Here is a 72,089-nt window from a genome sequence, read left to right on the forward strand (position 1 = left end):
TCCGGAATGTAGCCTTGTATGGAGGTGGAGAAGAGACGAAAGACAGTTCAGAAAAGAAGTCTTTGAAATAAGTGCTAGATTAGAGAACTGAGAACTGGATTGATAGATTGGATAATAGATGAGGAGATACTTAATCTAACTGGGAGAAAAGAAATTTATGGTATGAACTGAGGATACGTCAATTTCGTCCCAAAAGCTAAACTACCGAAAGCTGGTTCGAATGGACGTGGTTTGCAGTAGTTATGGAGAAGTGAAGAGGCTTCCACTTGGGACACTGGTATGAAAAAGTGCATCAAAATTATCTTTGGGCTGACAAGCACAACAACAAAGACCAAAACAAAACAGTTCACTAACGCATATGAAAACAACTCATTGTTGGACACGCTAATGGGGAACTTATCACTATTCTGAAACGAGTACGTAGTTTTGATCAGATACACAACTCTCACGCTAACCGTAAGACACCGTGCACTGATCTGGCATTTAGTGTTTCATCATGTCGCACAGATTAGTAGGAAATAGTATCCCTCAGATCTGCACATTATCGTGCTCGTAACACATCCATGAAACCTTCTCACAAATTAATCTAACAGAAGTAATGAGAACAACTGCAGTGACCAGTGGGTTACAGACAAAAATAAGTGCAGGCTTCGTGAATAGATTGTAAACAAAATTAAGAACTCTGCTCAGTCTCTCAGACGCCTATAATATTAAAACCATCAAATGACGGTTAAATGTATCACCATTTCTCGTTCAACCTACGATTGGTTGCGAAATTGAAACCACATCGAAAATGTAATGAAGCTTTGCGCTGATATACTATGCGATCAAAAGTATCTAGACACCCTCAAAACATACATTTTGCATATTAGGTGCCACAGACCTCAGTAGTCATTAGACATCGTGAGAGAGCAGAATGGGGCACTATGCGGAACTCACGGATATCGAACGTGGGCAGGTGATTGGATGTCACTTTTGCCATCCGTCTGTACGCGAGATTTCCACACTCTTAAACATCCCTAGGTCCATTGTTTCCGATGTGATAGTGAAGTGGAAACGTGAAGGGACATGTACAGCACAAAAGCGTACCGGCCAACCTCGTCTGTTGACTGATAAAGACCGCCGACAGATGAAGAGGATCGTAATGTATAATAGGCAGACATCTATCCAGACCATCACACAGGAATTCCAGACTACATCAGGATCGACTGCATGCACTATGACAGTTATCTGCCTGTGTGTGTAGTGCCAACAGTAAAATTCGGAGGCAGTAGTGTTATGGTGTGGTCGTGTTTTTCATGGATTGGGCTTGCACCACTTGATTTTTTGCGCGGCACTATCACAGCACAGGCCTACATTGATGTTTTAAGCTCCTGTTGATGAGCAATATGGGGATGTCGATTGCATCTTTCAACACGATCAAGCACCTGTTCATAATGCGCGGCCTCTGCCGCAGTGGTTACACGACAATAACATCCCTGTAATGGACTGGCCTGCACAGAGTCCTGACGTGAATTCTGTAGAACACGTTTGGGATGTTTTGGAACGCCGACTTCGCGCCAGGCGTCACCGACCGACAGCGATTCCTCTCCTCAGTGCCACACGCTGTGAAGAATGGGCTGCCATTCACCAGGAAACCTTCCAACACCAGACTGAAAGTATGCCTGCGAGAGTGGAAGCTGTCATCAAGCTAAGGGGTGGGCAAACGCCATATTGAATTCCAGCGTTACCGATGGAGGGCGCCACGAACTTGAAAGATATTTTCAGCCAGGTGTCCAGATATTTTTTATCACATAGTGTATCACCATTTGTTTTTCAACCTACGATCGGTTTCGAATTTGATACCACAGTGAAAATGAGATGAAGCTTTACCCTGATACGTTGCACAACTCTCTGGTAAGCCCATTGATCAGGTTGCACGCTTTTCAGTTCTGAGTACACAGTGAGCATGTAAAGATGCTTAGAACAATTGTCTCCCACCTCACCTGGACGCCTCACCTCCTGACTATCCAGCAGAAAGCCCATTCCCGCCTCCGCCACCTGAAACTTCTGCCTGGCCGGACATGGGGATTGCATCCTTCCACCATCCTCTGAACCTACAAATCCATCATCCGTCCTATCCTCTATTATGCCAGCGGTTCCTGGATCTTTGCACCCACCCGCTTTTACAAGGCCTTTCAAATCCTCGAACACCAGGCGCTCCGCCTTGCCTTCCTAACTGCCTTCCTTCCCCCACAAAGCTCCTGTACGACCTCATCCACTTCCCCCACCTCCTCCTTTTCCTCCAACATCTCCTCAACCTTTACAATGTCTGCATTCTTGATACCCCCCACCCCAACCCCATGGTTTCCTCCTTCCTCTCCACTCCCCACTCATTGCTGTGCCTCCATCGCTGTATCCCTCCCTCTCTCCACCTCCACATCCTCCATCTCTTCATCAGGGCAATTTCAAGCACCTCCCTCTCCCAGCTGTTGAACTTCACCATGCCATGTACCCTTCCTTCCAACTGTAACCTGGCCTAGTTGCCCCCCCTCCCCAGGGCCCCCCTTTTCCTCTCCCCTCCTTCTCCCAGAGCGGATTTTCCTCCTCCCCCCCCCCCACCTGAGTACCTGCACCCCATCCTCGCCTCTTTCCCTCCCAAGTCCTTCCATCCCTAGCCCTCTTCAGGGCGCCCCCCCGCCTGTCTCCCACCCTCTCTTCCCCACCCTCCCTTCTTCCCTTCTGTCTCACCTGTATCCACCTGGAAGATCCTCCGTTTTACTCATCGTCAACAGTGTCCTACGTCAGTGTTGTGTTTGGTGCTGTTCTCCTGTGCGTCAAGAGCTGTGATTTTAATTGTGTGTTGGACTTGTATATTATGTTACTGTCAATGATTTTTATGTGCTACACCATCCGTCGATACTCTTTTGCTCCAGTCATACTTCGCCTTGTGATCTTTTAACTGTCCTATACTATCATTTAAACTAGCTGTCACTTGACAGGCAACGGGCTGCAGGGCTCCCGCCACCAATAAACCATTGGCAGCCGGCGCTGTCGGCTGCCACTGCGTTGCCACTTCGCTCTGCTGAGCTGACTAAGGCACTGTGCCAGCCAGTCCTCAGCGAGCCGTTGTAGACGTGCGAGTGAGAGATTTGAGTGACTTGTAGCTTCGCGTGTTTACGATGTCTGATGAAAGCAGTCGCAAGAGAGGGAGGCCGATGCTGCACACTCGTCGGAAACCTTCAAAAAGCGGCGGACATGGCGTCGTTACACGCAGTCAGGCGCGTGAATACGTGTGTTCCCTAAGGGGGTATTTTGAGAGAGAGAGGGATGCAGGAGGGCCTCTCGTTCCTTTGGATAAGGTGGTGGAGCGAACTGCAGCCGCTTTGCAAGTTAGCGAACGATCAGTAATAAGAATCTGCAAGGAGAAATTCACGAAAGAAGGCTCAAGTGAATCATCTAAATTGGAGACACCTGGGAAAAAGAGGCGACTAGAGAAGTGGGTCACAAAACTTGACTCTTTTCGGGAAGATGCCATTCGTCGTCAAATATACGCATTTTATTCGAGGAAGGAGTATGCAACACTCAAAAAACTACATGCTACCCTCACAGGGACTGACCTGTTTCAGGGTAGTAAATCGTCTTTGTTGCGAGTCGTCAAAATGTTATCATTCCGCTATAAATCCATCTCTGGCAGAAAGTTACTAATGGAACGCCAAGATATTGCAGCCTGGCGAAGCCGCTTTCTTAGAGAAGTAGTGGGGATAAATTTTGATGATGTAGTTTGACTTGATGAAACGTGGGTGAATGCAGGACACAGTTTAAAAAAAGGCTGGACTGGCGGTATCATCAGCGGAAATATGGCAGCTCCGATCGGCAGAGGAAAAACGATAAGTGTAGCACATGCCGGAAATTCAAAAGGTTTCATTCCAAATTGTCTGCTGCTATTCAGTTCAAATAAGATCTCCGACTACCACGAAGAGATGAACCACAATACTTTTGTGAAATGGTTTGAAGAATGTGTGCTCCAGAACTTAACAAAACACTCTATCATTGTTATGGATAACGCTCCTTATCACTCAGTAATACAAGACAAAGCACCCACAAAGGCAACGAGGAAAAACGACATTGTAAGCTGGTTACAGAAACAATTCGTCAGTAATCTGACAAGGGCAGAATTATTAGAACTTGTATCGCAAGACAAGCCAATGAACCCGATTTACAACGTGGATGAAGTAGCAAAAAAACTACGGGCGTAAAGTGCTCAGATTGCCTCCTTACCATTGCCATTTCAACGCAATAGAGCTGATTTTGGCTCAGGTTAAACGGCATATTGCTGCAGAAAATAAGAAATTCACATTAACCGAAGTGGAACGCCTTTTGAAAGAGGCAGTTGAAATTGTGACATCGGAAGACTGGCAGAAGGTAACGCATCACGTGAAACGAGTGATACAGAACACACGGAACAATGAAGGTATCTTACAACGAAGTGTCGAAGACTTGATTACATCTGTCAATACGAGCAGCGACAAGGATAGTTCCACTGACTCTGACTCTGAATTAAGCGGTGTTTTCGCATTGTCTGATTAGTGTGTAGTGTACTTACTGCCATTAAATATTGTGTTTGTGAATTTATTTCGATTAATTCTTTGTCTTGTTGTGAGACTAAGAAATACTGTTTGGCCAGCTCTCGTCATCTCCTTACGGTAAGTTAGACTGAATTTTAACTCTATTTCATTTTGTATATACACCAAGATGTTATTCAACGTGTGTAATAGTTTTTGAGGTTTCCAATCTAAAGAAGAAAACTTTTCCGGACACTTCAATAGTTAATGTAACAACGGCCCTAATTAAAATTAAGAAAAGATATTTGATTTGCTTATAGATACCACTGAGACCGATACTGTACGTAAATTTCAAAATATTTACATAATATTTGTAGGAGATAGAGATTTTAAACGTCATACTTGTTTCGAGTTCAGTACTGATAGGGTTGCTTAAAAACGCTGTTTTCAGAAATTTATGTACAGGAAACGTAATGCACTACGAAAACTTTTAATGATTCTTTGGCGAGAGCATTATTTTGGTAATGAATGGAAAAAAATAGTTTGCTGTGACACCAATAGTTTTTCAGTAATGACGTGATAAGTTAGAAACTGTTTGCGAAATCGAGAATTTAAATGGTTTCAAATAAATTAACGTAACTCTTGTCCTAATTAAAATTAAGAATAGATATTTGACAGATTGAGATACATTGTAGAGATACACATTATATGTGGGTTTGAAATTTTCTACTTACTTTCTGTAGAAGATACAGGCTTTAAAACGATTTCCTATCGCCGGGGGTAGCGATGGCTGAGGCGGCTGCCTCCAACCAGTGCTTGACGTGACAACGCCGCAACTTCGCAGCGCAAGCGTCAAGTGACAACTGCTTTAAATCAGACTGTAGTGTGTGGTTTTCTTGTGTGCCCTACTTTTTTACGGTTTTTTCTCCATTTTACAGTCGGACCCTTTTTGTCTATTGTATTCCATAATGTTGCCCCCTTTTTATATCTATGTACACCATATTTTCTCCTTTATGTTATTTTTAAATGTCTTCTATTTTATGTTGTATGTCTTTTGGGTGAAGAGAAGCGCATATGCTGCTGCCAGCCCGCCCCAATGGGGAACTGAAGTACAATAAAGAAAAAAACTTGTCTCCCACCAAGTGTTAAGTGCCTGCTTAGCGGTTTCACCTGATTTCACATAGTCCGCAAAATGTAACTGTCATGCTTTTCCTTCTTCATGACAGTGCCCAGCCACTCACTGCAGGTGTCACAATAACGCACCAATAGCTTTTTCAGTTAGCATGTCGGCACAGACAGCGAGCTCCAGACCAGCTTAGGGACTTGTCGGAAAGCACAGATTGCTGCCTCCTGCGACGAGGGTACAGCAAAGTTTGTACCACGCTACGATAATAATGCCTAAATCGCAGCGGCGACTATGTGGAAAAGTAGCCATGAGGTGTATCTCACTGTTGCAAACGACACATTTTTGATTTCCACTGTGGTCTACATCTTGCAACCGACTGGTGTCTGAAAAAAGTAGCCCTCGTATTTCTAGAAATTCTGTCTCATAAAACAGCTAAAGTACAACAAAGGTTTCGACTCAAAATAACATCCTGACATAAAGTTGAGTTTATCAGAACATACACTATGTGATCAAAAGTATTCGGACACCTGGCTGAATCGTTCAAATGGCTCTGACTGAGCACTATGGAACTTAACTTCTGAGGTCGTCAGTCCCCTAGTACTTACAAGGGAACCTCACCATCGCACCCCCCTCAGATTTAGTTATAAGTTGGCACAGTGGATAGGCCTTGAAAAACTGAACACAGATCAATCGAGAAAACAGGAAGAAGTTGTGTGGAACTATGAAAAAAAAAATAAGCAAAATATACAAACTGAGTAGTCCATGTGCAAGATATGTAACATCGAGGAAAGTGTGAGCTCAGGAGCGTCATGGTCCCGTGGTTAGCGTGAGCAGCTGCGGAACGAAAGGTCCTTCGTTCAAGTCTTCCCTCGAGTGAAAAAGGCAATTTTTTTTTTGTTTTCAGACAATTACTATCTGTCCGTCCGTCCGTCCGATGCGATCACTTTTTTGGGAGTGATTATCACAGCCACAAGAAAACCTAAATCGGGCAAGGTAGAAGAATCTTTTTACCCATTCGTCAAGTGTACAAGTTATGTGGGTCGACAACATATTCCTGTCATATAACGCACATGCCGTCACCAGTGTCGTATAGAATATATCAGAGGTGTTTTCCTGTGGAGGAATCGGTTGACCAGTGACCTTGCGATCAAATTTTTTAGGTTCCCATTGGAGAGGCATGTTCTTTCGTCTACTAATCGCACGGTTTTGCGGTGAGGCCGCAAAACACACACACTAAACTTATTACAGTGAACAGAGGCATCAATGAACGAACGGACAGCTCATAACTTTGCGAAAATAAAGAAAGTAAACTTTTCACTGAAGGTAAGACTTGAACCAAGCACCTCTCGTAGCGCAGCTGCTCACGCCAACCACGGGACCACGGCGCTCCTGTAATGAGACTAACCTTGATGTTGCCTATCTTACGCATGGACTACTCAGTTTGAATATTTTGTTAATTTCTTTCATAGTTGCACACAACTTCTTCCTGTTTTCTCGATTGATCTGTGTTCAGTTTCTCAAGGCCTATCCACTGTGCCAATTTATAACTAAATCTCAGGGGGGTGCGATGGGGAGGTTCCCTTGTTAGAACTACTTAAACCTAACTAACCTAAGGACATCACACACATCCATGCCCGAGGCAGGATTCGAACCTGCGACCGTAGCGGTCGCGCGGTTCCAGACTGTAGCGCCTAGAACCGCTCGGCCACCTCGGCCGGCGACACCTGGCTGAAAATAACTCACATGTTCATGGCGCCCTCCATTAGTAACGCTGGAATTCAGTATGGTGTTGGCATACCCTTAGTCTTGATGACAGCTTCCACTCTCGCAGGCATACGTTCAATCAGATCCTCGAAGGTTTCTTGGGGAATAGCAGCCCATTCTTCACGGAGTGCGGCACTGAGGAGAGGAATCGCCTATCCATGACACAATTTTGCACAATATTGGACTCCAAACGTTCTTTCTCAGACTGAAGCCGATGTTTGCAACTAGTAGACTTCATTTGCCCAGGAATGCCCTCTTTGTGTGTGGTGATTTTTTTATGTTCTTCTTGCTTTGTCTATCATCAGAATTCCTTCACTTATCGCGTAACTTTGTTTTTGAATTAATTAAATTGAATACTGCTTCATACAGCTATAACTGTGCCGTTATTCCTATTGTATTAAATGGTTTCGAAAGTACTCTTCTATGTTTGTTAAAAGCCTCGGCTAATTTTTCTCAGGGCGCTATCGTCAGAAATAACATACGTATCCCAACGTGAAGACATTCGTCTTACTCACAATGGATTAAAAATCTTTCTTTAATATTACGCGATAATCCATTTAGACATTGCTTAATTATTTTTTCTGTGAAGCTGGATGCTCCAGGATAGCTGCCTATGTGCAGTGGCAGCGTAAGCAATTATAGATATTACTATTAATAAGAAACTGTACCTCTGGCCTAATCTGAATTTGAAAATACTACCAGACGCCGTTTTCAGTTTATTGAGATTATTCCTTTTAATACTTTTAGCATTAAATGACTGTTAAAAGAACTTGTATAATTTTTGTCATCAATGGCGTCGCTGCAATAGTGAGCCTACAAAATGGCCAAAGTAACATTTAATTATTACGTAATGAATCATATGCAGGATAGGTACTCACTACTGACAAAAACACATATTACAATTATTAATTTCATATATATTCAACAAAATTCTATTACTACTACAGATAATTGTATTAGTTACAGACCGTGAACAGTTAGCGTCCGTCGGTTAGAACATCAGAATCGATAAGATAATGAAACAGAAAAGTACGCTAATTCTTCTTCAACAAAGGCATAAAAATAATAATAATTGCGATTCTAAGAGCGCAGATAGCGCCTCTCCATTGCTGAGTATCGACAACTAATTATACTCCTTTTTACCGGAGGCTATGCTATACACTGTATCTGCTTCCTGGTCACCTGTTTTGATGTTGACTTCGTTGCTAATCTCACTCCCGAACTTCTCATTACTCTTTTTTTTTTATCTTCAACCAGCATTCTCCATTGATCACACTGTTCATTCCTCTCAGCAGGTTCTGTGATCCTCCTCCGTTTTCACTGAGGATAATAACATCATCAGCGAATCCTATTGTAGATCCCTTTTCATCCTGAATTACAATTCCATTCCTCAACCTTTCTTTTATTACCGTAATGGTTGTCATATTTATAGGACGAACAGTATGGTCGAAAGTCTGCACCCTTATCTCCTTTCGAATCCGAGCCCATCGTTTTGGCTTTCCATTAGTGGTTGTCCATCGTGTTTCTTAATACATTCTACAGAGTGTTCAAAAGCATTCTGAGTAGGTTGTGCTGAAAAATGTTTTTTAAGAAAAAAATAGATAAGTTGCTTCGTTTGCAAGTTAATTGTCACTGAATGTAGCCAATCAGTGCGTTGCACTCGCAAATTGAAGCGACCCGAAAGATACAATAATTAGTGTCTGTTATTCTCATAGCGTAGATGATAGTGCAGGAGATTGCTCAGCCTTTAGCTTGCATTAGATTCTTATTACTGCCCCGTGTTCAATTTTTATACCACTCTCTTTTTTGGTTTTTGGAAACCAAACGAAGAACACGTCTGGCAAAACCGCCTCTGGCGCGCCGCTTGAATTTGCGCTCGCAACCGTCTGAAAGGCTAATTTCAATTCCACTTAACTAGGAAACATATCTAACTCGTTTCCGAACAATTATTCCTCAGCACAATCTACCCTGCAACACCCTTATAAGCGTTTCAGACTGTGTTTGAGTACCCTGCATATCATAGCTTCTTTCCCTATAGCTTGCACAAATTTTCCTGAGAATTTCCGACACATTGCACCATTTTACATCTCGGAATGCATTCTGTAGATCAAGAAATCCTATGAAAGTGTCTTGAGTTTTCCAAAGTCTTCCTTCCATTATCAAGCGCAAAGCCAGCACTCCCTCTCTAGTGCCTTTCCCAAACAAAGGCAAGCTGATCGTCATCTAACACACGCTCAGTTTTCTTTTCCATACTTCTGTGTCTGATTATTGTCAGTAACTTGGATGCATGAAACTGCGGTACCCCGTTGTATCTTCTCTAAAACTTAGAGCCGCGCTCCTTGGACTATCAGTGTGAACTTACTTGAATGCCGGATACAGGCTCAGCTTCCCCGCAGCTCTGGCGTCTTCTGCTTGCATCAAACTCTTCTCCGAAGATTCTATATTTTGAAGAAGGAGAAAATTCATCTACTATTCCAAAATCCTATTATCTAGTCCAAATAAAGACTCTCTCAAAATTCAGTTGCTGTTAACATATTCTATATTCAAAACGCAATACACCATTTCGCTGCCACATTAAACAGTAAGCCCACACTTTCTTAGGGCATTCGCATACGACTGAATTCAACCAAATTAAATAACATTTATTCTCAACGATACAATACTAATATACATGTCCGTCTGCTCGAGACCAAGTCACTATTAATAATAATCATTTTTTCCTCTTCCGTTGCCTCTCCACAACACACAACAATCACCAATGTTTTTCGTGCGTGAAATTCGTCCACGGAATTCTGGGCCGGAAGTTTTTCTTTTCTCTCTGCTGCAACCGAGCGCGTCACTTGTTGGCCCGGTTTTGCTCTTCTTTTTCGGTTAGCCTGCACAAATAACGTTCTGCGGCAGTGTGTATCTGTTTATGCTACAACCCACTACAAAATAACGTGTGTTCGAAGCGACTGGAATGCAAGTGACTCCAGACTTTCGTAAAATTCTGGGGGCACTACAATACGTTAAGCTAACTGTGCGACAATTCTCTCTCTTATCTCCCCTTTCTTTATTCGTAATTGTGTATATGATATTTTTGCGAAAGTTTGATGTACCCAGACTCATAAAACCTACAATTCAGCTTGACAAGCCTTTCATTTGTCATTTTCAGTAATGGTTTCAGTTGTTCCGAGGAAATGTTATTTATGCCTCTGGCTTTTTTTAACAGTCAGCCCTCCCGAGCCCTCCTGAACTGTAATTAATACCAGGCCCCTATGTTTTCCATATTGGCCGGCCGTTGTGGCCAAGCGGTTCTAGGTGCTTCAGTCCGGAACCGCGCTTGTGCTACGGTCGCAGGTTCGAATCCTGCCTCGGGATGTGTGTGATGTCCTTAGCTTAGTTAGATTTAAGTAGTTTTAAGTTCTATAGGACTGATGACCTCAGATGTTAAGTCCCATAGTGCTCAGAGCCATTTGAACCATTTCCATATTGACTCCTATTTTTCTCACTCTTAGAGGCCTTCAGTGCAAATTTTCCATATATCTGCCGGGTCCGCTGCGTTTAACAGTGAAATTCCTGTCATTATTGACGCCTTCGCTGTCAATTTTATGAAATGACTACGGAGTCTTTCGCGACGGAGTCCTTGCATAAAAAGTTCTCTGTTTACTTGGCGCGTCAAATTTGGATAAAATCCCAAGCTTTCGATGACTACCTCCGTCATCTTCGTCAGGGGTAAAAGTGACTGTCGTGGAGCGGTGAGGCTTCCGCTTTTATAAGCAGTGGGCGGCTTCTCATTGGCTGGATTACGTCACGGTGAAACCGATGCGTACTGAGGTGGCGGCCTCTATATCCATAGATTTTGTTTGCGCGCTTTATCCAGCGTTGCTTGCAGCGCCATCCATCGCAACAGGCGGAGAATTGCGAGGAATGTAAGAAGTCTCCTTTTTTTTTTTTTCTTTAATGAATTTCAATGCCCCCCAAAGGGGGCGGGCTGGCAGCAGCTTAGTATGCCGCTCTTCAGCCTACAGACTTTGTGAGAAAGATCAAGAGAATAAATAATAAAAAACAGGCGATAAAATCGGAGACTTAAAGAGTAACATGGCGTAAAGAAATCGTGGAACTTAAAACAAAGAACAGAGGGATGATGATGCTAATAAAATACATACGAAGCAGACAGGGAAAACAATAGACAGACAATTAAAAAACACGGCGACAGTCTGGATTCTGTTCGCAAAAGACATAAAATTCTCACCTAGCGACAGCATGGTTTCTGTTTGCAACACGAGAAAGACAAACAACACTGAATAGTCACTGGAACACTGCACTAAAAAGTTGGCAAATGTGACATACCACAGTCGAGAGCAGGTGGGGGGAAACTAGACAGAAGATGGGAAAACAAAAAAGGGGGGGAAAGGAGAGTAAAAGCGAAGGGGGGAACCGGGAAAGGAGCTGATGGAGGATGAGGACCCATAAGAGGGGTGGGGGGCAGACGTGACAGGGAGTGGGGTAGGCAGAGGAGGGAGAGGGAGGTAGGGAGAGGTTTAGTGGGGAGAAAACAGGACGGAAGGGGGGGGGAAGAGGGAGCCCAGGGAAAGGACAGAGGAAAGGAGGGGGAGTGAGGATCAGAGTTGATAGGAAGGATAAATGGAGGGAGAGAGGGCATCGTCCGGGAGGGGGAGTTGATGGAAGCCACCTTGGGAAAGTAGATGTAGGGTGTAGAGATGGAGGGTAGGGGGGACACAACGGTGAAGACGTGGCAGGGGGCGGAGATGGGAGAGGAGCAACCAGGGGGTGAGGGGGTTCAAGACGGCGGGAGGTGTAGAGGATGCGGATATGTTCGAGGAATAGGAGCAGATGGGGGAAGGAATGAGATCCTAGAGGATCCGCGTGGGGGACGGGAGGCGGATACGGAAGGCGAGGCGGAGTGCATGACGCTCAAAGATCTGGAGGGAAGAAGTGTCCCTCTGCGCTCTTTCTATATCAATTGCGCGCTTCCATGCATTGCTGAGTGCATAACCGGAATATCTGTTGAAATTATTTTCACAGAGTCTAATTTCAACTACTTCCCTGATGACAGAGTAGTACAACTAACTCTTCATCCTTCCCCAACGATTTCAATGCCAGTTTCTCCACTCTGTTTCGATGAAACAAGACTACCTGCTCACGCTTCAAACTATTGGGACTCTGTCATCAGGGAAGCAGTTGAAATTAGACTCTGTGAAAATAATTTCAACAGAGATTCCGGTTATGCACTCAGCAGTGCATGGAAGCGCGCAATTGATATAGAAAGAGCGCAGAGGGAGACTTCTTACATTCCTCGCAGTTCTCCGCCTGTTGCGATGGATGGCGCTGCAAGCAACGCTGGATAAAGCGCGCAAACAAAATCTATGGATATAGAGGCCGCCACCTCAGTACGCATCGGTTTCACCGTGACGTAATCCAGCCAATGAGAAGCCGTCCACTGCTTATAAAAGCGGAAGCCTCACCGGTCCACGACGTGTTCTGTGTGTACCGTCGTTTTGTGCTTTAGTGGTTCTGTATTATTCGTTTTGTGCACCTCTGTTCACGTGTGACAATATTCGTCTCTGTCCAAGTGTCTGAACAAATTTTATCTTGGACTCTACGCCCGTGAACGGCTCCATGCGTTTTTAAATAGTGATTGTCTCCGTTTCTATGTCCACCATGTTTATTTCTCTCGATGTCTTCCTTTATATCTTGTGTGTATCTCTGAGGCCAAAGAGCGGCGTAGCATGCTGCTGCTGGCCTGCCTGTACCCAGGTTTGAAAATAGCAATAAAGAAAAAAAAAAAAAAAACGGGCACGACAGTCACTTTTACCCCTGACGAAGATGACGGAGGTAGTCATCGAAAGCTTGGGATTTTATCCAAATTTGACGCGGCAAGTAAACTGAGAACTTTTTATGCAATTTTATGAAAGATTGCTTTGACTTTTATGTACGCTGAATCACACATTCCGACGACTTTTTTTCTCGTTTTTCCTGCAGTCATTTCACGTTGACTCCGCATTACGTATTTCTTTCATTCATAGCCGTCTTACATTGCCGTTTTCCTTTATTTGTGTATTGCTGTATTCCTTGCTTAGACATAGGATCATAGTTTGAGTGTTCTCTTTACACAAACAATATGCAGTTAAAAGACAAAAATTACTTGTTAGGGAAGGTGGCCATGTTCTGCACATTATCAGATAGCGTATATTGTCTTTTTGTGATCAGCAGTTAGTGACTGAATTAATAATATGAAGATGTTCTTAAGCTGTAAAAGGCTGCCGAAAAAAGTCATTATCACCTCTAAACTCCTCTATAAATTTCCAGTGTTGTTTAATTACAGTTTAAAGTGCGATTTTCTCAAACACGTCATTTCACCTGATGATTCCATTGTTTCCAGTAGAATCAATCAACTTTCCTATTCCAAGACCTTATAACTTTACAACATGAGTCACTAACCAGCGCCTCTCTGTTCTGGATTTACAAAATTCTTTGCACTAGTATTTTTTCATTCGTTTATTTGTTCTTACTTCCTTGCGTAGCCTTTTACAAATGGGGAAATTCCCTGGATTTTGGACTTTCCAGTATTCTGAGTCGCGCTATCGCCTTCCAGAAAAGTTGATGATCTCACCTTTTAATGCCTTCATTTGTCTGAGGTGTAAGACACAAGGTGTTGCCTTGATAACCACCTGTATAAGTTCTTCGTATGATGATGGGAAAGCAGCATTTAGTCATGTTTATTGTCAACTTGTGCAAGATGGCATAGACGCTACACCCACTTTCCATTTCTTTTAGGGTACATATTTTGCGTTTCAGACGAATTAATGTTTTGGTTAATTTCTGTGGAGAACTGAAGAGATCAGAGTATCTCCCATTGTTGTCACAAAATCTTCTCCGTTACAGTCATTAACATAGCTTGCTAGTGAAAGATGATTCAAGAAAGGACCATTTCTTCCACCAAATTGGGAATTCGTGAATTGTTGTCGTGTTTCTCTGGAGGAAGTGGAGGGAATTTACCCTGAGTCATAAGAAATTTCGTCTCCTACAGAACACAGCTCGCACCATAATTTGGTGGCTTTGCATGACAGCTTGTGAATGATGATCGGATACTGCAGTATGTGCTTGTTACAGTCAAGCCTCACTGCCAAGAAGTGCCTTTTTCAGACGGCAAGAATAGGTTTCGTCTCTTTCTTGGATAAAAACCTTATCGCCCTTGCACTTGTATGAGAAACGATGGCCAGTGCGCTTGCTACAGAGAACCTGACTTCTCAACTGAAACTTGTACGTATATCTGCCAACACACAAGCAGTAACGAAGTGGTGTACTGTTGACATCTATTGCACCACAACACATAGAGTTCCTTGAATATGCACGTACTTGGGAATTCTTTAATCCATAATGTGTGTTTATAACGTGCAACTTGTTAAATACATGACTGGCCATTAAAATTGCTACACCAAGAAGAAATTCAGATGATAAACGGGTATTCATGGGACAAATATATTATACTAGAACAGACATGTCACTACATTTTCACGCAATTTGGGTGCATAGATCCTGAGAAATCAGTACCCAGAACAACCACCTATGGCCGAAATAACGGCCTTGATACGCCTGGGCATTGAGTCAAACAGAGCTTGGATGGCGTGTACAGGTGCAGCTGCCCATGCAGCTTCAGCACGATTCCACAGTTCATCAAGAATAGTGACTGGCGTATTGTGACGAGCCAATTGCTCTGCCACCATTGACCAGACGTTTTCAGTTGGTGAGAGATCTGGAGAATGTGCTGGCCAGAGCAGCAGACGAACATTTTCTGTATCCAGAAAGGCCCGTACAGGACCTGCAACATGCGGTCGTACATTATCCTGCTGAAATGTAGGGTTTCGCAGGGATCGAATGAAGGGTAGAGTCACGGGTCGTAACACATCTGAAATGTAACGGCCACTGTTCAAAGTGCCGTCAATGCGAACAAGAGGTGACCGAGACGTGTAACCAGTGGCACCCCATACCATCACGCCGGGTGACACGCCAGTATGACGATGACGAATACACGCTTCCAATCTGCGTTCTCCGCGATGTCGCCAAACACGGATGTGACCATCATGATGCTGTAAACAGAATCTGGATTCATCCGAAAAAATGACGTTTTGCCATTCGTGCACCCAGGTTCTTCGTTGAGTACATCATTGTAGGCACTCCTGCCTGTGATGCAGCGTCAAGGGTAACCGCAGCCATGGTCTCCGAGCTGATAGTCCATGATACTGCAAACGTCGTCGAACTGTTCGTGCAGATGGTTATTGTCTTGCAAACGTCCCCATCTGTTGACTTAGGGATCGAGACGTGGCTGCATGATCCGTGACAGCCATACGGATAAGATGCCTGTCATCTCGACTGATAGTGATACGAGGCCGTTGGGATCCAGCACAGCGTTCCGTATTACCCTCCTGAACCCACCGATTCCATATTCTGCTAACTGTCATTGGATCTCGACCAACGCGAGCAGCAATGTTGCGATACGATAAACCGCAATCGCGATAGGCTACAATCAGACCTTTATCAAAGTCGGAAACGTGATGGTACGCATTTCTCCTCCTTACACGAGGCATCACAACAACGTTCCACCAGCCTGCGCCGATCAACTGCCGTTTTTGTATGAGAAAGCGGTTGGAAACTTTCCTCATGTCTGCACGTTGTAGGTGTCGCCACCGGCGCCGACCTTGTGTGAATGCTGTGAAAACCTAATCATTTGCATATCACAGCATCTGCTTGCTCTCTGTTAAATTTCGCGTCTGTAGCACGCCATCTTCGTGGTGTAACAATTTTAGTGGCCAGTAGTGAACGTAAGTAAATATATTCCCCTCGACGACATTTCTGTTTGTCATCAGACCAATCCTGACCAAAACAGAAACACCGCTCATGAGGCATTACAGAAGCAGTAAAATCGAGCAGTCAACTTAGCATCATCTATCATTGAGTGTTAAAGTAATATTCTTGTAATGAAGGATGAAATTACTTTGCTGGTTTACTCATTCAGATCTTTTAATTCATCCAATAGGAGCCGAATCGCCTACACCTGTTCGCTGATGCAATGGAACAACACATGAATGCTACTCAAGCCCAGGCGCCTGACATAGTCAGACACCAGCCCATGGTTCAAAGTTGTGAAGATACCTGTGCCACTGAAAACCAGACGCACAAGCCAGCAGAAAAATCTAATGTGAACACGCATGGCACTGAACTGCAGATTAATAAGACAGAAGGGCACTTGCCCACAGACATGATTCATCAAGACGTGTATGAAAATGAAGAAAAGATTCGTGTGACAGATGGGCACCAGACCACAGATCTCCCTCAACAACACGTTTCTACCAATGAAGCCAGTATTACGAAGACAGATGGGTACTTGCCCACAGCTCTGACTGATGAAGACATATGTGTAAATGAAGCCTGTATTACGAAGACTGGTGGGCACCCGCTGAAAGATAAGAATTATGAAGATGAGTGCGCCCAAGAATACCAGATTAGTATGATAGATGGGCGCCAGCCGACAAATCAAAGCTATCAAGATGTTTGTCTCTCTAAATCCCCGATTAACAAGACAGAAGGGCACTTGCCCACAGACATGATTCATCAAGACGTGTATGAAAATGAAGAAAAGATTCGTGTGACAGATGGGCACCAGACCACAGATCTCCCTCAACAACACGTTTCTACCAATGAAGCCAGTATTACGAAGACAGATGGGTACTTGCCCACAGCTCTGACTGATGAAGACATATGTGTAAATGAAGCCTGTATTATGAAGACTGGTGGGCACCCGCTGAAAGATAAGAATTATGAAGATGAGTGCGCCCAAGAATACCAGATTAGTATGACAGATGGGTGCCAGCCGACAAATCAAAGCTATCAAGACGTTTGTCTCACTAAATCCCCGATTAACAAGACAGAAGGGCACTTGCCCACAGACATGATTCATCATGACGCATATGAAAATGAAGAAAAGATTCGTATGACAGATGGGCACCAGACCACAGATCTCCCTCAACAACACGTTTCTACCAATGAAGCCAGTATTACGAAGACAGATGGGTACTTGCCCACAGCTGTGACTGATGAAGACATATGTGTAAATGAAGCCTGTATTACGAAGACTGGTGGGCACCCGCTGAAAGATAAGAATTATGAAGGTGAGTGCGCCCAAGAATACCAGATTAGTATGACAGATGGGCGCCAGCCGACAAATCAAAGCTATCAAGATGTTTGTCTCTCTAAATCCCCGATTAACAAGACAGAAGGGCACTTGCCCACAGACATGATTCATCAAGACGTGTATGAAAATGAAGAAAAGATTCATGTGACAGATGGGCACCAGACCACAGATCTCCCTCAACAACACGTTTCTACCAATGAAGCCAGTATTACGAAGACAGATGGGTACTTGCCCACAGCTGTGACTGATGAAGACATATGTGTAAATGAAGCCTGTATTATGAAGACCGATGGGCACCTGCTGAAAGATAAGAATTATGAAGACGAGTGCACCCAAGAATACCAGATTAGTATGACAGATGGGCGCCAGCCGACAAATCAAAGCTATCAAGATGTTTGTCTCTCTAAATCCCCGATTAACAAGACAGAAGGGCACTTGCCCACAGACATGATTCATCAAGACGTGTATGAAAATGAAGAAAAGATTCGTGTGACAGATGGGCACCAGACCACAGATCTCCCTCAACAACACGTTTCTACCAATGAAGCCAGTATTACGAAGACAGATGGGTACTTGCCCACAGCTGTGACTGATGAAGACATATGTGTAAATGAAGCCTGTATTACGAAGACTGGTGGGCACCCGCTGAAAGATAAGAATTATGAAGATGAGTGCGCCCAAGAATACCAGATTAGTATGACAGATGGGCGCCAGCCGACAAATCAAAGCTATCAAGATGTTTGTCTCTCTAAATCCCCGATTAACAAGACAGAAGGGCACTTGCCCACAGACATGATTCATCAAGACGTGTATGAAAATGAAGAAAAGATTCGTGTGACAGATGGGCACCAGACCACAGATCTCCCTCAACAACACGTTTCTACCAATGAAGCCAGTATTACGAAGACAGATGGGTACTTGACCACAGCTCTGACTGATGAAGACATATGTGTAAATGAAGCCTGTATTATGAATACTGGTGGGCACCCGCTGAAAGATAAGAATTATGAAGATGAGTGCGCCCAAGAATACCAGATTAGTATGACAGATGGGTGCCAGCCGACAAATCAAAGCTATCAAGACGTTTGTCTCACTAAATCCCCGATTAACAAGACAGAAGGGCACTTGCCCACAGACATGATTCATCAAGACGTATATGAAAATGAAGAAAAGATTCGTATGACAGATGGGCACCAGACCACAGATCTCCCTCAACAACACGTTTCTACCAATGAAGCCAGTATTACGAAGACAGATGGGTACTTGCCCACAGCTGTGACTGATGAAGACATATGTGTAAATGAAGCCTGTATTACGAAGACTGGTGGGCACCCGCTGAAAGATAAGAATTATGAAGATGAGTGCGCCCAAGAATACCAGATTAGTATGACAGATGGGCGCCAGCCGACAAATCAAAGCTATCAAGATGTTTGTCTCTCTAAATCCCCGATTAACAAGACAGAAGGGCACTTGCCCACAGACATGATTCATCAAGACGTGTATGAAAATGAAGAAAAGATTCGTGCGACAGATGGGCACCAGACCACAGATCTCCCTCAACAACACGTTTCTACCAATGAAGCCAGTATTACGAAGACAGATGGGTACTTGCCCACAGCTGTGACTGATGAAGACATATGTGTATATGAAGCCTGTATTATGAAGACCGATGGGCACCTGCTGAAAGATAAGAATTATGAAGATGAGTGCGCCCAAGAATACCAGATTAGTATGACAGATGGGCGCCAGCCGACAAATCAAAGCTATCAAGATGTTTGTCTCTCTAAATCCCCGATTAACAAGACAGAAGGGCACTTGCCCACAGACATGATTCATCAAGACGTGTATGAAAATGAAGAAAAGATTCGTGTGACAGATGGGCACCAGACCACAGATCTCCCTCAACAACACGTTTCTACCAATGAAGCCAGTATTACGAAGACAGATGGGTACTTGCCCACAGCTCTGACTGATGAAGACATATGTGTAAATGAAGCCTGTATTACGAAAACCGATGGGCACCTGCTGAAAGATAAGAATTATGAAGATGAGTGCGCCCAAGAATACCAGATTAGTATGACAGATGGGCGCCAGCCGACAAATCAAAGCTATCAAGATGTTTGTCTCTCTAAATCCCCGATTAACAAGACAGAAGGGCACTTGCCCACAGACATGATTCATCAAGACGTGTATGAAAATGAAGAAAAGATTCGTGCGACAGATGGGCACCAGACCACAGATCTCCCTCAACAACACGTTTCTACCAATGAAGCCAGTATTACGAAGACAGATGGGTACTTGCCCACAGCTGTGACTGATGAAGACATATGTGTATATGAAGCCTGTATTATGAAGACCGATGGGCACCTGCTGAAAGATAAGAATTATGAAGATGAGTGCGCCCAAGAATACCAGATTAGTATGACAGATGGGCGCCAGCCGACAAATCAAAGCTATCAAGATGTTTGTCTCTCTAAATCCCCGATTAACAAGACAGAAGGGCACTTGCCCACAGACACGATTCATCAAGAAGTGTATGACAATGAAGAAAAGATTCATGTGACAGATGGGCACCAGACCACAGATAAAAGGGTGGAGGATGTGCATACCACTAATGCCGATAAGTCTATGATTAGCGGTCCTCTGCCTCCTGTGAAAGAGATGAAATTGCAATTACTCTTAAAAATGGCTGTACCGGATGTTCCCAAAATCGAACCAATCAAGAGAACAGGTCCATTTCCAATAAAAACGGCCTTTCTGGTAACAGGTTCTCCTCATAAGAAACCATTCACTCAAAGAAAGACTTTTCCAATTAAGTCGGCCTTTATTGTCACAGGTCCACCGAAAGTGAAACCTTTCTCAAGGAATTTGCTTGTTGCCATGAAACCAGAATACTCTTTATCTGATTCCTCAAAGAAGGAATCGTTTCTAAGGAAAGGCCCATTCCCTGTTAAATCTGCTTTTAGAGTTACTGGCCCGCCAAGCCGACGCCCTTTTACAGTGATTACAAAGCATTGAAGTGAAAAATTTTTCTGTGTAAAATTTTTTTCTGAATAAATTTAAATTTAATGTTGCGTCAGCGGTTGTGTTTTTATTTACTTTTATTTATCTTTCATTTATCTTTTTTCTCTTATCTTTTTGTGGAAGAGTGTGACGCTGTAATGTTCTCTTAAGTGCAATGTCGTTATTGTTGAGTTTAAACTATTGCTATTTTATCGAGATCTTCAAAAAGCGTCTCACGAAGTGCTAAAGTTTGCTACCCTTGAACCCAGTATAGAAATCGAAGAAACTTTATCGTAAGAATTTATCACTAGGAGATTCAGCATTAGGTATAAGGCTGGTTTTTCCTAAATGTCGTTAACGCGGAACGCGAAGATTGCAGCGGCCAACACCGATTTGGTGTTCACTCCTCCACCAACAGTCGCGAGCAGTGGCCGATAACAACTTTGGAGGGATAGTAAAAATTCACACCTTGGACGCCGATACAAAATATGGCACAGAACAGCGAGTTGAAATGTTCAGGACCAATAGTTTAAATGCATCCACGATGTCTGGACATTGTATCTTGAACACCACTGCATATATGGTGGTATGGGTGATTAACTGTTGGTTGCAACTATACTGACGATATTGAATGAGTGCATACCAACGGCTTTAAGTTATTTTCTTCCTTATATAATATAAACTCTAGAGAGAAAAGTCGCAATACCAAAAAATTAATGTAGAGTAATGAAATTTCGGGAGTACTGTCGTACTCAAAAGTATCCGAACGACCCGAATTGCATTTCGCCTGATTCGCATGCAACCCGCATAAAGCAGCTGTCTAGCAGGTCCTCTAATCGCTCCTTGGTACAGGCGTTTGACTATTGAAAATGGTTCCAACAAGTCACCACTAGAAAACACTGCTCTGTATCGCAATAACTCAAGATGTAAAGTAATACCACGACACTACAAACATCAGGGAACATCTTATCATAGATAAGACTGTCCGTAAGGCTTGTAAGCTCACATTTATTACAATAAATAACATACCTCAAATGTTACCACTCTATTACGTCAGAAAGGTAATGCACGTAGTAAGTTTGTAGTATTCATGATTTCCTCTTCAAAGCAACATACCGTACTTATTATTTAACGTAAAATGACATTAAAAATTTAAGTTATTCTGGAGCAGCTAGTTGAGAATAGGTATGAACTTCAAATGACACGACGAACCGTCTCATTCTGCATATGGATTCAAACCCAGATCATGCTGACTAAGCAAAGTTTCCGTGACTGGCGGAAACTAGTAGTTATTCCTGACTAGGCATACAGAGAGTGATGTACCTCGATTTAAGAGAGTGTCAGTTGGCAAATATCAACTATGAATTACATAACGTAAACATTTTTTAAACGGTCCAAATGGCTCTGAGCACTATGCAACTTAACATCTGAGGTCATCAGTCCCCTAGACTTAGAACTACTTAAACCTAACTAACCTAAGCACATCACACACATCCATGCCGAGGCAGGATTTGAACCTGCGACCATAGCAACAGTGCAGTTCCGCACTGAAGCGCCTAGAACCGTTCGGCCACAAAGGCCGGCTTAAACATTTTAAATGAACGCGAATTCCTACCCAGCATGTATTGTCCCCGTTAACCAACTACGAGAGATGTTAAATATTGCTTCTTGACAAGTAACGTACTTGAAATGCCGTGAGGTAAAGCTTTGTGTTGGACAGGGAGTCGAACCCAGAATCTAATCGAATTGTTATCGAAGCACAATCAACTGTGACATATCGGATTTTCTCGGCAGTAGCATGATGTTTTAACTGAAATGACGAGACGAAACATTCAATTTTTCCTTCCCATATCTCGAACACGGCACCTATCGCTGTTATATTCTAGAGAAAACGAACGTTAAATATGGGTTTGTTACACCAGCAGCGATATGTGAGCATGTTTGAACTAGAAATAATATGACGAAGAGTCCAGTGCTGACTGCAAATCGAACCCCACGCGTGTCGTTGTTGACTACACACAAAGAGACGTCAGCTACCGACTTTTTCTCCACCAGCAGCTAAGAATAACATCCTTGAACTTACAGTGATCTCGCAAATAATTCTGTCTCACTGGGAGTCAAATACGTCAAACGTTAGTGTTGACAACGAATGTAAATACACTCCTGGAAATTGAAATAAGAACACCGTGAATTCATTTTCCCAGGAAGGGGAAACTTTATTGACACACTCCTGGGGTCAGATACATCACATGATCACACTGACAGAACCACAGGCACATAAACACAGGCAACAGAGCATGCACAATGTCGGCACTAGTATAGTGTATATCCACCTTTCGCAGCAATGCAGGCTGCTATTCTCCCATGGAGACGATCGTAGAGATGTTGGATGTAGTCCTGTGGAATGGCTTGCCATGCCATTTCCACCTGGCGCCTCAGTTTGACCAACGTTCGTGCTGGACGTGCAGACCGCGTGAGACGACGCTTCATCCAGTCCCAAACATGCTCAATGGGGGACAGATCCGGAGATCTTGCTGGCCAGGGTAGTTGACTTACACCTTCTAGAGCACGTTGGGTGGCTCGGGATACATGCGGACGTGCATTGTCCTGTTGGAACAGCAAGTTCCCTTGCCGGTCTAGGAATGGTAGAACGATGGGTTAGATGACGGTTTGGATGTACCATGCACTATTCAGTGTCCCCTCGACGATCACCAGTGTAGGAGATCGCTCCCCACACCATGATGCCGGGTGTTGGCCCTGTGTGCCTCGGTCGTATGCAGTCCTGATTGTGGTGCTCACCTGCACGGCGCCAAACACGCATACGACCATCATTGGGACCAAGGCAGAAGCGACTCTCATCGCTGAAGACGACACGTCTCCATTCGTCCCTCCATTCACACCTGTCGCGACACCACTGGAGGCAGGCTGCACGATGTTGGGGCGTGAGCGGAAGACGGCCTAATGGTGTGCGGGACCGTAGCCCAGCTTCATGGAGACGGTTGCGAATGGTCCTCGCCGATACCCCAGGAGCAACAGTGTCCCTAATTTGCTGGGAAGTGGCGGTGCGGTCCCCTACGGCACTGCGTAGGATCCTACGGTCTTAGCGTGCATCCGTGCGTCGCTGCGGTCCGGTCCCTGGTCGACGGGCACGTGCACCTTCCGCCGACCACTGGCGACAACATCGATGTACTGTGGAGACCTCACGCCCCACGTGTTGAGCAATTCGGCGGTACGTCCACCCGGCCTCCCGCGTGCCCACTATACGCCCTCGCTCAAAGTCCGTCAACTGCACATACGGTTCACGTCCACGCTGTCGCGGCATGCTACCAGTGTTAAAGACTGCGATGGAGCTCCGTATGCCACGGCAAACTGCCTGACACTGACGGCGGCGGTGCACAAATGCTGCGCAGCTAGCGCCATTCGACGGCCAACACCACGGTTCCTGGTGTGTCCGCCGTGCCGTGCGTGTGATCATTGCTTGTACAGCCCTCTCGCAGTGTCCGGAGTAAGTATGGTGGGTCTGACACACCGGTGTCAATGTGTTCTTTTTTTCATTTCCAGGAGTGTATATTAAAAATCAAACTTATTAGCCAAATGAAAAGTTTAGTGCCGGGCCAGGATTCGAGCCCATTCACGTGCAATATGTGGAGATGTTGAGGAATCTGGAGTTTTAAAGAAACAACAACTTGTAGTCGAGCTGTATTGTCATGAAGGGATCAAATTCCGCGTTAAAGGCGATCTGAGTTGCATTCCCAATTCAGAACCAAGTTTATCGACATACAGAAGCTCAAATAAAAGATGGAATATGTGTCCTGGACTCTACATAACGTTTGTTTCATCAGTAGAAATAAATAACTAGTATAAGAAGGGTTACTGGTGATAGAGTTTCTACATCTCACCACTCCTGACTTTATTGTGGTTCAATCCAACGTCTACTTGGCAGAGAAGGAATATCATGTTTAATATGAATTTCAGACCACATTGCCCGTATACGTTCTTCACTTGGCATAGCCAGAAGAGAATAGAATCTGTCTCTCCCTGTAAAAAATCGTCAGCAGAAGTTGGAACCGAACCCAGACCATAAGTACATGAAGCTATCATCAATCCAACAGACCACCAAATCCTCTTCTCTGTGACTCACTTCTCTATCGTAACGCTGTTGCGCCACACTGGATGAGAACTCCCTGAAGTTATCTGCAGTATGTTCAGTACATTCATTTACTTGGTTGACCGAATCGCTATGAACTAGCTGCCTCAGCTACCCAGTGCATACATTAGACTCTATTTGTAATCATCAAAATAAAATCTCATAACTGCCACCGACACAGAACTGCCAACAGTTTAGGATGCCGAAATTTAAATAGAAAGTGTTCCTTTCCACTTGAGCTACTCTATTGCACTATCTGTTTGTAGAAAATGTCGGCAGTGCAAAAGAAAAGGTGAAACTCTCTGTCTCTCAGAAGTCTAGATCCGGCCATATGCATTACCTCACAGCACTGTGGAATGCGGAAGTTCTGGAGGACTTGTTGTTGACTTCTGGAGCTGCTGTAGCTATGTGTCAGCTAGTAGTGAAACAGTAAGCATCGTGCCCTGTAGACAAGGTGTCGCGAGTTCGAGTACATTCACTGCTACATTTCTTAAAACGCAATTCTGCTATCTGCTGAAGTTATCAATCTAATGGAACTTTGAACATAATTCCCTTGACTTCTCAACTGAAAATAGTCATGTGTAGAGAAGGGGCTAACTTCTCCGAAATTATGTTCTTTCAGGTTTAATAGATGGCCCGGCAACACATGCATGTCGAAACTCTTGTATTATGTATGGTGAGACCGCATCGTGCCAAAATACGTCAGAAAAATATTTCCTACATTAGCTGTCATGTAGTAGTGGCATTTTATTCTTCTTCAAACCTTGTTTGACAGCTTTAACTCAGAACAAGTTTTCTAGAGGCACGTAATCAATAACCTATATGTGCATTGTAAGACTTGCAGTGGTACTTTTGCGTTCTCGTCAATATGGTACCAGAACATTTAAGTTCTACCACTGTAAAGACGGAAGATCCGCGATTCGGAATGTCAGAACTGTGTAGCAAGTAGCGGCAGGAACGCCACCACAAAATCACGCAGCACTAACACTCCAAACCATCGACTCTCGGAGAGAGGTTTTAACTGTGTTCAACCCAATGGTAAAGTATCGAACTAGTTTTCTCCGAATCATACAGTTTGGGGAAAAGCAGTAAGAATAATTACTTTTGGAAACCTTTTATCAGACAAAGCCTGTTACAACAATAAACTGTTTTGCTTAATGAAACGGCCGCCAGCCCAAATCGGGCACAGTGTCTACACAAAAGATGAAGTCAGTTTTCGACACTGAATAAATAACTACTTTCACTTACTACGGTCACTTGGCAGTAAGTACTATTAATCCCACTCTCTGTTACTTGTGGAATTTATCACTATACTTCAGTAATTATTTAAAGAAGATACACATATGTTTCAACAAGGATACAAAAAAATATTAAATTTACAGCTATCATTTATATGAACAAAAGTATTATTTAACACGACTAAATTTCATTTCCTTAGGACTGTTATTTGTTAACGTTTTACTGACACCAATATTTGTCTGGCTTTCTTTGACATGGAGAAGCAACACGAACAATTACTGTTAAGATTGTTGCAGTTAAACAATTATGTTACTTTACTTTCAGAAATACTATTGAAAACTTATCCTCAAGGCGACCGAAAGTGGTGGCCCTTAAACTGATACGTGCAAACTTTAGTATTTAATAAAGATTTTCAGAATTTACTACCAAAACAGTACTCTTGCCAGTAATTTACTATTATTCGAGCTTCAACAAACATCAGGATACTTGGAATAAATTCGTTTAGATAAGGATCCTACTGAGGTAAATGACATAGGAGAATCACGGTTAGACACAAAGGTACATTTAACACTTAATTCCACTGACTGAAGATGGGTGGTTCATACTGTGATACACTTCTCAATAAAGTACTTTGCCTGTTACTGATGTCGAAGGTGGCGTGAGGCGGTGCTGCGTAGTAACATTGCGCAGGTACAGCTCCTGATGTACATAGCTGTCTTCCTCTTAGTGGTGACGATAAAATTGCAAATTTCTGAGCTATTAATTTATTTCCATACTGCGCCAATCATGTAGAACACGTCAGAGGCCAGAAACCCAGTCTTGCAGGTAAATTCGGGGCCTCTAGTGCTTGACCGACGTAATGCGTGTTCACCACTTGCAGGGCAGCTACCGACTGTCTGAGCCACTTGCGCGCCCCACCACCTTTTCCATTCCACCACAGAACGGAGTTCCGTTCTACCTATGATCCCTACACCTTTTCAATTTACACTTCTGCTTACAGAAACCCTAAGTATGAACCATCTACAATTGCATGACAGCTTATACATACAAAATTGACATAATTAATTACAGTTGTACTTGAAATATAACATAATTATTCACAAAATATATTTTAATACATTTATTCCACCTACGTCTAAGAGGTTATTTTAAACAGATAGAATACACTTAACAAAAGCTTACTCTCGTTATAGTATTTTCTTAATTTTTCAAAATTATTATAGTACAAAAAAATTTTGAAGTATAAAGAGTAATGGCAGTATTTTAGTTACAGACTGTTATGGATAACGTCAGAGAATTTGCATATATCGTTGATTATTAATTTCTCTCTCATGATTACTATTGTTTTAACAACACTAAAAGAAAACTTACGAAAATTGTGCGCTGTATTATAAGAAATGAAATAAAACTACCCACGATAACCTTACCCACGAAAGTCTGTTTTAATAAAACTTAGTATCTGTACACAGGCGTGCCTCTGTCAGCACGAATTAGTAATATACTACTTACTCAGATTTCGATTGGGTCTGTGTTTAATTGGTATGCTGTGTCATACTCAAGAGGTATGCAAATGTGGCATTTCATAAATAAAGTTATGTATTCCTAGAAAACCAAAATTGCTTGTCAGCAGCGAAAAGAGGCATTGCCTGTTGTGCAGCATCGTAACTTTTTCACCATTGCACTATGAGCCGAAAGTATTTTCTTGCGATTTCCTTATCGAGGTTTGATCTGACTGCTAGTAGCTCTTTTACAGAAGGGATAAAAGCGTTACAGTCAGCGAGACTGGTACTGCGAACCATAACATAACCTTTTTCACAGGTCAGCACGTTAGCACAGAGCTGGCGAAGTGGTATGTGTTTTGGATTCCTCTTACGAGGCCAATAGTAGCTAGAACTCGTAAACCGCTATATAAAAGACGAGATTAGTTGCGATTTCCACGTGCAACGACTTTTCTGCGCTGGAATCCGCACCTCAAGCGATAATAACTCAGATTATTCAATGGAAATGACAGGAAAAATCAAGTGAAGTTTGAGGCTTAATTCTGTGCACACCAGGAAGTAACTCGTCGATCACACAGTTGCCAAACATACCTTGACTTGTTGCCAAATCTCAGTTACAGTACCAGCAGGAATAAGACGAACCGATGTGCTCGTACAGCGGGCTGGGAAGTGACCGTAGCTGGCGTTTCAAAGACGTGGCTGCCACGGCCTGGAATACGTATGTGTCTGATTCGCATTTCTGTAATGAGGTTTACGGACTTGAGCGTAGTTAGTAATAATACTCAGAAATGACTGCAAACTAAGCAACATAAATCAGTAACTCTCATAGTTGTTTTTATATTTCTTTCGTAAGTGTACTCAAAACTAAGAAACTCATTCACGGACGTTTTCGCGCCTGGCCGATAGTAGAGCACAACAAACAAATAAAAATAAACAAAGAATGTGTGTGTGTGTGTGTGTGAGAGAGAGAGAGAGAGAGAGAGAGAGACAGAGAGAGAGAGAGAGAAGGGAGAGAGAGAGAGTGAGGGAAAGATAAAAATAAAAAAGAATGAGGGAGAGAGAGTAAAAAATTGTTGCAAAGAAACTGAATAATGGTATCTAAAGAAATCTTCCATTAAAATGACACTTTCCACATCATTACTAAATGTAGTATTCATGACCTGTGGAACAAGTATTAATCTAATGAAATCTAATCTAATCATATTGCTGACTAGCCGTGAAGAGTCATGAATTACGGAAATTTTCGTCAATACCAGTAACCAAATCTAAACTTGAAAATAAAAGACGACAGTTTTTGTAACAAACTGGGATTCCTATCAAGAACTTTTCGTCCCTGTTAACTAACCACGAAAGATGTCTGATATAGCTCCATTCAGAAGTAACAAAATGTGCATGCATTTAAAGATGAAGTGTATGATATGAAGTTCTGTGACGGAGATACGAGCCCAACAGGTAATCGGATTGTTAACTAAGTAAAATCAAATGTTAAATATCGGTTTTTCTCAACAGCTGCTAGGTGTTTGAATCTAAAATAAGAATACAAGTTTTTGTTCTTAGCAACAATCGAACTGCACACCTACTGTCCTCCTTTATCATCCACGAATATAGCATAAGTATCAATTGCTTACTCACTAACGGTAAGATGTGTGCGTGTTTCACCAGAAATATCGACACCCATTACCATTGTTGACAACACATGAATAGACATTAAAAATGCACGTTAATTTTCACTAGCAGGCCGGTGTGCACGTGATAGGGCTTGAGCTGAAATTATGAATATTTTTGTACTGGATCAGGATTCGGACGCACATACTTACCTTTGGAGGAGACCTAGAAAGGATTGCAGTTTTGGAGAAGGAACGAAATGATTGAACTAGACTGTTCCGAGAGATTCAGATCCTCGAAAGAGGAGATACGAATTCGAATCACAGTCCAGCACCAAATTTTTCAACGTCTCTAGTTCACTCAAGTGCAAGTAAAATAAGACCCCTGTGCCTTTAAATGGCTATCCGTTCACCAAATAAAATAAAATTTGCTAATGTAACTAAGTTTACTGGCGACAGTATTTCTGTTTACCATGACTTCCGCGTATGTCATTTGCCAACGTATGCCGGCTCTGCCCAGCTGGTAATGAAGAAACGTGATGTTTAATGCGGATTGTGGATTATAACATCATTCTCTTGAGGTTCCCAGAGGTAAAGTAAATCTGTTCGTGCCTCTTAAAAGTAAATGCCTGAACCCAGGCATTGCACCTGTGATAGTTCGTTCCACCAGACCATTGTGGTCACATTTCCCAGCCCCAGGAGTGTGCTGTAATGGCTGATGTGCTTAGCTTACAAAATTAGTCACGGTGCAAAAAATTCGGGTCTATTAAATGGTTAAGTAGAAGCAATATTCTGACGTGGACATTATGCTATTCTGATGTCAGCAGGATGTCCATAAGTACACTCCTCTGGGCATCATAGCCTGGATGTGAAGCCATTTTCAAATTTTCACAAATTCAGAAAATTTCTTAGTTCGAGAAAATCCAATGTGAAGTTACCGGATAACTTGATTATTACCGTAATTATTACTATCATTTTCTTCATACCACTGCTGGAACACATGAGCTTGAAGATCATATAATGCCTTTTGGTCATTATAGAAGTAGTTGCCCAAGAACAGGTTCTTTCCCTGTCTACGGAATCCTTTTCATGTTAATATCAAACATCAGCAATTACTCGTAGATTACATGAAAACTAAAGTAATTTATGGATACGTTACTTGATAACAGAAACACGCTACCTTTCTTCACTTACTTGCGCCTAGAAATGGCTGTCGAATACTGCCAAACCAAAAGCAAAGGGATCTTACTGCCTTTCGATATACGTCACTGTCAGTTCTTTCATATGATTTGGTCGACGTCACCTGTTTCAAGTTGTGTATGACAGTGAATGTTTTAGAAAGTCAATTGTTTTTCTTTGCAATAAACAGAAATATTTTCATTCTAAGCTATCCAAGTTCAAAATTTTCGTAATATTATTCATATTTAATATTCGCTTCTATAATGTAGGAAAGTATTACACAGTTGGAAAACCCGCATCCGACCCATTGACCTTAGACTTAGTCGCTGACCATAAATTCTAACTCAGAGTGGCACCAGTTTAAGTAACCTAATGTAGCGAAGACTGTTTGCCAGTGCTCTTTCTCACCGGAAAATACACAATTCACTCGTTGGGCTCCATAAGTACACTGTAACAGTAATTTCTGTGTGCATGCAATGCATACGGATTGTAGAATTTAGTGGTGCTCTCTCTTCCACTCTGTATACAATATGCCTTACCTAAACGGGCCCTTTATCATTACAGGCCCTGGGCAGTGCAACATCATACTGACAACAGTAATGTGCTTGTAATGACAACGTCACTGCTCGTTTTACCTGATTTTGTAATCATTTAAATAAAACATGACCTTCAAAAATGGTTCAAATGGCTCTGAGCACTATGGGACTTGACTTCTGAGGTCATCAGCCCCCTAGAACTTAGAACTATTTAAACCTAAGTAACCTTAGGACAGCACACACCTCCATGTCCGAGGCAGGATTCGAACCTGCGACCATAGCGGTCCTGCGGTTCCAGACTGTAGCGCCCAGAACCGCTCGGCCACTCTGGCCAAAACATGACCTTCCTGTGGGAGACATTTCGTCCCCCTTTTCCTTCTGTGAAATTTGTCAGTAAGCTTTTTGCCTTCCAACCAGCGAAATTCGGCAGAGTACGTCCGGTAAACGATTCACACACCACGATTTATTGCCGTTGAAGACGATTTCTTTAAACAATTCCGTAACTGAAGGAATTTAGTTTCTTCTTAAATCGTCTTATGCAGCAACATTCACAGATATCTCAAACAGTAAAAGCTCTTTATCCTGGTACGAAGGTTGTAAAACAAATTTTCCACAGTTTGTGTCAGGTTGATCTTTTCGTCTGACAGCACTGCGTAAGTATTTTGTCTAAGAGGTATCAGAAGTAGTGTTCCTGTAACTGTGGGAATCGTTGGTTGAAAACGAGTTTAACACCAATGGGTACAGTACTGCTAAATATTCAAAATGATTGTCAAGTTAAGTCTGAGTTCATCCACAAACTGAGGCGTGTTTATAATATTGAAGGTAGACTGTGTATCCTTGTCTTCCGTGAGAGGGCATTGGAAGGCATTTACACATACATATACAATACTATGTATACTTTGAACGCTATAGTTAACGTTGCTCTCATAAAATAATTTTGTTCTTTTAATTCTCCTGGGTCTTCAGCATGCAGTATGTGTTGTAGATACAGTCTTAGACAAAAAAAAATGACCGCCGAGTCGTTCACATAAGGTGGACAATACAGCCATGCTCCCCTCAGAATTCTATGTCTGTCAATATGCCCGATCTGGCAACATTGTAGACTGCGGCACTTCCCAGAGGAAGCCTTGACAGCAGTCTGAGTACATCACTCTTGACTACGACTGTAGCCTTGACGTAAAATGCGTGACTAACTAATACCACATCTGGCAACCGAAAGCACACATCGACAAAACTTTTATCGCCCCTTTCCTCTCAGTGCTGAAGCTATGAGTGTAATTCAAGCGAATCAACAATATATTTCGCTTTCTGTCACATTGGTAATAACAGTTTGGTTCAACAATATTTTAGTGACAGATTTCTTGCCCAACCATCTGCCTCTGAAGAAGTCATGCGTCTGAGTTCTCTGGGACCTGTTTGCTGACTACCGGCGGTGGCTGAAGCACTGCACTGCCTCGCCTTCTGCCAACAACGTCTGCTCCACTCCTCACTCTCAACGGTGTAAAATGCTTTAATGTTGCTGAGGGTGACCCATAAAATCTCTCTATTATTTCTATCACATTCGATAGCAACGGAGGCACAAAACCGTTTTTATTTGATGAGTGTTTTATGACACTAGAATGCAATACATCAATGTGGCACGGAATTAATATCATTGTTTCTGATCCAGTGCGCTATAATCAAAGTGTCACATCCTGTTCTTTCTCCTTTCACAGGATATTCTTCAAATAATTTATTTTTGTCATAGATTCATATGTGTTAGTCAGGGCACAGAGAGTAAATGCAAAGTAATGCGTTTGGTCTCTTTCCTTGATTCCCTATGATAAATGGATGCTAAACATTGTGTCAATAAATTTCAGAACCTGCTCTATAGCTACTCAGGCAAATTGCTTGTTTTGAGGTCCATACATTAATTAATGGAGAAGTGAACACTGTTCAAAAGTGATATTTAAAATATTCAATTGGATTTAAGGAGACAAAATTGCCCATATTTGAGGCTACCCAGAGAAAAAGTAAGTTGCTAGAGCCTCTGTTAGCAAATGTCTGTCGAGAGTTCGTAATTGCTACTGGGGAAATTTAGGAAAGAGGCCCTATAGTAAATAAGTGGTTCGTTTCCTTCACACTTATCACCCTTGCATGTGTGTCTTAAGTGAAGAACAGTACTGAAATTCGTGTCGTTGCTGGTCGATTCGAATTTCTTCAGCGACGCTTGTATTGTGAAGCAGCTTGGCAGTCAGAAAGCCGAGATCTATGACCATTACCACAACTTACTGAGTCGAGCTACCAAGAGGACTTGATGTGTAGACGTTTTCTTCCGATTTCGTTACAGAATTTTTTATGGGAATTCGCAGCTCCAGAAAATAAATCAGAAAAAAAGCTCGCACGCGCTGGCGCCTACCACGGTTAAAACTGGCGACTCATTGAGCAACTGCGACACGAGACACGGGTGGTACCATGGGGTTACGGACACACTACTGCCAGCACGCCATTCTCATCATGGTATTGGTCGCTCAGGCTCATAACGCATCATGAACGATAATAAAACTTATCACTTACGTGAAGAATAGCAAGTCTTTAGCCAAAAAATTGAATTTTCTGTCTCAGTGTCCTAGCTTACATGAGGATTATACAGCACGAGTCATTCAAATGGAAAGAGAATATTAAGTGAATTTAGTGATTGCAGTGTCACAGTGTTGCCAAATGTTTGTGACAATGTTGCTAATTCTCAGCTGTGCTACGTAACATCCACGTGATAAATTTTTGGCTACAGTGCAACTAGAGGAAATTATGCCTCCAACAGTTATAAACATTATGTATTCGACGTATGAAAAAACAGTGAAAACGTATAAATATTAATTATTTATATAATATTCTATGATATAATTGGACATATCGATGTGTATCATACAAAGACAATGATAATTGTAATTTCCTTTTATGATCTGCGTTTGTCTTCCTTTGTTTTTACCTTTTGTTGGTTGGCTTTTGTAAGTTGCGGACGCATATCGAACTGAGGTCTGTTAAGAAATTGTAATTATTTGTTAATTATTACTTGAAAATAGAGTTCATTATTATTATTATAAATATGAGTGAATAATTATTTGTAACTTTAATTCCTCTCTCAGTAAACATTATCTGCGTTAATTATTTCTTTCCGCTGCAAGGATCGCAGCCATTGATGATAGCGATTTGTATCGCCTTTTTGTCTGTGTTTGCCTTAGAAACAAATCAAATGTTTGCTTGATGAAGTCTAAATAGAGCACAATACGAAAGTAGATTTAATAGCGTTTAATAAGGATTTTAAATATTTACTTATTTGCTCTAACAATAGAAAGTCCTTATCAATTGTCTGCCGCCATCTTAACAATTATCTCAGCGGCAAATTCAAATTACGCAACTCTGCAGACATAAATGCCGAGAGTAATGCAAATGTGTAAAAATAAATGTGCACCGGTGGTTCCGAACTCATTTTAATGAAAATAATTCGAATCAGATTGGTTCTTTAAAAATAGTGCTCATAGCACGATCGTTATAGCAAACATTTCTAGCTGATGTATGGAGCCGAAATTAATTACGCACGAGTTGCGAAGAATATTGTTTCAGGTAACATACGTCAGTGTTGTGCGCGGCTGATATTCGGTGGTTTCAATGATCATTTTGCTGAAGATAACTGTTTCCATCATAATCAATAGTTGTATATTATCTGTTGTATGAACTGTGATTTAATGACACTTACACAACTTACAGACAACACTTTAACACGACGTTAACTTGGAGTTCTTTAGCAACTTGACCAATTCTTTAGTCGGGAGGAAATTTATTTAGTAATTACTCAATGTAATAAAATAAGATTATCATTTTCATTTACACATTAGTTAAATAGCAAACCACTGAATAACCCAGCGAACGCCACAGCTCCGTGCGCGATGCGAGGAGAATCCCGTGCTAGTGTCGTAGGAGGATGCGGAGAGGAAGTGCGGGGTTTGGTTACCATGTAACGTTTTCTCCTACCAGTTTTGTCTAACATTCAGGTGTACAGTCTTCCAACACGATTAGAGTTTCAAACAAAATATATACGAATAAAACACTTACATTGTTACTTTGTGACAAAAAACTATTTCAGTACAATAAAAAGTCTTTTGAGATCAACTTTGCCCACCTGCCACGAAAAGTAAGATAAAAAACACTTTGCACCTCGAAATCGATTGCATCTAGGTGCAGTCTTGTGATCATACAAATAGAATTTCACGACATGCACGAGAATGCAGAAAAATGTTCGTGAGAATGGAAGCTATAAGAAACACAGTTAAGTAATTATTTTGTGCCACGTAATAATCAATGCATTTGAAAATTCAGAAGAGAAGAAACTAAAAATTATGCCCATTAAGACAGAAACTAATGTTCAGATGTGGGCACTGTGCAGATCTGCGCTTTTTCATCTTCAGATCTATACAATGTATACTATATAATGTATACTAACTAGCGTATTCATTGCTTTCATAATGTTTCCCTCTTGTTTAGTCTTCTAATGATGAACAGTATCCACACCCATGAGTCTGATTGTTTCTTTGTACCCTTCCATCTACAATATTTGTGTGTTATTGCTCCGTGGTCAAAAAGCAAAATATTATGCCTGCTCCCCACGAGGTATCAAAACGAGGTCGCAGAAAGGCTAACGAATTATAATTAAAATACACTGAGACGCCAGTTTGTCTGCCGTCATGGTGTTAAGTCGACAGAAATAGTTGGGTGTTGCTGCCTGTATCACCGGCATCCCGTTGTCGTCTTTTCTTACTGAGATTTTCATATTGCCCTGAACACAAGACGCCGAGATAAATGTGGATATTCTTCGTGAGGAAACTTTCCACATTCCATTCATCCTGATCCATTCGTTACGTGCATCGGCAGCAATGAGTGATAGGAAAGCTGTTGTGAGGTGACAAATAACAATAACAATGGTAGTAATTACAAATCAGTAATCAAGGATGTTTACTGCATTACAGACAGCAGTTAACGATTAACAAAATAACGAAGAAAGGCTAAGTGTTTAATTGTGCGCACTTCATAGGTATTCTTACCACTTTGTTACTGAATTCTGTTCTGGTTGTTTGCAGAGAGAAAAGAAATAACCCAGTAGCCATATATATAGCTAGTACAACGACATATTACCTATCAACTATCCTTGCTTTTCATCACGAGACGAACATGGCGTCACCGAGTTGATATTTGAAATACATTTCTGTTTTCTCTCTCTGTCTGTCTGTCTCTCTCTCTCTCTCTCTTTTTATTTTTCTTCTTATTTTTTGACGAAAGCATCGAGAAGCGCGAGTAATAAGGAAGTAGACATATAATCTATTTACAGTTATTTTCATCGGCATACATAATGCAAAAATACACCTTTTAAGTCTATTATTGCGTAAATCCAATTATTTACAGTCTATTCGTGAGATTCCTCGCATTCAGTGGGGTGAAACCTATCACAGAAGCAAGCAAAACACAAATATTTCTTGCACCATGAGCAACACACAAGCGAAATCTCGTTGCACTGACGTGTTGTCCGTTATATTACTCGGAGAACATATGTGATTCATGTTGCTAAATACAACTCTATCAGATATCGATTTGGATGCGTACCAAGTGTATAAAAGTATATATTGAAATACACAGAACGGCACATAGAGGTATTCGACTGAAACAGCCATGACCAAGATTATAACTGGGGTCCACAGCATCGTCGTCTACCACCTTGACAACTCGAACGGTGACAGTGTTCGGCCAGTTACTTACGTTTACTGGTATCAAAGCTACAGCATGAAAACACAAAAATGTTAATGACTCGAAGATAATTAACTTTGGAACCCATAGTAAAATAAAGCAGTCTTCAGTTGGAAGGTTGGTTTGAACACCAGAGTGCTTTAATAGGCACGGTCCTGTTGGACGTGGTACGCAGTTGCTTTCCTCCGACCTTTGAGTTGACTTACCTAGCCAGTTAATAGGGGAACCTACAGTTTAACGTGGCTTTCGAACCACAGTGTAACTAGGCATTTTTCACATCAAAAAACACTGCCCGAGGGGAAAGGAGTGTAAAATGGCAGATAAAAGTCTTGGGACTGAGCAGCGATCGTACCCGAGACCTTTGTATTCGTAGACTTCCTCTTTACCACTATTCCCCCACATAACGACTGAAACACATAACGTACTAATAAAACGTTTTATTTGTAGACGCACTTTCCGTGTACATCATTGAAAATACGACTGCCCGTCCTCAACTTTGGCCTAGATTTTTTCAAAATCTAGAGAGTGTCTTGCAGAAAGCTAGAACGTCCATGAAATATTTGACCAAAATCGGTAGCGCACATGTCAGACCCTCTCCTTGTGAGACTTATTTACAAATCGGAAGATTGTGGAGACTGTTTGCCGCTGCTCCCCACAACGAGCGTTCTAAGTGACATACAGCAATGTATGCAATACTTCGAATACTCTGAACGCCACAGTTTACTTAAGTCTTCCGTACTAAAACATGTTCGTTCCTTCGAAGTAAATGTTACGACTAAAACATACACTCCTGGAAATGGAAAAAAGAACACATTGACACCGGTGTGTCAGACCCACCATACTTGCTCCGGACACTGCGAGAGGGCTGTACAAGCAATGATCACACGCACGGCACAGCGGACACACCAGGAACCGCGGTGTTGGCCGTCGAATGGCGCTAGCTGCGCAGCATTTGTGCACCGCCGCCGTCAGTGTCAGCCAGTTTGCCGTGGCATACGGAGCTCCATCGCAGTCTTTAACACTGGTAGCATGCCGCGACAGCGTGGACGTGAACCGTATGTGCAGTTGACGGACTTTGAGCGAGGGCGTATAGTGGGCATGCGGGAGGCCGGGTGGACGTACCGCCGAATTGCTCAACACGTGGGGCGTGAGGTCTTCACAGTACATCGATGTACTGTGGTCGGCGGAAGGTGCACGTGCCCGTCGACCTGGGACCGGACCGCAGCGACGCACGGATGCACGCCAAGACCGTAGGATCCTACGCAGTGCCGTAGGGGACCGCACCGCCACTTCCCAGCAAATTAGGGACACTGTTGCTCCTGGGGTATCGGCGAGGACCATTCGCAACCGTCTCCATGAAGCTGGGCTACGGTCCCGCACGCCGTTAGGCCGTCTTCCGCTCAAGCCCCAACATCGAGCAGCCCGCCTCCAGTGGTGTCGCGACAGGCGTGAATGGAGGGACGAATGGAGACGTGTCGTCTTCAGCGATGAGAGTCGCTTCTGCCTTGGTGCCAATGATGGTCGTATGCGTGTTTGGCGCCGTGCAGGTGAGCGCCACAATCAGGACTGCATACGACCGAGGCACACAGGGCCAACACCCGGCATCATGGTGTGGGGAGCGATCTCCTACACTGGCCGTACACCACTAGTGATCGTCGAGGGGACACTGAATAGTGCACGGTACATCCAAACCGTCATCGAACCCATCGTTCTACCATTCCTAGACCGGCAAGGGAACTTGCTGTTCCAACAGGACAATGCACGTCCGCATGTATCCCGTGCCACCCAACGTGCTCTAGAAGGTGTAAGTCAACTACCCTGGCCAGCAAGATCTCCGGATCTGTCCCCCATTGAGCATGTTTGGGACTGGATGAAGCGTCGTCTCACGCGGTCTGCACGTCCAGCACGAACGCTGGTCCAACTGAGGCGCCAGGTGGAAATGGTATGGCAAGCCGTTCCACAGGACTACATCCAGCATCTCTACGATCGTCTCCATGGGAGAATAGCAGCCAGCATTGCTGCGAAAGGTGGATATACACTGTACTAGTGCCGACATTGTGCATGCTCTGTTGCCTGTGTCTATGTGCCTGTGGTTCTGTCAGTGTGATCATGTGATGTATCTGACCCCAGGAATGTGTCAATAAAGTTTCCCCTTCCTGGGACAATGAATTCACGGTGTTCTTATTTCAATTTCCAGGAGTGTATTTCTGTTTAACCTGATGTTTGGTAAACAGATATAAATTGTCATCTAACACAGCTCCTTAAAAATAGTTCTATCATGGTTCGAGCTCTTGTTTCTTAAGACATATGTGGTAAAACCAACAGCTGCGTATTTCAGACTAGTGATTTTGGCAGATATACCCATAAACTGAACCCACCTATCTGTTATAACTGGATCGTCTGCAACAGCATTGATTTAATTATATTGCTCTAAACGTTCCAGTGAAATCGTGAATAAAAAACTGTGTGTCACAGTATTGAAAGCTTGAAACCGGGAATGAATTTGACTTCGGTGCTCGTGCGAGTGCTCAAATGGCTCTGAGCATTATGGGACTTAACACCTGAGGTCATCAGTCCCCTTGAACTTAGAACAACTTAAACCTAAGGACATCACACACATCCATGCCCTAGGCAGGATTCGAACCTGCGACTGTAGCGGTCGTGCGGTTCCAGACTGAAGCGCGTAGAACCGCTCGGCCACTTCGGCCGGCATGAGAGTGCTCTGCGTCCTGTGTGGCACTTCGTTTCCTGTTGCTGCCTTGTGAGTCGGTTCTTGCTTCTGTAAAGGCGACATGTCACAGCTCATGAGTTTGATAAAGGTCGTATCCTTGCGCTTTATGAAGACGGGTGCTGTATCAGTGCCATTTCCCGTGTTCTGGGATACAGCAGATCCACTATTCATCTCTGGATGATGACGATGGAAGATGAAGGCCACGTAAACCGCCGTCGTCGCTCTGGACGCCCACGGACTACCACAGAGTATGAAGTCAAGAGTACACTCGGCTGCAGTGTTGAGGACCCTTTCAGGAGCAGCAGAGAAATTAAAAACATCCTGCGGCTAACAGTGAGCAGGTCGACCATACGTCGTCGGCTCAACGAGGAAGGAAGGTATGGACGAAAATCGGCTGTTAAGGAAATACTGAAAGAGCAACATAGGGCTGCCAGGGTAAATTTCGCAGTGGCCTACAGAAGGAAGCCGCTTTCGCACTGGGACCGAGTTATATTTACCGACGAGAAGGTATTTTCAACTGCTCCAAATAGCTCTGTCCATGTGCATCGACCACGTGGAACGAGATACGACCGTAAATATGTCCATCAGAGGCAAAGGTGTGGCCGGACGTCTGTCACAGTTTGGGGCTGGATATCAGCAAATGGTTGCGGCGTGCTGTGGGAACTTGAGCGTACGCTTTGTAGTGCTTGTTACTGCGAAATACTGGAAGAAATCATGCTTCCTTCTGTTCGCCAGCGATTTCATGGAGGTAGAATCATCTTCCAACATGACTGTTCTCCAATCCATATAGCCAATCGTGTAAGACACTGGTTTCAGATGAAAGGAGACATTGAGCTGTTGGACTGGCCTCCAGTAGCTGCTGAACTCAATCCCATAGAGCACGTGTGGGCAGAGATGGAAAAAATTATTAGGAGCAAAAGACCTGCACCAACATCCAAGGCAGCGTTGTCGGAAGCAGTTCACGCTGCGTGGGAAGAGATGTCACAGAGCGACAGATTCATCAGAAAGCTTTTTCCTCTGTCCCCCTTCGATTAAATGCAGTTGTAGAGGAGGACAGGCCCTGGACGCGGTATTGAGTCTACTGTGTTAATAGGAAGAGGCTTTGTTTAAGGCACATAGTGTTTAATTTCAGCTTAACTTACTACGAGCGATTAAGATGCTGTGAACAAAAGGAAAACTTCTCCTATTTTAATTTTCTTAGCAAAATTTTAATGTAAAATACGCCTCAAATATTTGGATAACAAGACAAAGATGTTTATTTTAATGAAGAGAACATTCTTTCTCATAAGACGCATAATGGCAATGAAGATTGAGGCATCAAAGAGAGACCATTTATGTTGTTTAATTTTTCTCCTTTTCTATTTATGCCAACTTGAAGGCACTACATTCAATTCAGTTCTCTTTAGTTTGGTGCAGGGACACGCAAGTGCCAACGCAGGCACAAACGAGAGATCCTTAATTTTAATGCTAAGCAGAAGCTACAGTGGTGGCTACATGGTTGCAAAGTGGTAAAGAGCAAAACTACAAAGGTCTCGGGTTCGAACCCTGGTAAGTCCCAAGATTTGTTACCTGCCATTTTACACTTGTTTCGCCTTCGGGCAGTGTTTGTTGATGTGGAAAATGCCGAGTTGTACTGTAGTCCGAAAGCCACGTTAAACTGCAGGTTCCCCTATTAACTGGCTAGGTAAGTCAACTCAAAGGTCGGAGGAAAACAACGGCATACCACGTCCAACAGGACCGTGCCTATTATAGCACTCTGGTGTTCAAACCAACCGTCCATCTGAAGACTGCTTTATTTTTACTATGGGTTCCAAAGTTAATTATCTTCGAGTTATTAACATTTTTGTGTTTTCATGCTGTAGCTTTGATACCAGTAAACGTAAATAACTGGCCGAACACTGTCACCGTTCTAGTTGTCAAGGTGGTAGACGACGATGCTGTCGACCCCAGTTACAATCTTGGTCATGGCTATGTTTCAGTTGAATATCTCTTTGTGCCTTTCTGTGTATTTCAAGATATACTTTTATACACTTGGTACGCATCCAAATTGATATCTGATAGAGCTGTATTTAACAACATGAATCAGATATGTTCTCCGAGCGATAAATCGGACAATACGTCAGTGCAACGAGATTTCGTTTCTGTGTTGCGCATGGTGCAAGAAATATTTGTGTTTTTCTTGCTTCTGTGATGTGTTTCACCCCACTTTTCTTATGAGTGGCCGAGGAAAACTTTTCAGATACTCCGCCGCTCAGAATCTGTACCGAAAAGGCCACAGAGGGTGGCATAAAGAGCGTCAGTGAAAACACCTATTGCCGTTGGACTTTGATTTCCACGTTTCGCAGTCGAAAACGACCGTTCGCAGTGCCACGAGCAAAAAGACGGAGTTATTGGCAACCGTAGGCCGTGTGGACACCTCCTGGACGGTTCACGCCTTCTCGACAGACATCACGGGGTTGCGACGCCATAGAAGGTGATGTCAGTCCTTTGGCGTGAAACGCGACTGCAGTTTCTGTCCTGGTGTGTAGGATAGAGCCACCAGGGACAGTCCGAAAACATTCGACAAAATTGGAACGTGATCTGAAGCAGCAAATTGGAAATGTTTCTAGGACGTCAGGTTTCTTTTGTTCCATGCCCTCCACTGGCATGATCATGGACGAGTGGCACAGTGACCATGCATGAATAAAACGGCAAAGGGTATCTAAGACTCTCCGGTTTGGCTAAACTCTTTGTGGTACCCGCCAACATTGAATGATTATTTTAGAAATAAGTCTGTAAGTGAAAACCTGCGAAATACTCCTAGGCGCCTGCTGGCAGGCAACTGGTCTCGGAATAATGTCGAGTGGTTGCCTACCTGGTAGCATGTTCGGTTACTTCACACGTTTTCTCTGCGAAGGTACACTTTTAAAATTCTCAATAAATGAGAGCGGGTGCCACAGAGGGTTTTGCCAACTGAGAAGGGGAGGGGGGTTATGGAATATTTGCCGATTTATTTGCGCATGCGGCAGTGTCGCATCCCTCCGTGAACTCGCCACAGATGGGCATGAAACAGGAGCACTGAAAAATCATAAAGACCTTCTACTGCTTCGAATCATGTTCACGTTTTGTCGAATGCTTTGAAGGGTCTATAGTGGTTCCAACCTGTACACCAGAGGAGGGCGTGCTGCACTCCAAAGGGCTGCGATCACGTTAACCCCACAATGCCCACGGAAAAAGACTGAAACGTTCGAGAGCGACAAACGTGTCAAATGTTGTCAGTCCATGGTGGCCTTGGGGAGAACTGTGTGAAATTTGGTACCACTGTGGCATCATTAACCCACTTTACACGTCACATGTTCTTCTGATCTCTGGTCTCTCTGCACATGAAGGGAACTCCTTGCATTTCGAAGCGTCGTCGAACCAGCAGGTGATGTCGTACAGCACCTCACTTTGGCAACATTACAGAGGAAGGTTTTAGGCACCAATGAGTCAAATTTCAAACTTATACGTAGGGATAACTGGAAGTAACTGGTTTCGAAAAAGTGTTCCTTTAATTCTATTCACAGTGTACAAACTTCTCTACACTGAGACGACAAAAGTTTTGAGATACTTCCTAATATTGTGTCGAACCTCCATTTCACGGCGTAGTGCAGCGACTCTACGTGACACGAACTCAACAGGGCGGAGGAACTCCCAATTCTTCGGAAGTCACATCGAGATATATCGAGCCGTGCTGCCTCCATACCGTCCATTCCTGCGAAAGTGTTGCCGCTGCAGGATTTTGTTCACGAACTGACCTATCGATTATGTCCCATGAATGTTCGATGGAATTCATGTCGGACGATCTGGGTGCGCAAATCATTCACTCGAAGTGTCCAAAATTTTCTTCAAACCAATCGTGGATAATTGTGACTCAAAAAAATTCCACCGTTGTTTGGGAACATGAAGTCTGTGAATGGCTGCAAATGGTCCATTCCCAGCCAAGTATCTGTTCATTTGGGCCAGAGAACCCAGTCTACTCCTTGTAAACACATCCTACACCATTTCATTGCCATCACCAGCTTCCAAATTGCCTTATTGACAGATTGAGTCCATGGCTTCGTGGAGTCTGTGCCTTACTCGAACCCTACCGTCAGCTCTTATCAACTGAAATCGGGACTCATCTGACCAGGGCACGGTTTTCCAGTCGTCTACGGTCCAACCGATATGGTCACGAGCCCAGGAGGGACGCTGCAGGTGAAGTCGATCGTCTGTCAGATTTTGCCGCACTGTCCTAAGGGATGCGTTCGTCAACGTCCAGCATTGATTGCTGCGGTTATCTCACGCAGTGTTGCTTTTCTGTCAGCACTGACAACGTCACGCAAATGCCGCTGCTCTCGGTCGTTAAGTGAAGACCGTCGGCTACCGAGTTGTCCGTGGGGAGAGGTTGCATGGGGGCTTAATTAAGTATAATGCTAATAATTTTAATTTTAGTAGCTGTCTGTCCGGTTACGCAGTCTCGTAACCGGTTGGCCCTGACTAGTATTAGTACGCAATCTGACTGCATAGAATAACAACAAGGAATGAAAGGAAACTTCCGTTAACACAATTAATTAATTAGTCCCCAGCAACTATAAAAGCTACGAAACAAAAACTACGAAACAACAGAGCACAAGTGTAACTGTTCTGTGTGTGGAAGTGTGATTCAACGTACACATCTGGCACGATTCTTCCTCAATAAGACAAGATATTTTCAACACCATTTATACTGAAGTAATTAAAAAAACAGAAATACAATAATTGCATATAGAAACCAGAATTACAGTCTAATACAGAACACGAGCCAGATGCTTTGTTGACTGAACCTGTGACCAAGAGGCATTATTGTTTAAGACATTTGAAATAAAAAAATTTCTTTACCTTCATATATATTGACGAAAAGTACACTCTGATCTTTACAACATCCCCAATCCAACAACATCTGGTGTCTAGCCCATCAAAACAATTGCACACATCATGGCCTCAACTAGTACAGCAATCGACATCCCACAGCAACTTCTGAACAAGCACTGCTCATGGGAACTTCTCAACAAGCACTGCCAGTGGAGGCGGCCGAATAAAACTCTTTGGCGCAATCTCTGGCACTGTGACTCAGTGTAGCCACCTTTCAAAGTAATACCCGAAATTTGATACTCTCAGCACACTTTTGATATTGTGGATCACGGAATATTGAATTTCCTAGTGATTTCCGAAATGGTATGCCCCATGTGCGTAGTTCCAACTAGCATTCCGCGTTCAAAGTCTACTAATACCAGTCATATAGTCATAAACGCGACGAACACCTTTTTACATGAATCACCCGCAGTACAAATGTCAGCTCCGCCAATAGCCTGCCCTTATATACCTTGTGTACGCGCGATACTACCGCCATCTGTATGTGTGTACGTCGTTATCACATGATACGTGTCACCTCAGTGTATACACCCCTATTTCTTCCTTATAGCTCCTTAAAACTGCGTAAATGGTTCTATCGCGTCCTGGGTTGGTGGAATATCTACATTCAAGACCATTATTCGTTCATAAAAACATTTTGCAAGCTCTAAATGTTCCAAATAAATAAAAACAAACACTGCCCGAGCAGGCTTAGAAGGCCCAACGTTAGCGACCGGCCGTCGTGTCATCCTCAACCTTTACTCGTCACCGGATGCGGATACTGAGGGATGTGGTCAGCACATCGCTCTCCAAACATACACTGGTCAAGCGTGGTACTTTATTCTTTGTTGCCTGTTTCGGAATACATTACTCAAATGTCTTCTCTACAAATAGTAATACGCAAATTTCTCATTAATTAAACACAGACAATTAAACTTAAGTATAAACTCTTCATGGAGACGCTTACCGTTTCCTGCATTTGTGGATAATTACGTTTTGGACATCCAGTAGTAGTAATCTATCATTTTGTTTATAGTAAGCACGCTGTTTAATTTATCCTTATACTGTTGGTGTTCTTGTTGTTGTGGTCCTCAGTCCTGAGACTGGTTTGATGCAGCTCTCCATGCTACCCTATCCTGTGCAACCGACTTCATTTCCCAGTACCTACTGCAGCCTACATCCTTCTGAATCTGCTTAGTGTATTCATCTCTTGGTCTCCCTCTACGATTTTACCCAACACGCTGCCCTCCAACACTAAATTGGTGATCCCTCGATGTCTCAGAACATGTCCTACCAACCGATCCCTTCTTCTAGTCAAGTTGTGCCACAAACTTCTCTTCTCACCAAACCTATTCAATACTTCCTCATTAGTTATGTGATCTACCCATCTAATCTTCAGCATTCTTCCGTAGCACCACTTTTCGAAAGCTTCTATTCTCTCCTTGTCCAAATTATTTATCGTCCATGTTTCACTCCATACAAATACTTTCAGAAACGACTTCCTGACACTTTAATCTATACTCGATGTTAACAAATTTTTCTTCTATAGAAGCGCTTTCCTTGCCATTGCCAGTCTACATTTTGTATCCTCTCTACTTCGACCATCATCAGTTATTTTGCTCCCCAAATAGCAAAACTCCTTTACTACTTTAAGGGTCTCATTTCCTAATCTAATTCCCTCAGCATCACCCGACTTAATTCGACTACATTCCATTATCCTCGTATTGCTTTGTTTGATGTTCATCTTAACCTTCCTTTCAAGACACTGTCCATTCCGTTCAACTGCTCTTCCAAGTCCTTTGCTGTCTCTGACAGAGTTACAATGTCATCGGCGTACCTAAAAGTGTTTCTTTCTTCTCCATGGGTTTTAATACCTACTCCGAACATTTCTTTTGTCTCCTTTATTGCTTGCTCAATATACAGATTGAATAACATGGGGGATAGGCGACAACCCCGTCTCACTCCCTTCCCAACCACTTCTTCCCTTTCATACCCCTCGATCCTTTTGTTAAATATGTTCATTTCGTAAGGGATTTCACACACGAAGAGTTGCTGTACCGTGTGCACTGGCAGCACGTTTGTAACTATTGTTATAGTTGTTACAATGATCTGACGTACAATTGTTAATATCTTATTTGGTAAGAGAGGTGAAAACATAGAGTTTTTTAGTAATTGTCTTTTTATTGCGATTTCAACACGCTTTTCGGATTTATTGTAGCTCTTGTGGAAGTCATTTTGGTGTTTTTGGTAAGAAAATATTTTAGTTTCAAATACGGCCAAAACAGTGCTATTCAGCGTGCTGTGGGCGTATGGTTCCTTAGCTCTGCCCCTCTGCCCTCGCTTGAAATTCCGGACGACATCCGCTCACCAGGCGACGAAATGCCTCTGCTCGATGTTCGGCCTTCTGCGACCGCTGGTGCAGCAGTCACCCCGCAACCTGCCGCCTATACAGGGTGAGTCACCTAACGTTACCGCTGGATATATTCCGTAAACCACAGCAAATACTGACGAATCGATTCCACAGACCGAACGTGAGGAGAGGGGCTAGTGTAATTGGTTAATACAAACCATAAAATAATGCAGTGAAGTATGGTTTTTAACACAAACCTACGTTTTTTTAAATGGAACCCCGTTAGTTTTGTTAGCACATCTGAACATATAAACAAATACGTAATCAGTGCCGTTTGTTGCATTGTAAAATGTTAATTACATCCGGAGATATTGTAACCTAAAGTTGACGCTTGAGTACCACTCCTCCGCTGTTCGATCGTGTGTATCGGAGAGCACTGCAACATACGAGTACATCGCGTTTCTACAGAATGATCTGCCAACGTTGCTCGAAAATGTCCCACTGGAAACGCGTCGACGTATGTGGTATCAGCATGATGGTGCACCCGCACATTCGGCAATTAACACTAGCCTGACCCTTGACAGGATGTTCGACGGGCGTTTCATAGGACGTGGAGGCCGCATAAATTGGCCAGTCCGTTCTCCTGATCTTACACATCTGGACTTCTTTCTGTGGGGTACGTTAAAGGAGAATGTGTACCGTGATGTGCCTACAACCACCGAGGATATGAAACAACGTATTGTGGCAGCCTGCGGCGACATTGCACCAGGTGTACTGCGGCGTGTACGACATTCATCACGACACAGATTGCAATTGTGTGCAGCAAATGATGGCCACTGTTGTGGACTGGCAAGACAGCCAATCCACAGTGACGGGTAGCCGAAAGGCACGCGTTAAACTCGCGCAGGCTGGCGTGATGTCTGGAACAGGACAATGTAATTTAATGTAGCAAATAAAGTACGTTGCTGCTGGAATACTTAACTTTAATCCATCATTGGAGAACATCGCTCTTGAATGTACATGCTTTTAATATCTCAATATCAATTGGTAATGGCGCCTTGCTAGGTCGTAGCAAATGACGTAGCTGAAGGCTATCCTAACTATCGTCTCGGCAAATGAGAGCGTATTTGTCAATGTAGCTTCGCTAGCAATGTCGGCTGTACCACTGGGGCGAGTGATAGGAAGTCTCTCTAGACCTGCCGAGTGGCGGCGCTCGGTCTGCTTTCACTGACAGTGGAGACACGCGGGTCCGACGTATACTAGCGGACCGCGGCCGATTTAAAGCTACCACCTAGCAAGTGTGGTGTCTGGCGGTGACACCATAGCCATCACATTGAACATCTATTGGCCTGACATGTCGGGACACACTCTATTCCACTCCGTAACTGAAAACGGAAACCAAGTGTGTACGTGTACCTCACCCCTCATGGTAATGTACATATGCGTCAGTGAAAAAGACCAATAAAAAGGTGTTAGCATGTGGACGTAATGTGCTGTTCCAGTCTCTTCTGTACCTAAGGTCCATCACCGTTCCCTTTGGATCCCTACGTAATTCGGTGCTCTCCGATACACACGATCGAACAGCGGAGGAGTGGTACTAAAGCGTCAACTTTAGGTTACAATATCTCCGGATGTAATTAACATTTTAGAATGCAACAAACGGCACTGATTACGTATTTGTTTATATGTTCAGATGTGCTAACAAAACTAACAGGGTTTCATTTAAAAAAACGTAGGTTTGTGTTAGAAAACATACTTCACTGCATTTTTTTATGGTTTGTATTAACCAACTACACTAGCCCCTCTCCTCACTTTCGGTCTGTGGAATCGATTCGTCAGTATTTGCTGTGGTTTACGAAATATATCTAGCGGTAACGTTAGGTGACTCACCCTGTATAATACTCAACTAACTACTCTCACTGCCTACAGGCTGTAGCGCTGGATTACAAGGGGAGGTATTGACTGAAAGAGGGGATGGGGAAAAGGGTAGGAAGATATGGGGCGGAACGGAGGAAGGAGCCGTTTAAAATGTCTGTTGTGGGCATTTTGTTGGTTCGTAGGTGAAACTTCCATGTTATTTGCCGTTTGATGGTTAGTCCATGATAGTTCAGCGTATTAGTTAACTAAACAGACAATTGTAAATGGTAAGGTAAAAATCCTTGATGTGGAAGTTGTCTGTGGTTCTTCCTACAACTATTGACTGGGTTTTGGAGGGGGGGGGGGGGGAGGATTGATCCTGAGGAGCCATCGGTTACCCTAGAAGATAAACTGACTGAGACGGAAGAGGAGGGATCGTTGGGACTTCTGGTGTGTGGGACAGAGAGCAACGAAAGCGATGTCATCAGCATACTAATGGAGAAGGACAGGCAGTAGTGGTTTGGACACGTCGGCAATGTAAACTAGGTGAATCAGAGGAGAGATGGCACACCTCGAGTGGGACGGAAGGTATGGGAATTCGTATAGTTAACAGTAACAACGGATTCGCGATTAGATAGGAAGGACGCAATATAGTGACATAGGCAACTGGAAGTGCGCAGCGCTTCAGTTTGAAAAGGAGGCCGAAATGCCATATATAGTCGTAGACCTTCTCTAGGTAGATGGAAACCAAAATACCGGCCTTACGGAAGTTGAAGTGATGGGACAGAGATGGGTGAGGTGTAGTACCTGGTCATGACAGGGGAAAGTAGGGGCGGAAGTGACACTGGTTATTATGGATGCTTCGCGAGAGAATGGACTTGAAGACCTCGCTAAATACTGACGTGAGGGATATTGGGCGGTAGGTGGAAGCATCAGTAGGGTTTTGTGCGGTTTGAGGAAATGTAGCATTCTGGACTGTAACCTGTGGATATGATAGTTGTATAAAGGGTTGTGAAGGTGACTGGAAAGGAGAGGGAGCATTCTTTGAGGTTCCGATACGTAACGCAATCCTAATCATGGGGAGTGTTGCTTTTTGTAGTGAAGTACTTGTTTTGTGTCCTATTCTGTGATTGGTGTATTTAACTTTGATTGTGGTAAGTTTTCCAAGTAGTGGAAATTGTAGGTACAGGACGTTTGTTACGGATGAGCGGGTAGTGAGCGATGGAATAGCTGCCAGTGAGTCGGCGGAATCCTTTCCAGTACTTGGAAGAGTTAATAGGCAACGTAGCTTCGAGTCTCGTGCTTGTTTGGCGCCAGTACTTGCGTTTCTTAGCATTTAATAATACCCTGACGTGTGTCTGTATTTTCAGGTGGCGGGGGAGAACATCCCGGTCACGTGTCTACAGAAACGGAGATGAGAATATGTGGACCTGGCAGGGATATAGGTGGATATAGCGACCGATAAGGTATTCTGCTAGAAGAACGTGACGTGGGGAATATTATCAGGTTGTTGGAAGTCTAGAGCGTGGTTCTCAGTCAGCGTATCTATGGACTCCCGGTAGGCAAGGGAGTAGCCTTAGCCGCGCGGGATTAGCCGAGCGGTCTCGGGCGCTGCAAAATGGTTCAAATGGCTCTGAGCACTATGGGACTCAACATCTTAGGTCATAAGTCCCCTAGAACTTAGAACTACTTAAACCTAACTAACCTAAGGACATCACACACACCCATGCCCGAGGCAGAATTCGAACCTGCGACCGTAGCAGTCCCGCGGTTCCGGACTGCAGCGCCAGAACCGCTAGACCACCGCGGCCGGCTCGGGCGCTGCAGTCATGGACTGTGCGGCTGATCCCGGCGGAGGTTCAACCCTCCCTCGGGCATGGGTGTGTGTGTTTTTCTTTAGGATAATTTCGGTTACGTAGTGTGTAAGCTTAGGGACTGATGACCTTAGCAGTTAGTCCCATACGGTTTCACACACATTTGAACATTTTTTTGGAGTAGCCTTGGACAACTTTTGGATGGATACTGGGGTAGGGTGCAGGAGGAGTAGGTAGTGTGTAGCACATGAGGAGCACAAGTAGGTGGTCACTTCCAATTACAGAGGACTTCTGCAGTAAAGGATACAATATGACTTTATTTCATGTGCAAATGCATAGTTGTAGGACCACCATTTTTGCCAAATTCAGTTAGCTGGTATCGGGATCGAAACCACTGTCATTTCAGGTTTAATGTCGATATTAACGAGGCAGAACAATAAATTAGACGAGCAGGCTGAGGCGGCAAAGAGACAGATAAAGGAACAATAAAATGTAAATTACAATAGCTGGCCGAAAACCTTACAGAGTGAACACTAGGTTAGATCGGCAGGAGACTGCTTCTGCTTTGCTTATCAATCAATTTAGTGACGTCCGTGGCCAAGTTACTGAAGAAGTGGAAAAACTGAAGTCACTCAAAACTGAGTTAGCTTCTATAACCAGAAATGTCGACAGCCAAATCGCATCAGGAAAAGTTGATACCGAGAATCTAGCTGAATGAGTAGCTAGTGCAGTTTCGGCATTAATTGTCTGGTGAGCTCCGTCGAGAAGACGGGACTCGGCGCTGGCCCTGCTGGCGCAGCCGGCGCGGTGGCGTGGCCTGCAGCAGGTGGGCGGCGCCATGTCGCCCCACGTGTCGTCGGGTCGCCCGCTCCCTCTGGCAGGGCGGTAAGCCCAGGCACCCACGAGGTCGAGAGACTGGACGGTGCCCCTGTTAAGCTGGGGTCCCACGGGGCACGAGCACGAATGTGGGCCACGCTTTCGTGCTTGATTTCGTGCCATGACAGGAGTGAAACCATCAGTCGTGGGGCGTGGATAGTTCACACGGAGTGGAGTGTCAACGAAAGCGTGATTCAGTCGATCGCGCGAAGCCGGCCATGAACGAGCTCCTTATCGAGAGTTGTGCTGTGGTGACTTCGGTTTTTGCTACTGTTTTGGCACAGAGAATGAATCGGTTGGTGGAACCTCAAGGAAAACGGAAGAAACTGGGTCAGGAACTGGATACTTCAAAGAACATCGAGGGCACTTAATTTGGTTGACATGGAATTAAGAAACCATTACCCTGAAGATTTCAAAAACTTATTACGAATGTTTCAGGCGCAGTTTGACTACCTTTTGGAACGCGTTTCCCCTCTGATTCCAAAATCAGATACTAATATGAGACAAGCAGTAAAAGCAAAAATTAAACTTCAAGTAACTTTACGCTATTAGGCACAGGGGACTCTTTTAAAAGTCTGGAATATTTATTTCCTATTCCAAAGAACACAATTAGTACATTTATACCTGAAACCTGCGAAGCGGTCCACAAGGTACTTATGGAATACATACAGGTAATTACAATAACAAATAGTATACAACTTTTTCGTTTATTATTTTATTTCAACTTTCAACATAGTAATGTACGCGTATTCTAGGTCTAAGTATTTAAGGAACAGAAAGAAACAATAATACGAAAATGGTTGATCAGCATAATAACTCTGATGATTAAAAATGTTACCAGCATAGATAGAAAGTAATCGTTTGAGTAATAAAATAAGATCGACCTATAACTTTGTAAATAAATAGTCATCTGAGAAATCAGCACTCATATTTGATTCTCTTTCACTTGGTAGTGTTGATTGGTTGGAGGGAGTTGGTGGTGGGCACATCGCATGTGTTATTTGTGACGTAATTGACTCTTGAAGCCTCATGGCAACTGGAGGCCCAATACTGCGTAGCACTGACGCAACATACTTTCCGAAATAGTCGTAGGAGTCCTCTTGGTTCATTACTACAGCACGATTTGAAATAGCTTGTAATTTCACAATCGCACATGGAAAAAAAAAAAAAAACGATTTGAGAGTCGTGCAGAACTTTTTCACCGATTTTTCATGATGAAGGCTGCGATGGAGTTGAAGGTACTTTTCGTTTTAGTACTGCCCTGGGTGTCTCAGTTTCTACTGGAATCTGTGATGCGCTTGGCGTGGTCTCGTTGAGATCGTCAACAACAGCTAAATGTACAGATAGGGATTGTGGCTTCTCCAGTTGTGATTGTTCATTTGTGTTTATTGGTGACACCTGCAATCCAAACATTAATTTTGTTTCAGGCGCCGGCAACTTCAGATGAATGGAAAAATATAGAGTATGGGTTTAGAGAACGATGGATCTTTCCAGGCTGTGCAGGAGCTCTGGACGGAAAACACATTGTCATTGGTGCCCCTCCCGCTACTGGATCTGATTATTACAATTACAAACGTAGTTTCATTATTGTATTGTTAGCTTTAGCTGATTCCGATTATTGTTTCCTGTATGTTGATGTAGGAGTTAAATTAAGAAATTCTCATGGTGGTATATTTCAAAACAGCTCATTGTACAACGCTTTGGAGACAAATTACCTTGCAATGCCAAGTGATTTTGTTATTGTAGGGGATGATGCGTTTCCGCTGAAGACTTATCTGATGAAACCTTAGAGTCGGCGTAGCATGTCTCTATAGGAAATAATCTACAACTATCAAGTTTCAAGGGCTCGAAGAGATGTAGAAAATACTTTCGGAAAACTTGTGAGTAAATTTAGAGTATTTTAAAAACTAATATCTTTAAAAATATATTCGGCGGATAAGGTAGTACTGGCCTGCTGCTCATTGCACAACTGGCTGAGGAAAACGAATCCCGCCTCACCTCACGAGCTTTAATTGACTTCGAGGATGAAAAACATCGTATTTTCCCTGGATCGTGGCGTCAAGAGGAAATTACTGGCCTGCAGAACCTTCCTCAAACTGCTAACTGACATCCACAACGACAGGATCAACAAATTCGGGATAAGTACCGTGATTACATCAATAATGAAGGTGCTGTGCCCTGGCAAAATGTACTACTCGGCGACGTTCCAAATACGGAACCGCAGAGCACATCAGTGTCAATATTGTGCTCAGTTATTTTGAACATGGTTTTCTTCAACTACTATGTGTCACAAAGTAAATGCATTGCTAGATATATTTTATCGTAAGAATGTATTGTTACAGTGCTAGATATTGTTGTATTAAAAGTTCCTATGATATATGATATATAAAGTTCCTATGATATACCTACTATTCTGTATAATCATTATAAAAACTGTTGTAATAATGTAAACGTAAGGAACAATTTTGAAAATGTATAAAATTTCAAATATGGAAACAAACTTTTACTTCACTTACCAGATTTGATAGTGTGGGTAGTTATTGAACGAATGGGCGAATGAAAGAAGATTTTTGGTTTATAAACCTCGTCAGTGCCAGATTCAGACCATTCGCTTTCGATTATTTTCTTCAGTTCCTGACAATACGAACTTCTCAAGTTTTTAAGTTTTGCAATTACTTCTTTCGGTCTGAATCCTGGAATTTGGAGCGCATCACTAATTCTTTTGGCAGCAGCCGTTCTTGCATCTCGGTCTCTGTATTCTTCTCTGCTTACATCATACAAGAGCTGCTCAGAAGAGTAAAGTTCCAGAACTTCTAAAGTTTCACTGTCTTGCAACTTGATCATACTACCTTTAATGGCACTAGTTGCCATCTTGTTATTCGTAGCAATAGATGTTGTAATCTGACACAGCCACAGATGAGGCAAACCCACGACTGAAAATCAAACACGTTTGATATGATGCGTGAGCCCTCACGCCTGCCCGTGACGTCACGGTCACACTCGTGTCTCTTCGTTCACACGAGTAGTGTTCCACGACAGCATGTCTCACGTTAGCGTGTCACGCCCCGTGGGAACCCGGCTTTAGGGGCCGCTCCAGCGAGCCCTGCCGGGTCTCGACCAGTGGACTGTCGTCTCGGCATTCGTCGCCTCCTTCCTGTGAAACAACTGAGACGGATCGGCAGTTTTCATCACCATTCTCGCCGTTCTACGACCGGGTCTTCATCATACAAATCCCTCGCACGATGTTGTCAGAAAATGAAGATACACTCTACGAGTGATTGTGCAGTTTTCTTTTGGAGAAGCGGAAGAAAGTTCATGTTCACCTTTCCAGTACCGGAGTCGCTTCACAGGATGGTGAACCAATGGACAACAAGCTGTTTACTGTGGTGGCCCCGACCACTTCCGCAGAAAGCGGTGAACGAAGCCGTTACTTTGGCGGGGAAGTGCTACTTGCTAGCTAATTATAGGCAAGGGCGTAAGACCCTGTCACGGTATAGCCAGGATTGAGAAAAGGTGGAACCGAGTCCCCAGCTTGGCTTCGTTTCGAAACACACACCCACCACTTTCCTCACTGTGCTTGCCGACCTTATTGCATCGAAATCATTTCTTAATACAGGAGTACATCGACCTTGTCTCCGTGATCACAAGTCACAAGATCCGAAGTGACTCTAAATTAAGGTCAGAAAGGAGTACCACGACTCTACTGAAACAACAATCTTCTTCAGACTATTTTAAAGATATAAAATTCGAAAAAATGGTAGGGACCTCAATTACATCAATAATTGAATTCAAAAAGATAAAAAAGTACTGAATCGTTGACAAAGGTGCAACGATGCAAGATAGAAATTACAGAACCGAGAGACAATGGTCTGTCAGTACAGAGAGCTGTGCAAATCAACTATCGCAGGACACATACCAGATGGGGGAAATATGAGGCAAAATTGAGGTAAGCGAGAGAGATACGGTCTAGTGATGTCACACTGTAGCAGGAACAAGTAGTTTACCTTAGCGCCTACATGGAAGCTTCAATGGAGCGGTAGCCATTGCAATTACGAGTGGCCATCCTATATTCAGATAGTTAGTTTGTCTCAACTTGTAACCTCCCCCTCACTTACCGACCTTAATGACAGTGAAAAATTAAACCGCGTGCACCTAATGGAAATTTGGGAAAAGCAATCGTCACCGAAGTTAATCTGTCGGTAAAGAGGGAGGAAAGGGTTACATCTAAATGAAAGGAAAAATTCAAATGAAATTGGTGGAAATAAATTTTGAGAAAAGGGTAAAATTAATAAAGAAACTAATGTGCGGTCGTTACGTTAACAATTAATTGGCGTTAATTAGATATTTGAGATTAGGGGAAAATTACGGTCGCCAGTCCTATGGACAACTACTATAATAACTGAAAATGAAAGGTTAATGCACATATAATTAGCACTAAAAGCGTGGCAACTGAAGGTTGACACGTGTTGTGTGAAAACTGAAAGTTTGTCAGAAATAATAAATTTCGCTACACTCTGATTTAATTTAGCAAAAGAATTAATAAAACTGGAAAATTGAAAGTTAATTTGGTGACTGAAATTAATAGTGAACTTTGTTTCTGAAGCACTACGAAATTCAATAAAGTAAGGTTAGTCTTGGGCAACCTCAACAATCATCTCAAAAGCTTCTTGAATCTACGCAATTTAGAAATAAGAGATTTAACTTTGAACTTGAATTAAATGATTCTGAACAATTAACAATAGTAACATTTAGTAAGAACCAAGCTGAGCTACAGCCACAGGTAAGCTAAAATGTGGTAACAAAACTCGCACTCTTAATTTGTGCTTGTGTAATCTAAATATTGTGGCCAGCTATAAATACTTTAACTGAACTTTGAAACTAAAGCAGTGAAATGGATTGATATTACTTTAATGCTGGCGTTTGAATTTCAACGACACTCGGGTTAATTCCGGAAAAGGAAGGGACCCTGCTTGGTAATGCAATTGGGACAATGAGCAACAAAGGTTCATGCTAAGTTGCTGAAATTTTGTTAATGGAATAGTTTGAAAACCTGAGGTCTGCCATACAGTTCTAAAACTTTACGTGCTTTCAGTCTTCCTTGTTGGTTGATTGAAGTTTTCCAGTCGTCGATCGGGGAGGTGGCGACAGTCACTCATTGTCGGCCGTCGCTGTTGCAGAAGCTGGATGTTGGCGCGCCTTCTTCTCGACACGGTTACCAGGCGAAACGGGCTCTTGATGTGCGCCAGCTAATGCTTCCCGTCCGCGACACCGTGTCAGAAACTATCATAGCAAGTCGAGCGCTATTACATGCTGCCAAACTCCGAAAGCGCGGCAACTCGCGGGAGCGTCACACAACACACCTGCCCCACCGCCCTACTCCAGCCAGACTCCCTCTGCCCGCGCTCCATGCGGCAGAGTTAACTCTACCAAAGATCCCAAACACTTTGGTTCTCCACACGACGTATCGATGAAATCGTTCGATAGCATAGTTTTCCCTAGGCCACACCCAGCGTAAAAATACAAATATTATTTGCAAAACAAACCAATTATACATCGACATGAATGCATATATATATATATATATATATATATATATATATATATATATATATATATATATAGTAAAACAATTACAATATATAAAGACACAGAAATGTCGTATATTCAGGTAAGGAAATAGGAAAAACATTTATAGTACAGTAGATAGAAATAGGCGGATATGCATTTCCGGCGTTACAAGCTAACGCGCGACGAGACCATGGATTGAATCTCGTATTGTCACTTCTAGATAGATATCTTGGGCCTGTAGCACTCAGTTAACCAGGTAAACATGGCACTTAAATGGTGGATCATGTGGTTTGGACTGACTGTACTAGGCACGGAAACACGTTCACATTGCAGAAGAACTACCAGCCGAGGTGGCCTAGTGGTTCTAGGCGCTTCATCCGGAACCTCGCGACTGCTACGGTCGCAGGTTCGAATCGTGCCTCGGGCATGGAGGTGTGTGACGTCCTTAGTTTAGTTAGATTTAGGTTCTGGGGACTGATGACCTCAGATGTTAAGTCCCATAGTGCTCAGAGCTATTTGAGCAGAAGAACTCGGGTCCGATAGGACAGGGCGCTTGTAGTGCGGGATACTTAACACTGCAATCTAAATTCATTTAAACTAAATTCCAGCCTTCTAAATGACGGCTAAGTACTGAGAGACTTTAGTTTATTATCACTCTTCGCATTTTGATAGTTGTTCTACGTAGTAAGAAACACTCGGGTTATAACTATCTGCAATCTGTAGGTAATCACTGATTTCCGGATTAGATGTGTTTGGACTAACAGCGAAATCCCAGGTACACGTGTCACAATAAAACATTATGTACACTGTACAGTATGGGTAAGTTACAAATCCAGATGACTTCTTTAGCCACCGAATAATCATTGACGGATGGTGGGTATATCACTGTCACTACGATACAAATTAGCAAAGAAAGCTTTGGAAACGTATGGATTCACCGTCGGGAAATGTCAATACCATTGTTTGTTGGGAAAGGTAGCACTGAGCATTTTTTGGGACTGCCACGTCGTAGTGCTAACACATTATGCTCGTAAGTGGCGAACTGTCACTGGAGGACGCTACCGAAGTCTGCTGCCGAGGTTACGGGAAGCTGTCAAGAGGTTTTCTCCGCGTAGCCGCCTTTTTTGCTCCAGGATGACTCATTAGCTAATTTTACGCAGGACGCATCCACACATGCTTCTTCTTTCGGCTACCAAACTTTGCCTCCGCTCCATATCCTCTTGACATGCCACACAGTGACGTCTTCCTCTTAACTAGGAGGGAAAACCCCTTGTCAGAATGACAACAAAGCGCCTTTCGAGGTAGATCTTTTCTTCAGTAGCCAAAATGCAGACCTACACTGCCAAGCTCCCCGCCAAGTCATTCATCACTGGGAATAATATGTCGTATTGAAGATTGGATATGTAGAGAAGGACCTGCCTTCTGCATCCGGCTGTCCTGATTTAGGTTTTCCGTGATTTCCCTAAATCGCTTCAGGCAAATATCTGGACGTTTCGTCTGAAAGGGCACTGCCGATTTCCTTCCCTAATCCGATGGAACTGATGACCCCGCTTTTTGATCCCTTCCCCAAATCAACCGAAAACCAACCAACCACCCAAGAAACCTGCTCTCACGCTGATTTAATTAAGAGTATGATTTCAACAGCAGCAGGCTACTCATAGCCACATGAAGCTGCATCGTAAAATAACCGTGGCAACTTGATATTTGTTTTGCGAACGGTGATGATTTGGCTACAAGGAGAATGCAAGCTTGGAGAAACTCACAAATCGTTACTTTTGCCACATGTTTCGCACTGCTTAAAGATAAGGATTCCTTCGGTCACCAGAAAGAGGTGAAGAGGGCACCACGCGTGCCGAGGCAGGAATGGAGACAGGAGGGACCGCACCGAGGTAATACTCTGGCAGCTGCAACACTCTTCAAATGCATCAATGTTGAAGTTGCTACACTTCCATTAGAAATGCGAAAACTGGTTCGGGCATAAACTAGAGTCGTTTTTCAAAGAATTCCGTAGTGGAACAATTCGAGGTCTAGGTAGAAGATAGAGACAGAGAGAGAGAGAGAATAAGAAGCGTTTTTTAGGTGACAGACATCTGTCGTAGGTTACAATGCTGATAATGCTTGTTGTATGATTTGTACGCGCGTGCGTTTCCCAGTACCAAGTGTGAGTCAATCAGTCATTGACCGTTCAGAAGAAAGTAGTGTTGGATATTAGCGAAAATAAAATGTAAAACGGGCGGATGACTCGCTGTTTGGTCCCCTCACGCAAATCAACCAACCAACCGAAATGTAAGAGTGACTTCAAACATAAGTAAGCAGCCGAAATCCGATGATATGCAGAATTTAAATTAGTAATGCATAAGAAGGAATGGCAATAAGGACTTATTTAGGAAGTCCTGCTCACTTTTAAATTGGCTCAAATGGTGCGATTAACCATTGCATGTGAATGATAAGAAACAGTACTTGGCCTGGGCAATATTTCATATAATTTCGTAGCAGTTTTCTACAATGTGATTAGCAAAAATTATAATAATATTGTAAAGGCAGTGGCGAATATAAATGCGAACTGAAGCTAATTCGGGTTGAAATTGTGGTGTCACCGCCAGACACCACACTTACTAGGTGGTAGCCTTTAAATCGGACGCGGTCCGTTAGTATACGTCGGACCCGCGTGTCGCCACTATCAGTGAGTGCAGACCGAGCGCCGCCACACGGCAGGTCTAGAGAGACTTCCTAGCACTCGCCTCAGTTGTAAAATCGACTTTGCTAGCGATGGTTCACTGACAAAATACGCTCTCATTTGCCGAGACGATAGTTAGCATAGCCTTCAGCTACGTCATTTGCTACAACCTAGCAAGGCGCCATTACCAGTTACTATTGATACTGAATCATGTACAGTCAAGAGCGACGCTCATCATTAATGGATTAAAGTTAAGTATTCCACCAGCTACGTCCGTTTTTCTAAATTCTATTTTCCTTGTCCTGTTCCAGACCTCACGCCAGCCTGCGTGAGCTAAAACGCGTGCCTTTCGGCTTCCTCTAGTAAACCGGTGTTGGCTCTCCTGCCAACCCACAACAGAAATTTTCATACAATAACCAATAACTGCAAGTGTTCTTCATCATAATTACTGAGTGTAAGCCAAGTACATTCTACTACCTATTAAAATACAACGAATAATAACGATTGCTGAAATCTAGAATTACGGGTTAGGTACTCGACACACGGTCACGGCCCTTGTTTACGTGTATGAGAATTCTTTACCACACCCTTCCGCTGCCCCCTCCCTACGACCAACCAAGTACATAATTTCCATTATCTTTAATTAAACCTGCGACATGTATACGTTCTTTGAAACATAGGCGACATGGGGATGGAAGCTTGCAATATATAGGGTGGTCCATTGATCGTAACCGGGCCAAATATCTCACAAAATAAGCATCAAGCGAAAGAACTATAAAGAACGAAACTTGTCTAGCTTGAAGGGGAAAACCAGATGGCGCTATGGTTGGCCCGCTAGGTGGGGTTGCCATAGGTCAAACCGATATCAACTGCGTTTTCTTAAATAGGAACCCCCAGTTTTTATTACATATTCGTGTAGTACGTAATGAAATATGAATGTTTTAGTTGGACCACTTTTCTCGCTTTGTGATAGATGGCGCTGTAATACTCACAAACATATGTCTCACAATTTTAGACGAACAGTCGGTAACAGGTAGGTTTTTTAAATTAAAATACAGGACGTAGGTACGTTTGAACAATTTATTTCGATTGTTCCAATGTGATACATGTACCTTTGTGAACTTATCATTTCTGAGAACGCATGCTGTTACAGCGTGATTACGAGTAAATACCACATTAATGCAATAAATGCTCAAAATGATCTCCGTCAACCTCAATGCATTTGGCAATACGTGTAACGACATTCCTCTCAACAGCGAGTAGTTCGCCTTCCGTAATGTTCGCACATGCATTGACAATGCACTGACGCATGTTGTCAGGCGTTGTCGGTGGATCACGATAGCAAATATCCTTCAATTCAAAGAAATCCGTGGACGTCAGATCCGGTGAACGTCCGGGCCATGGTGTGGTGCTTCGAAGACCAATCCACCCGTCATGAAATATGCTATTCAATACCGCTTGAACTGCACGCGAGCTATGTGCCGGACATCCATCATGATGGAAGTACATCGCCATTCCGTCATGCAGTGAAACATCTTGTAGTAACATCGGTAGAACATTACGTAGGAATTAAGCATACATTGCACCATTTAGATTGCCCTCGATAAAATGGGGGCCAATTATCCTTCCTCCCATAATGCCGCACCATACATTAATCCGCTAAGGTCTCTGATGTTCCACTCGTCGCAGCCATCGTGGTGTTTCGGTTGCTCAATACCGCATATTATACCGGTTTACGTTACCGCTGTTGGTGAATGACGCTTCGTCGCCAAATAGAACGCGTGCAAAAAATCTGTCATCGTCCCGTAATTTCTCTTGTGCCCAGTGGCAGAACTGTACACGACGTTCAAAGTCGTCGCCATGCAATTCCTGGTGCATGGAAATATGGTACGGGTGCAATCGATGTTGATGTAGCATTCTCAACACCGACGTTTTTGAGATTGCCGATTCTAGCGCAATGTGTCTGCTACTGACGTGCGGATTAGCCGCGACAGCAGCTAAAACACCTACTTGGGCATCATCATTTGTTGCAGGTCGTGGTTGACGCTTCCCATGTGGCTGAACACTTCCTGTTTCCTTAAATAGCGTAACTATGCGGCGAACGGTCCGGACACTTGGATGATGTCGTCCAGGATTCCGAGCAGCATACATAGCACACGCCCGTTGGGCATTTTGATCACAATAGCCATACATCAAAACGATATCGACCTTTTCCGCAATTGTTAAACGGTCCATTTTAACACAGGTAATGTATCACAAAGCAAATACCGTCCGCACTGGCGGAATGTTACGTGATAGCACGTACTTATACGTTTTGGACTATTACACTTCAATCTAAAGCGAAAAAAATGTCCAAATAAAACATTCATATTTCTTTATGTACTACACGAATATGTAATGAAAAATGGGGTTCTTATTTTTAAAAAACGCTGTTGATATCCGTTTGACCTATGGCAGCGCCATGTAGCGGGCCATCCATAGCGCCATCTGGTTTCCCCCTTCAAGCTAGACGAGTTTCGTTCTTTGCAGATTTTTCTATTGATGCTTCTTTCGTGCGATATTTGGCCCGGTCACTATCAATGGACAATATATATATTTGAGTGTGTGTGTGTGTGTGTGTGTGTGTGTGTGTTTCACGGTTCCTTAAATTTCTGATCACCATAGAAGGAACACCAAAACTCTAGGACTACTGCCGTCCACAGGACACCATGGTAGGAGTTATCGAACAGTGTTATATCTCCGCACAACGCCGATGTCCGCACTGCAGTAATTTTTACAACGTTCCATGAAGTGTGCAAGACTGTTGTTTAGTTCGTGTTCCCAAATTGGTGCTAAGCAAGTCTCACCCAGGAAAGTTAATTCGTAACTGTGTATTTGTTGTTAAGTAGCTCTTGATCATCTACGGCGATATTACTTATGACATCTGGCATAAAGTGCTATAGTATTTCTTTAATGCATATCTTTAAGACTGACATCCTCGGTGTTTTTCTCCACTTCGCCACATTCATTGCCATCATTATTTCTCCGCTTCAGCAGGCCGAGTGCGGTTGCAGGTAAGTCTCTTCCCACTTTACGTCGTTACATCTCGCTCCACAGCTGTTGCTCGTTTACCTGATCCCAACTGGTGTCTTGGACATCGTCCTCGAAAATTCCGAGCTTCGATAAGATCTTGCTCACGGTCTCTTCCCAAGGACATTTTGGTCGAAGTAAACTGAGTAGTCAGATGGAAAAGCCGCTAAAAGAATTTTTTGTCGATTCTGAGTTGAACACATTGTCGTATAGATTTCTTCAGCTCACCACGATGGAATACATTTCCGGGCGCAGAACCCGCTCGCTATAAACCGCTGAAAATGGCTGCAGGAAGTCGTGCTCAGTTGCAAGAGCTGCTAACTGCACGTTGTCTTCGGGTGCAGAGCCCGTCAAATGTCCAACGTTTGCAAAACCCGTCAGGTTCAAAAGGCGTGGCGGTCACCGTGCCATGTCCGGATGCAAAGCACGCTGACTGACATCACACTTACCAATCTACACATTCAAAGCTATATTACAGTTTTTTAGGATCAGAAGGGATGTTTTACTTATCTGGAGTTAGGTGACTCTCTTTCCAAGCCAGTTGCAGAAACATATTCCCACGCACAGCCTCCCTGCATGGGACGGGCGAAATCACTCCTCCCAATAGAGCAGCTTGTCACCAAAAATTACAGATGCCCATATTACGCTAAAGAGCTCTAAAAAATACACCAGCTGTGCTGACGATACAGTGTTGGGCACCCAGTAGCTTGGGGCTGTTTGAGACGTTTCGTGAGCCGAACAGTACGCTTCTCTCAAAAGCCAACCAACAAACTCCTGCAAATTCCGAGCAAGTTCTATCAGCTCACAGAGAAGAATTTCTTGGGGGTCGGTGCGTCGTGCGTCAAGCCTTGAAAGTTGTAAAAATACTCTGTGGCTATCACTGGTAGCAATGCGCCATAGAGCATTAACGTTGGGACGTTCCTAGGGGACTGGCTGCCTGACCGCCTGCATGGGTCTTCTGACGGCCATCCCTGTGATCCGAAAGCAGTCACTGACCCCCATACGGCCCCTCGTATTGTGCCTGCATCTCTTCACCTTCACAGAACTGCAGCCTGTTAAGGGGTCCCTACGGTGACTCTCCGAGCAGCGTGTTTCTCCCCAAATAGTGCCAACATAAAAAGTTAGTCAATAGAAAGAAAATCCCGTCTCTTCTAATTACCCAGAGCAACAAGATGCCGAGGTATGAAGTACGAAATCACTGTCGACCTACTCTTTAAATGTCTGAGTGGCTTCCTATTTAGATACTCTCGCATTACAGGTGTACATGTCCATATCAATTAATTCAAAAAATAAAATGGGGTAAGCCTGCATGACTTGCTCTCCTTCACGTTTATGCTTTAATAAGTAACTACAGCAACTATCATTAAAAATATTCAACAGCATCGTCTTTCAGGCTATCTTCTTCTGTACAGCCTTCTTTGAATAGAGTTTTATGTCATTATTCCTTCTGCAGTTGATAACCAAAAACTTTAAAAAGCATAACAATACTTTTATCATGTATTTAACGTCAAAAGGCCGGCTTGATCATTACTTCAGTAGTTTATTCTGACTTATCATATTTAAGAAGTAATTATTAGCTTACCTGAACTAGAGTGGTGATATTCCGATGCGTTATCTGCCCTATCGTCAGACGAATCACTCATAATCATCAATCCGCTTTAACCAGAGCTCACACACCGACAAAACAAACCATGCAAACTGTGCCAGTGGACGTGTTCCCATTGCACCATGAACGAAAGATTGCTTCCTTCCGTGCTCAACAGTATTACCAATCCGATAATAGTTTTTTACAATATCTACACACGTATCTATTATTGAAGTAGGTTTATTGATGCTACTTAAAAGTGGTATAAGTCCCAAATGACCAAAAATGGGCTTCATTCCCTTGTGCTCTGAACGACCCATATATCCCCAGCAATTCTAGAAATTAAAAACCTCCTAATCAGCCATCATTAAAACAAATTACAGAGTCTAGCAAACCTAATCTCATAATACTGAATCCAACAAACACTGCTTTCGGCAGACGATTCCACACCAAATGCTTGAAACACTACTTCATATTTTGTGTATTCTCATGTAAATACCGTGACATTAGTTTTCTGCCTCTTTGGTCCTTGTATAAGTATAAAATGCACGTTCGACCATCAGATACTTTTTTATTCATTTAAAACACAAATATCAACAGATTTCAGTCACAGGCCATCTTCACGGATTACGGTTAAAACACTTTAAGCCACATCACATCTGTCATTACTCAGATACTGGCCACGTCTCATGTGCAGAGCGTGTCATGAATTCCAGTGTACCACATAGGACTCTTAAAGCCATGACAGATGTGACGATGTAGCTTAAAGTGTTTTAACCGTAATCCGGGGAAATGGTATCTGACCGAAATCTGTTGATATTTGCATTTTAAATAAATAAAAAAAGCAGCTGATCGTCAAACATGCAATATTTAATTCTTAGATAATACCTTAATTGCTTCTAACACTACAGAAGGCAGGGAGTGAAGGTGAACATAAATTTCACCTGTTGCAAGACCATCATTGTGTCCACACCATGAGTCTACACCAGTGTCACAAAGCCTGTGCTGTGGATTATCATCCGTAGAAGTTTTATGGAAGAAGCTAGCGCAGATTTATTTCCTCATGACCTATACACCACCTTCACTTCTTCTTACGGCTAAATCGTAATAGAACTGTAGCCTCTGCACCACTTCCTTAGCGAGACGACAACGACGTACAGTTCTGCATCACTGAGCTCTTCCCCTTCAATATCCTTCATTTTTTTCTCGTAAACATTTGCCCAGCCTCTTTTTCACTTGTCTAACGTACTATAGCTCTACAATTGTTTCACTTTTTTTTCACAAGACGTATTTTCCAACACATTTTCAGACCCTCTCGAGTCTCCATATACAGCATACTTCTCGTAACGTATACAATAATTTCATTTCGACCTTAAAAAGTTTCTGAGAACTCCATATGATGCCATCACACGTGTACCTAGAAACATTCGGAGTACAACATGATCCTGCTTACTTTCTTTGCAGCCTTGGCAGGACTTTGTCAAACATCCGCTGTCCAGCACCCTTACATTTCCTAGGGGTGTTGCTGTGACAACGCAATTCAGTGAGAGGTGACCACGCTTCTGCTATGGCCCATCAAATGCTGCAGTTATGTCAGTGTCGCCTTCATTGCACACCACAGCTCTTCCACTGCTTTTGGCGCAGACACAGCACTCATTTGGTTAAGGCTGTGTACATTCCCAACTCTAAATCTACGTCTACGTATCTACTGCGAAAACCACCGTGCAGTGCCTGGTAGAGGGTACCTCGTACCGCTACTGGTCATTTCCTCTCTTGTTTCACTCGCTAATAGAGAGAGCGAAAAACGAATGTCTAAAAGCCTCCATACGACCCCTGATTTCTCACGTCTTATCTTCGTGGTCCTTACACGAAAGGTACGTTGGACCGTTCTGCAGTCGTCCTCAAATGGCTCTCTAAATTTTTGCAACCATCGTCCACCCAAGGCAGGTTTGCCCGATCGATTTGTTACCCAGGTGACACCCGATGACAACTACAGGTTCAAAGTGAGCTTTCGTGACCAACCGATTTTGCTGTTACTGCTTCTTTACTTACAACACAGTACTCCTTACCTTATTTTATATTGGCGAGTCTGTCTCTCGTCAAGTCTAGTGGTTAGTTCCCCATCATATACAGGTGTGTGGATACTTTTGATCTTGTAGTGTAATTATAAGCCTTTACCGATGACAACACTCTGCTGTACAATATCAAAACACATTTCTGGTTCTCGCATTATGACCGTTTTGGTGGGCACTAAATGATTCCCTATTGAAAATTATTTATAGCTTTATTAAAACTAAACCAATTTTCATGGAACAAAAAAAATATTTAGTTCGCGACAATGGTAGAATTTACTGCAAAATACCACACTTAACGTTATTGTAGGTATCTGTGGCTGACGATGGCGTAACAGCTAACCTTGAGTGAGCAGTCTCAACTGGCACCCAGGTACCGGGTATGGCGGTCCGTGGTACAAGTAAGGACACACTGGCAAAGAATGCGAAGACCTTCCGGCGTTCCCTGGGTAACGCGTATTAAATACACCCTGTCGTCCCTACTGAATGTGACGTGAGTCAGTCATCTGAGCGACTATGTTTGCGGTTCCCTTCTCTGTATTTCTGTGTATCTTGCGGAAAGAGCATCGTCTTCCCTCCAGGAATTCCCATTTGAGTTTACGGTTCATCACTTGCGTGCCGACCGAACCTACCGGTAACAAATCTAGCAACACGTTTCTGGGTTGGTTTGATGTCATCCTTTACTCTTACCTGACGGGGATCCAAACATTCGAACAGCATCCAAGAATTGCTCGCGCTAGCGTCTTACACGCCGTCTCCTTTATGAATGAGCCGAACTGTCTCCAAATTCTCCAGTAAAACGAAATCGACTATTCACCTTCCCTACTGCCACGTGACGTGCGCATCCCATTTCATTTCGCTTTGAACGTTATACCTAGGTATCTAGTGGAAGTGACCGTGTCGAGCTGCACCCTACTAATACTGTATTCGGTCGTTACAGGGCTGTTTTTCCTACTCATCGGCTTTAACTTACGTTTTTCTACATTTTGAGCAAGCTGTCATTCATTACATCAACTAGAAACTTTGTCTAAGTCATCACGTACCCGCATAATCCTACAGTGACTCAACGACGACACATTCCTGTACACTACAGCGTACATTCCTGGTCACCCTGTCGATGACGTCATTTGTGTACATAGAAAATAAAAGCAGTCCTGTCACACTTCCCTGCGACACTTCTGACGATACCCACGTCTCTGATTCACACTTGCCAACGAGGACCACGTACTGAGTTCCACTACCTAAAAAGTCCTCAAGCTTCTCACATATCTAGGAACCTGAACCGTATGATCGGACCTTCGTCAATAGACTGCAGTGGGGTACCGTCTCAAATGCTTTCTGGAAGCCTAGGAATACGGACTCTTCCTGTTGCCCTTCATCCATAGCTTTAAGGATATCATGTATGAATATGCGAGCTGAGTTTCGCACGATCGCGGTTTTCTAACTCCTTGTTGATTTGTGGACAGAAGCGTTTCTGTCTCAGGCAAATTAATTACACTCGAACCCAATGTGTTCAAGAACTGTGCAGAAAAGCGGTGTTAAGGAGATTATTCTGTAACTATTGTGCCAGTTCTTTTGACGTTCTTATGTACAGGAGTAACGTGCTCTTTTTACCATTTGCTAGGGACTTTTCGGTGAGCGAGGGATTCGCCATAAAAGCACGCTAAGTAAGGGGCCAATTCTGCTGAGTACTCTCTGAAAAATCGAGCTGTGATTCCATCTGGACTTCATGGCTTATTTATTTTCAACTGCGTCAGCTGTTTCGCTACGCCACGGGTGTCAGTTTTTATGTCCACAGTGCGGGAGTCTGTACGACAGTCAAACGACGGTATATTTGTACGAGACCCCAGCGTGATTTCTTAAACGTGAAACTTAAAACCCCGTTTTCTTTTACTGTCTATTACCATCCCAGACTGGTTGACGAGTGACTGCGGACTAGAGGGGTCGATACCGTGAAACGTTTCAGCTGCTCTTTTACCTTCCGAATACACCTCATTCCACACGTCACTCTAATATTTGAACTATGAAGTCTTCCTATGTACAATCCAGAAGCATTTTCAGTTTTAGTTACTCCACAAAAATCACAACATATTTGAAGATTACTGGACTCACATTTACTGGCTTCAAACTATTCTACAATCTTAATACCGCCTTTTCCGCAAGGCGCACATAGAGCAACATCCATTAGAAACCTACACAAAGCACTTATTTCACCAATTTTGGAACCAAATTGAGTTATACTGTCTTGTCAAATTCTCTTAGAAGTGTCAAATATTTGAGCTTCTATTTTGAGACTTTTGATGGAGTTGTGCTAACTTCCATTCAGTTTTCTGATGTATTTACACAGTCTCTACTTGCCGGCGAAGTAAGCCGAGTGCCGTAAAACCTGCGTTTCCCGGTACCAAAACACTTCGTAGGAGACGTAATAGTTGGTTGGTTGTGGTCTTCAGTCTTGAGACCGGTTTGATGCAACTCCCCGTGCTACTCTATCCTGTGCAAGCTTCTTCATCTTCCAGTACCTACTGCAACCTACATCCTTCTGAATCTGCTTAGTGTATTCATCTCTTGGTCTCCTTCTACGATTCTTACCCTCCACGCTGCCCTCCAGTACTAAACTGGTGATCCCTTGATACCTCAGAACATGTCCTACCAACCGATCCCTTCTTCTAGTCAAGTTGTGCCACAAATTTCTCTTCTCCTCCAATTGTATTCAATACCTCCTCATTAGTTATGTGATCTACCCATCTAATCTTCAGCATATTTCTGTAGCACCACATTTCGAAAGCTTCTATTCTCTTCTTGTCCAAACTATTTATCGTCCATGTTGCACTTCCATACATGGCTACACTCCATACAAATACTTTCAGAAACGATTTCCTGACACTTACATCTAACTCGATGTTAACAAATTTCTCTTCTTCGGAAACACTTTCCTTGCATTGCTAGTCTGCATTTTATATCCTCTCTACTTCGACCATCATCAGTTATTTTGCTCCCCAAATATCAAAACTCATTTACTACTATAAGTGTCTCATTTCCTAATCTAATACCCTCAGCATCGCCCAATTTAATTCGACTACATTCCATTATCCTCGCCTTCCTTTTGTTGATGTTCATCTTATATCCTCGTTTCAAGACACTGTCCATTCCGTTCAGCTGCTCTTCCAGGTCCTTTCCTGTCTCTGACAGAATTACAATGTCATCGGCGAACCACAAAGATTTTATTTCTTCTCCATGGATTTTAATTCTTACTCGGAACTTCTCATTTGTTTCCTCTACTGCTTGCTCAATATACAGATTGAATAACATCGGGGACAGGCTACAACCCTGTCTCACTCCCTTCCCAACCACTGCAAATTGTAAATACCCTTTCACTCCCTGTATTTTACCCCTGCAACCTTTAGAATTTGAAAGAGAGTATTCCAGTCAACATTGTCAAAAGCTTTCTCCAAGTCTACAAATGCTAGAAACGTAGGTTTGCCTTTCCTTAATCTTTCTTCTAAGATAAGTCGTAAGGTCAGTATTGCCTCACGTGTTCCAGTATTTCTACGGAATCCAAACTGATCTTCCCCGAGGTCGGCTTCTGCTAGTTTTTCCATTCGTCTGTAAAGAATTCGTGTTAGTATTTTGCAGCTGTGGCTTATTAAACTGATTGTTCGGTAATTTTCACATCTGTCAACACCTGCTTTCTTCGGGATTGGAATTATTATATTCTTTTTGAAGTCTGAGGGTATTTCGCCTGTTTCATACATCTTGCTCACCAGATGGTAGAGTTTTGTCAGGACTGGCTCTCCCAAGGCTGTCAGTAGTTCTAATGGAATGTTGTCTACTCCCGGGGCCTTGTTTCGGATTAGGCCTTTCATTGCTCTGTCAAACTCTTCACGCAGTATCATATCTCCCATTTCATCTTCATCTACATCCTCTTCCATTTCCATAATACTGTCAAGTACATCGCCCTTGTGTAGACCCTATATATGCTCCTTCCACCTTTCTACTTTCCCTTCTTTGCTTAGGACTGGGTTCCATCTGAGCTCTTTATATTCATACAAGTGGTTCTCTTTTCTCGAAAGGTCTCTTTAATTTTCCTGTAGGCAGTATCTATCTTACCCCTTGTGAGATAAGCCTCTATATCCTTACATTTAGCCATCCCTGCTTAGCCATTTTGCCCTTCCTGTTGATCTCATTTTTGAGACGTTTGTATTCCTTTTTGCCTGATTCAGTTATTGCATTTTTATATTTTTTCCTTTCATCGATTAAATTCAATATTTCTTCTGTTACCCAAGGATTTGGGTCTTTTTACCTACTTGATCCTCTGGTGCCTTCACTACTTCATCCCTGAAAGCTACCCATTTTTCTTCTACTGTATTTCTTTCCCCCATTCCTGTCTATTGTTCCCTTATGCTCTCCTCAAGCTCTATACAAAATCTGTTTTAGTGAGGTTATCCAGTTCCCATCTCCTTAAATTCCCACCTTTTTGCAGTTTCTTCAGTTTTAATCTACAGTTGATAACCCATAGATTGTGGTCAGAGTCCACATCTGCTCCTGGAAATGTTTTACAATTTAAAACCTGGTTCCTAAATCTCTGTCTTACCATTATATAATCTATCTGAAACCTGTCAGCATCTCCAGGCTTCTTCCATGTATACAACGTTCTTTTATGATTCTTGAACCAAGTGTTAGCTATGATTAAGTTGTGCTCTGTGCAAAATTCTACCAGGCGGCTTCCTCTTTCATTTCTGTCCCCCAACCCATATTCACCTACTACGTTTTCTTCTCTCCCTTTTCCTACACTCGAATTCCAGTCACCGATGACTATTAAATTTTCGTCTCTCTTCACTAACTGAATAATTTCTTTTATCTCATCATACATTTCTTCAATCTCTTCGTCATCTGCAGAGCTAGATGGCATATAAACTTGTACTACTGTAGTAGGTGTGGGCTTCGTATCTATCTTGGCCACAATAATGCGTTCACTATGCTGTTTGTAGTAGCTCACCCGCATTCCTATTTTATTATTCATTATTAAAACTACTCCTGCATTACCCCTATTTGACTTTGGTTTATAACCCTGTACTCACCTGACCAGAAGTCTTGTTCCTCCTGCCCCCGAACTTCACTAATTCCCACTATATCTAACTTTAACCTATCCATTTCCCTTTTTAAATTTTCTGACCTACCTGCCCTATTAACGTGACACAAATGATTTTAACTATAATAACAGCAAGAAATTTATTTTATTGTAATGACAACAAACTGCTAAACTGCAATAAAATATATATAATGTTTTAATGTAATAACAACAATTCGTTTACATTGTGAATCAAAACACACGAAATTTGTGTAATGTTCTACAGCATTTACTGTTTAATCTACTGTTTTTAGGCATTATCAGGCACAATAAATTGTATACTATCCGATTAAAAGTGTTGAGACGCTTATTAGTGGACGTTAAAGTGGGCTGTGTCCAACCTCCTCCTTTATGACTGTACACAACACACAATGCTGAAAGATGCGTTCATATCCTTCCGCATTCAACGTTTTCTGAAGAGCAAGAAGGGGACTACAATCTATCAACGAAAAACAACCCCATACCATAACAACAGCTCTTTCGTTCAAAAATGGCTCAAATGGCTCTGAGCACTATGGGACTTTACATCTGAGGTCCCCTAGAACTTAGAAGTACTTAAACGTAACTAACCTAAGGACATCACACACTGCCATGCCCGAGGCAGGATTCGAATCTGCGACCGTAGCGGTCGCGCGGTCCCAGACTGAAGCGCCTGGAACCGCTCCTCCTTCGTACTTCACTGCTGGCACTACACATGATGCCTGATAACGTGCTCCATGCACTCACGAAACCGAAACTCTTCCACCGGATTGCCACAGAGTGTAGCGCGAAACATCACTCCACAGCCGAGTGCGTTGTTCTTCCACCACCTCAAGTGCTGCTTAGTACCGACTACACGAATTTGTAGCCGGCTTGAGTGGC

The sequence above is a fragment of the Schistocerca cancellata genome, chromosome 1, assembly GCF_023864275.1.
Source record: "Schistocerca cancellata isolate TAMUIC-IGC-003103 chromosome 1, iqSchCanc2.1, whole genome shotgun sequence".
NCBI lineage: Eukaryota > Metazoa > Arthropoda > Insecta > Orthoptera > Acrididae > Schistocerca > Schistocerca cancellata.